Here is a 72,089-nt window from a genome sequence, read left to right as displayed (position 1 = left end):
AGTTGTGTCCGACTCTTTGTGACTCCATGAACCGCAGCACGCCAAGCCTCCCTGTCCATCACCAACTCCCGGAGTTCACCATGTTGGATCATAGAAAAAGCAAAAGAATTCCAGAAAAACATCTACTTCTGCATTATTGATTACGCCAAAGCCTTTGACTATGTAGATCACATCAAACTGTGGAAAATTCTTTAAGATACGGGAATACAAGACCACCTTACCAACCTCCTGAGAAATCTGTATGCAGGTCAAGAAGCAATAGTTAGACTTGGACGTGGAATAACAGACTGGTTCCAAATAGGAAAAGGGGTACTTCAAGGTTGTATATTGTCACCCTGCTTATTTAACTTATATACAGAGTACAACATGTGAAATGCCGGTCTGGATGAAGCACAAACTAGAATCAAAATTGCCAGGAGAATAACCTCAGATATGCAGATGAAACCACCCTTAGGGCTGAAAGTGAAGAACTAAAGAGCCATTTGATGAAAATGAAAGAGGAGAATGAAAAAGCTAACTTAAAACACAACATTCAAAAAACTAAGATCATTGCATCTGGTCCCATCAATCATGACAAATAGATGCGGAAACAATGGAAACAGTGACAGACTTCATGGTGGCGGGGGGGGGGGGGGGGGGCACTCCAAAGTCACTGCAGCGGGTGACTGCAGCCATGAGATTAAAAGATGCTTGCTCCTTGGAAGAAAAACTATGACCAACCTAGACAGCATATTAAAAAGCAGAGACATTACTTTGCCAACAAAGGTCTGTCTAGTCAAAGCTATGGTTTTTCCAGTAGCCAGGTATGGATGTGAGAGTTGAACTCTAAAGAAAGCTGAGTGTGGAGGAATTGATGCTTTTGAATTGTGGTGTTGGAGAAGACTCTTGACAGTCCCTTGGATTGCAAGGAGATCCAATCAGTCCATCCTAAAGGAGATCAGTCCTGGGTGTTCCAGGACTGGGAGATCAGTCCTGGAAGGACTGATGCTGAAGCTGAAACTCCAATACTTTGGTCACCTCATGCGAAGAGGAAGCCATTGGAAAAGACCCTGATGCTGGGAGGGATTGGGGGCAGGAGGAGAAGAGGACGACAGAGGATGAGATGGCTGGATGGCATCACTGACTCGATGGACATGAGTTTGAGTAAATGCCAGGAGTTGGTGATGGACAGGGAGGCCTGGCGTGCTGCGATTCATGGGGTCATAAAGAGTCGGACATGACTGAGTGACTGAACTGAACTGAATCAGGGAAGGGAGGGGATGCAGAAACAAGGGAGAATCAGCCAAGAAAAAATAATGCAGCTTTTGGGGAGCATATTGGTTCTGCCTCTAGGGTTACACATATCAGTATCTTTGAGCTCTTTACAGAGCTAACCCCCCTCCCAAAAAAAATGTAAGATGTTAGCATTCTTCATTACAAAAAAGACCACCTAAGCCCAGATAAAAGGAACCAGAGAATCACTTTAGAAGGAGATAACCTGAGATCAGATTAAAGGAGTGTAGATTCTGCATACAACTTTATTCTTATGAGCAATCCCACACTGGAGCCATTGCTAATATACCCCTCACCAGGAGATCACTCATATGAACAATTAATCATGCCTACCTGATGAAGCTCCAATAAATGCTTCAGAACACTAAGCCTTGGGTCAGCTCCTGAGGTTGGCAATTACCTGTCCCTATTCATCACACATCAATGCTTGAGAGTTTATGCTGTCTTGAATTCACAGGAGACAAGAGTTGGAAGATTCACATTTGAAAGCCTTCTAGACTCCACCTTAATGCCTTTCTTTTGATGAATTTGATCCATATATATTCATTTTTCATGTACTTAAAGACCAAGGAAAAGAAAGAACTGTGACACACAATAGCCACAGAATAAATCACACCCTTTCTCACAAATCTGATGTATCAGAACAATGTGTACAATGAGTTCCCAGGAGAACACTGTTCATCACCTATAGGGTTTCTCACATTTCTCTTATTTACCATGAAACAAACTATGATTCTAAAATTTTAGCAATTATATAAATAAAGTTGTTCTAGCTCTAAACAAAATATGCTACTACTCAATTATTTCTTTGAAAAGAAATTATTTATTACAACCAATAAAGTTTTATACATGCTCATCAATGTTAAGAATTTCCCTGAAAAAAAAAGAGAGACAGAGAGAGAGAGTGAGCATGGAATAACAGCCACATTCTCAAAGAGACAAAATCTGAGAAGATTTTTAAAAATAACAAAAAAGAATGCTAAATTGCACAAATATTTGCTTATCTTAAGTCTCCAAGTTCTCCATTAATGAGATAAATTTCATTCAGTTCAGTTCAGTCACTCTGTCATGTTCGGATCTTTGTGACTCCGTGGACTGCAGCATGCCAGACCTCCCTGTCCAACACCAACTCCCGGAGTTTACTCAAACTCATGTTCATTGAGTCAGTGATGCCATCCAACCATCTCATCCTCTGTCACCCCTTCTCCTCCCACCTTCAATCTTTTGCAGCATCAGGGTTTTTTCAAATGAGTCAGTTCTTTGTATCAGGTTGCCAAAGTATTGGAGTTTCAGCTTCAGCATGGGTCCTTCCAATGAATATTCAGGACTGATCTCCTTTAGAATGGACTGGTTGGATCTCCTTGCAGTCCAAGGGACTCTCCAGAGTCTTCTCCAACACCACAGCTCAAAAGCATCAATTCTTCGGTGCTCAGCCTTCTTTATAGTCCAACTCTCACATCCATACATGACTACTGAAAAAACCAAAGCTTTGAACTCTATAGACCTTTGCTGGCAAAGTAATGTCTCTGATTTTTAAAATGCTGTTTAGGTTGGTCATAACTTTTCTTCCAAGGAGCAAACATCTTTTAATTTCATGGCTGCAGTCAACATCTGCAGTGATTGTTCAGCCCAAGAAAATAAAGTCTGTCACTGTTTTCATTGATTACCGTTTGTTAGCCATGAAGTGATGGGACCATATACCATGACATTAGTTTTCTGAGTGTTGAGCTTTAAGCCAACTTTTTCACTCTCCTCTTTCACTTTCATCAAGAGGCTCTTTAGTTCTTTCTTTTATGCCAAAAGGGTGGTGTCATCTACATATCTGAGGTTACTGATATTTCTCCTGGGAATCTTAATTCCAGCTTGTTCTTAATCTAGTCAAGCATTTCTCATGATGTACCATAAATATAAGTTAAATAAGCAGGGTGACAATATACAGCCTCGACATACTCCTTTCCAGATTAGGAAACAGTCTGTTGTTCCATGTCCAGTTCTAACTGTTGCTTCTTGACCTGCACACAGATTTCTCAGGAGGCAGGTCAGGTGGTCTGGTATTCCCATCTCTTTCAGAGTTCTCCAGTTTGTTGTGACCCACACAATCACAGTCTTTGGCACAGTCAATAAAGCTGAAGTACATGCTTTTCTGGAACTCTCTTGCTTTTTCAGTGATCCAAACGATGTTGGCAATTTGACCTCTGATTCCTCTGCCTTTTCTAAATCCAGATTGAACATCTCAAGTTCTCGGTTCATGTACTGTTGAAGACTGGCTTGGAGAATTTTGAGCATTAATTTGCTAGTGTGTGAGATGAGTGCAAATGTGCAGTGGTTTGAGCATTCTTTGGCATTGCCTTTCTTTGGGATTGAAATGGAAACTGACCTTTTCCAGTCCTGTGGCCACTGCTGAGTTTTCCAAATTTTCTGGCATATTGGGTGCAGCTCTTTTCACAGCATCATCTTTCAGGATTTGAAATAGCTCAACTGGAATTCCATCACCTCTACTAGCTTTGTTTGTAGTGATGCTTCCTAAGGCACACTTGACTTCCCTGTCCAGGATGTCTGTCTCTAGGTGAGTGATCACACCATCGTGATTATCTGGATCATGAAGATCCTTGTGTGTGTGTAGTTCTTCTGTGTATTCTTGTCACCTCTTGTTAATATCTTCTGCTATTTTTAAGTCCATACCATTTCTGTCCTTTATTTTGCCCATCTTTGCATGAAAAGTCCCCTTGTATATTTCATTTTCTTGAAGAGATCTTTAGTCTTTCCCGTTCTATTGTTTTCTTCTATTTCTTGGCATTAATCACTGAGGAAGTCTTTCATATCTCTCCTTACTTTCCTTTGGCACTCTGTATTCAAATGGGTAGATCTTTCCTTTTCTCCTTTGCTTTTCACTTCTCTTCTTTACATAGCTTTTTGTGAGGCCTCCTCACACAACCATTTTGCCTTTTTGCATTTCTTTTTCTTGTGATGGTCTTGATCCCTGTCTCCTGTACAATGTCATGAACCTCTATGCATAGCTCTTCAAGCACTCTGTCTATCAGATCTAATCCCTTGAATCTATTTGTCCTTTCCACTGTATAATCATAAGGGATTTGATTTAGGTCATACTTGATGGCCTAGCAGTTTTCCCTACTTTCTTCAATTTAAGTCTGAATTTGGCAATAAGAAGTTCATAATGAGCCACAATCAACTCCTGATCTTGTTTTTTTCTGACTATATAGAGCCTCTTCATCTTTGGTTGCAAAGAATATAATCAATCTGATTTCAGTACTGACCATCTGGTGATGTCCATATGTAGAGTCTTGTGTTGTTGAAGATGGTGTTTGCTATGACCAGTGCATTCTCTTGGCAAAATTCTATTAACCTTTGCCCTGATTCATTCTGTATTCCAAGGCCAAATTTGCCTGTTACTCCAGGCATTTCTTGACTTCCTACCTTTTCATTTCAGTCCCCTCTAATGAAAAGGAATTCTTTTTTGGGTGTTAGTTCAAAGTCACTCCAGTGCCACACAACCTTGAAATTCTTTATATAGTTGCAACTCAAACAGAAAATGAACAAAAGACTGATGAGGTCTCCACATAGGGAACAAAACTGTAACATAGGGAAAGATCTTGCATGTTAATGTATAACCTTGTAGCTTCACAAAATGCAAATTAGTATCATATGAAAGGCAACGATGATGGCATAATTATTTAAGTTTTATGAGAAATGTCTGTCATTGCTATTCATATTTCCATCATGGTTAATATGAACAGATGAATGGAAGAGCTTAGTACCTGGCACCTTGTACACACTTCACAAAGGTTTGTTGAAATGAATGTTACTTCTTCCAACTCTTCTTCTATTGTTTCTACCAGAACAACTGTAGTTGGAGCAGGAGTAAGAGTTTGTTGTGTAAGCAGAACAGTGGTTCCAAAGACAGTAAGAGGGAGAAAAGAAAGAGAGGGAGAAATTTTAAGAGAGAGAAAAACAGAGACATAGATAGACAGAGCAAGAGAGAGAAGGGTATGGCAGTAATATTACTGTCTATTACTTAGAACTGTCCAAATGTATATATAGATATAAGTATCTGTATTTTTAACATGGGAGATGACACATTTTGTATTCAGTCTGAAAAGCTGCAACCCACTGACTTACTAATATATGCAAGTTATTTGCATAAAGCATCATGTTGAGAGAAGAAATAAAACAAGATTCCCTTTTGTGGCTAATCAAGGGTGAATATGCTACTAGTATTATTACTATTGTTGGCATTACATGACTCACCTTGCATGACTGCACTTTATCTGGTCCTATAGGTACTTGAAAAGTAATTTCTTTGCATATATTTCCATGATACATACATTTCTATCTTCCTCATACATTGAAAAATAATTCATTTAGCCCAAAATGGTGAATTTTAAAAAATGAGTTCATGGTTTGGTCAAAAATCTGTCAAAAGTAACAACAGAATTGAATCACTGAGTATTACAAACACACGTCATAAAATCATGATAAACAAGCAAACAAGTCAGAGAGAGTTGACAAGCAGAGGTTAAATCCTTGCAACACATAGCAATGCAGGTCCTATGTTTGCTATCTGAACTTAAAAATGTTCTGGAGTGTTACCAAGACTGTCTCATCAGAATTCATTTCCCCTGCCAAAGCAGTCCGTAAGTGTGGAAGAGATAAAACTGCAGCACAGAAGCATATGGGCAGAAGATAAAAGGAGATCAGTGAGCAGGAAAATATGTTTCTTAAAATCTGTGCTACAGTCATTTTTCTTCTCAGTTTTGTTGTTTGTTTTGCCATTGAATGCCCATAGCCAACATTAAGAATGTTTCTACACAACAGCAAGAAAATAAATTGATTCAGACCAAAAAGAGTCAGTTTGGTTAATAAAATAGCAACAGCAACAGCAGTAGCAACAAATGGAAATCAAGTTGCTTGGTACTTTATAATAAATTGATTGATTTGTTTAAATGTTCTGTAGGTACAGACCTATAACTAGTAATAAAGGCAAATATTTCATTTCAAATTTGCTTTATCTGTAATCATGAGTTCATGAGTACTTTTAATATTTATGTCCCATTGTGCTTCATGAAATGTTTAAATGTTTACTATTTAGTTCTTTGCTTTCTTCAAGGTATTATATCTGAAAAGTGGATATGTTTCCCTAAAGACAAAAGTGCTGTTTGAGAAGTGATCTAATACTCTAACTAAACAGGTTCCCATGAGTTAGTAAGATGACAAATAGATATTTATCCCAGTATAACTTTTCCTAGATCCATTCCTTTTTTGTCGTGTACATACTCTTGAAATCTTTGATTTAAACTCTCTCCATATTTAATTTTCATTCCAAGAATAAAGTCATAATTCTATTTATCTCAGTTGCTATATTTTATTACAAATGGTTAGACAAATTCTCCAACCTATTGATTTGCACTGGGGGTTGTACATGTCTCAAGTCCACATTTCCACAACAACCTACTTAAAATATTTTGTCAGATAATGTCTGAAATATTCCAGACATCTAAATATCAATGAAATAAAGAATTAAAAAACTGGGTTAAGTAAGCAAGGGTTTTAATACAATTGTACACTGGAAAAGTCACTGTTCATGAAATATGGAGATGCTGGTTGAAAAAAATTGATAGTTGCTCAAAAAAACAAACATGTACTCCATATTATTTTAATTCCAAAACTAAATATATAATTTGCATATCAGTAGTACATGTCAAATCTCCCAAAGAAAATTGTAAAGAACATAACTGACATCTCCTATGTGAATGGAGCTTGTCAGGCATGACCTTAAAATAAATTATTATTGAAGGCAGTTTTAGCTCTTTGAAACTTAGCTGAAGCCTGAGTGGCTAGAGATTAAAAGAAAGAAAAAATAATGTAGTATTTCAAGAGAGGGGAAAAACAAGCACAAAAACTAATTTCATTTCTTAGCGCTTGTTTTTCAATTTCACAACCTTGGGTTGAAGTAGCAACTTGAAAATTTAGAGAGACCTGTCTTACATATTATAAAGGCAGACATTCAATACACACTTGTTGAATGAATGAATGGAAGAAGAATAAGTATGAAAGCTAAGCATGAAATAAATTAGTTGGAAAAAATATTCTTATAGGTTCTTTGGAATTAGAAATTGAAATGCAATTAATAATAGCTACTAATCAATCAAGGAATATTTATTGAGACTTTGGTCCAACAATCCTAGAGATGCTTTGAAATAAACAAAGTAAAACTGAAAACATCTCCTTCTCCACCCAAGTTCCCCAAATATAAATACTTGAAAATATATCAATAAGACATAAAAGCTGAGAGCAGAGAATTAAACCAGAATCACGTATTGTAGAATAAGATGATCTCTTTGAAGTGGTGACATTTAAACTGAAATCTTAGTGATAAAGGAAAAATAACCACACAAAGATTGGGAGAACATCATGAAAGGCAAAATAAAGTTAATAGCAAAAGAAAAGCCATTAAGTTAGAATGTCTTTGATATGTGCTATCACGCTGAACAGAAAGTAGACAAATATATCTACAGGTTGGGGGATAATTTATAAAAAGGCCAAAAAGGATAGCAGGGTTTAGATAATTTAAGAGTTTTTTAAGAAAAGAGACAGGCAGGGTGACTTTCATCAAGCAAGTGAAGGAGTTTAAGAAGAAGAAAGTTATTAACATCACATACTATAGAACATTATATTGTTTATGTATTATAACACTGAGTCTGGAGTCCTTAGAGAATTCAAAGTTTGAAAACAAAACAGTTGAGTCTTTGGCATATGAGTGTTTAAACAATGAATCTGTGGGGTTTAAACCTACAAGACAGTGGGATAAAAGAACAGTATCAGGAAAAGGAGTCTTCAGGGAGAGCTGAGACACTGACTCTAAATGCAAACTGCAGAAATTAAAAGATGATTTTATTTTTTCATTTCCTTCTTAGTAATTTTTAAACTAGAAATAAAAATTATAAACCAAAATGTAATAGTGTTCTTTAATTTACCTAGTGATTGTTTATTTGGAAAGATAGATCATTAATCTTGCTCTGTATATGATTTTATATTAATTTATTGTTGACTTTTAATTGATCTTTGTGATTTTGCACATTTACAAACCATGACAAAGCTGACAAACCTGGACAGTGTATTGAAAAGCAAAGACATCACTTTGTCGGTAAAGGTCCTTATAGTCAAAGCTATGGTCTTTCCAATAGTTAGGTACGGATGTGAGAGTCTTGGACCATAAAGAAGGCATAGCACTGAATAACTGATGCTTTCAAACTATGATGCTGGAGAAGACTCTTGAGAGTCCCTTGGACAGCAAGAAGATCAAATCAGTCAATTAAAAAGGAAACCAATCATGAATACTCATTGTAAGTTCTGATGTTTAAACTGAAGCTCCAATACTTTGGCCACCTAATGGGACAAGCTGACTCATTGGAAAAGACACTGATGCTGGGAAAGATTGAAGGCAGAAGGAGAAGAAGGCAACAGAGGATGAGATGGTTGGATGGCATCACCAATGCAATGGACATGAACTTGGGCAAACTCTGGGAGATGGTGAAGGACAGGGAGGCCTGGTGTGCTGCAAAAGTCCATGAGTTGCAAAGAGTCAGACACAGCTTGGCAATGGAACAACAACAAGAACATAGGCTATTTAGAATCCCAAGTTTTTTGTTTTGTTTTCTTGTTTGTTTGTTTGTTTATTTTTAAGTTCCTGCCTAAAGGAAAAAAGTCCTTTTAAGAATCAAAAAATATTTATGGGAACCCGAATATCCATTTCTGTGTGGTCTGTCACAGCCACTGCGCAGAAGCGTGGCGGAGAGGCTCTACCCCTCGCCCAAGGTCAGGGGAGGTGACAGAGAGCGCCAGGCTGCAACCACGCAGGAACGGCCGGGAGGAGCTACCCCACGTCCAAAAAGCTGCGGCTGTGTGGGCGCAGGAGGGCTCAGACGAGCTACTCCACATTCAAGGTCAGGAGGGGCGACCATGAGGAGATACCCCTCATCCAAGGTAAGGAGCAGCAGCTGCGCTTTGCTGAAGCAGCTGAGAAGAGATACCCCACATCCAGGTAAAAGAAACCCAAGTAAGACAGTAGGTGTTGCGAGAGGGCATCAGAGGGCAGACAGATTGAAACCACAATCACAGAAAACTAGCCAATCTGATCACAGGACCACAGCCTTGTCTAACTCAATGAAACTAAGCCATGCCATGTGGGGCCACCCAAGATGGACGGGTCATGGTGGAGAGGTCGGACAGAATGTGGTCCACTGGAGAAGGGAATGGCAAACCACTTCAGTATTCTTGTCTTGAGAACCCCATGAACAGTATGAAAAGGGAACAAGATAAGACACTGAAAGATGAACTCCCCAGGTCGGTAGATGCCCATTATGCTACTGGAGATCAGTGGAGAAATAACTCCAGAAAGAATGAAGGGATGGAGCCAAAGAAAAAACAATACCAAGTTGTGGATGTGACTGGTGATAGAAGCAAGGTCCGATGCTGTAAAGAGCAATATTCCATAGGAACCTGGAATGTTAGATCCATGAATCAAGGCATATTGTAAGTGGTCAAACAGGAGATGGCAAGAGTTAATGTTGACATTCTAGGAATCAGCGAAATAAAATGAACTGGAATGGGTGAATTTTAACTCAGATGACCATTATATCTACTACTCTGGGCAGGAATCCGTTAGAAGAAATGGAGTAGCCATCATGGTCAACAAAAGAGTCCGAATACAGTACTTGGATGCAATCTCAAAAATGACAGAATGATCTCTGTTCCTTTCCAAGGCAACAATTCAAAACCATGAATTGCCCCAACCAGTAACACTGAAGAAGATGAAGTTGAACAGTTCTATGAAGAACTACAGGGCCTTTTAGAACTAACACCCAAAAAGATTTCCTTTTCATCATAGGGGACTGGAATGCAAAGTAGGAAGTCAAGAAACGCCTGAAGTAACAGGCAAATTTGGACTTGGAGTACGGAATGAAGCAGGGCAAAGGCTAATAGAGTTTTGCCAAGAGAATGCACTGGTCATAGCAAACACCCTCTTCCAACAACACAAGAGAAGCCTCTACAGATGGATATCACCAGATGGTCAATACCAAAATCAGATTGATTATATTATTTGCAGCCAAAAAAGGAGAAACTCTAACAATCAGCAAAAACAAGACCAGGAGCTGACTGTGGCTCAAACCATGGGCTCCTTATTGCCAAATTCAGAATTAAACTGAAGAAAGTAGGGAAAACCACTAGACCATTCAGGTATGATCTAAATCAAATCCCCTATGATTATACAGTGGAAGTGAAAAATAGATTTAAGGGACTAGATCTGATAGACAGAGTGCTTGATAAACTATGGACAGAGGTTCATGACATTGTAGAGGAGACAGGGATCAAGACCATCCCCATGGAAAAGAAATGCAAAAAAGCAAAATGGTTGTCTGAGGAGGCCTTACAAATAGCTGTGAAGAGAAGAGAAGTGAAAAGCAAAGGAGAAAAGGGAAGATATACCCATTTGAATGCAGAGTTCCAAGGAATAGCATTGAGAGATAAGAAAGCCTTCCTCAGCGATCAATGCAAAGAAATAGAGGAAAGCAACAGAATGGGGAAGACTAGAGATCTCTTCAAGAAAATTAGACATACCAAGGAAAGATTTCATGCAAAGATGGGTTTGATAAAGGACAGAAATGGTATGAACCTAACAGAAGCAGAAGATATTAAGAAGAGGTGGCAAGAATACACAGAAGAACTATACAAAAAAGATCTTCATGACCCAGATAAGCACGATGGTGTGATCACTCACCAAGAGCCAGACATCCTGGAATGTGAAGTCAAGTGGGCCTTAGAAAACATCGTTACAAACAAAGCTAGTGGAGGTAATGGAATTCCAGTTGAGCTATTTCAAATCCTGAAAGATGATGCTGTGAAAGTGCTGCACTCAATATGCCAGCAAATTTGGAAAATCAGCAGTGGTCACAGGACTAGAAAAGGTCAGTTTTCATTCCAATCCCAAAGAAGGGCAATGCCAAAGAATGCTCAAACTACCACACAATTGCACTCATCTCACACGCTAGTAAAGTAATACTCAAAATTCTCCAAGCAAGGCTTCAGCAATAAGTGAACCATGAACTTCCAGGTATTCAAGCTGGATTTAGAAAAGGCAGAGTAACCAGAGATCAAATTCCCAACATCCTATTGATCATTGAAAAAGCAAGAGAGTTCCAGAAAAACATCTATTTTTGCTTTATTGACTATGCCAAAGACCTTGATTGTGTGGATCACAATTAACTATGGAAAATTCTGAAAGAGATTGGAATACCAGACCATCTGACCTGCCTATTGAGAAACTTGTATGCAGGTCAGAAAGCAGCAGTTAGAACTGGACATGAAACAACAGATTGGTTCCAAACAGGAAAGGAGTATGTCAAGGCTGTATATTGTCACCCTGCTTATTTAACTTCTATGCAGAGAACATCATGAGACAACCCTCGGCTGGAAGAAACACAAGTTGGAATCAAGATTGCTGGAAGAAATACCAATAACCTCAGATATGCAGATGACACCACCCTTATGGCACAAGGTGAAGAGGAACTAAAAAGCCTCTTGATGAAAGAGAAAGAGGAGAGTGGAAAAGTTGGTTTAAAGCTCAACATTCAGAAAACTAAGATCATGGTTTCTGGCCCCTTCACTTCATGGGAAATAGATGGGGAAACAGTGGAAATAGTGTCATACTTTATTTTGGGGGGCTCCAAAATCACTGCAGCCATGAAATTAAAAGATGCTTACTCCTTGGAATGAAAGTTATGACCAACCTAGATAGCATATTAAAAAGCAGAGACATTACTTTGCCACCTGTCTAGTCAAAGCTATGGTTTTTCCAGTGGTCATGTATGCATGTGAGAGTTGGACTGTGAAGAAAGCACTGAAAAATTGATGCTTTTGAACCGTGGTGTTTGAGAAGACTCTTGAGAGTCCCTTGGACTGCAAGGAGATTCAACCAGTCCATTGTAAAGGAGATCAGTCCTGGGTGTTCATTGGAAGGACTAATGCTGAAGCTGAAAATCCATTATTTTGGCCACCTGATGTGAAGAGCTTACTCATTGGAAAAGACCCTGATTATGGGAGCGATTGGGGGCAGGAGGAGAAGGGGACAACAGAGAATGAGGTGGCTGGATGGCATTACTGACTCAATGGACATGAATTTGGGTAAACTCCAGGAGTTGGTAATGGACAGGGAGGCCTGGCGTGCTTCGATTCACGGGATCGCAAAGAGTCGGACATGACCGAGCGACTGAATTGAACTGAATTGAAGATCCATTTATTTCTGACTGATTCATTTATTTTGATATAAAATAAAATAAGTGAAATAAACATTAGTAAATTTTTCAAATTTAAATAAGAAATTTTTATTGATTGAGTGCATTGATTATTTAAGATAACATACGGGGAGACAAGCCTGGCAGATTACAGTCCATGGAGTTGTAATGAGCCAGGCACAACTGAAGTGACTTAGCATGCACACAAGAGAAAACAAGACAATATCTCCATTTATTTAAGTGAATTATTCAGAGAATTTCTAACTTAGACATACTAAATAGATTTGGTGTGGTAAAAAGTACTTTAGACTTTAGGTTTAAGGGTTTTTTGTTTTTTTTTTAAGTCACTTAGAATTTCAAATTGAGTAGGAAAAATTAATTTTAAGGCCAATTTTACCTAACCTACTTTTAATTAAAATATATTTGAGACTTGAGTCTTGACCATTAATAAAAATTTCAGATCGTCTGTGAGTGGAACCATGACATATGTCTTTGTCTACTATGGTGGAACTGCTATATCATCTAAATATTCAAAGTATATTTTACCTATGTCCTATGGTTTAGGACAATTTTGAAATCTCCTTGATAGTCAAAGCATATTTTTATTTTGTATAATGGAATGGTCTAATTTGGAATTGAAGTTACTCATTTGAACATTTCCTAAATTGTGCATTTCATGCCAGTTTTGGCCATATTTGATTCTACTGATGACTACATTGATTATCTTCTTCTTAAAGTCACTCAGTCATGTCAGACTCTTTGTGACCCCATGAACTAGACAGTCCATGGAATTCTCCAGGCCAGAATACTGGAGTGGGTAGCCTTTCCCTACTCCAGCAGGTCTTCCTAACCCAGGAATCCAACCAGGGCCTTCTGCATTGCACGTAGATACCTTACAAACTGAGCTATCAGGGAAGCACACATTGGTTCTTGTGCAACTAAAAATAAAATAGATATCAAATGAGGAGGTGATTACAGTATTTAAATACATAGTCTATGTAAACAAGTTTAGCTCTTTTGACATTTTAAAGTCTGCTATGAAATGTAGAGTTGTAAGAGAACTTTCAAGTTATCTAAACGTTTTTCAAAACATAAGGCGTTCTCTTCAGCATCATCCTTCTTGTAGGTCTGAACATAGTTGTTTGGACTTGAGTACTGGCCAGTAGTAGAAACTTTCTTGGTAGACTGGCCCATCCTGCTGTTCAGTAAGTGGCCATAGCTTGTGACAACTTTACTCTTACCTTATTAATGTGACTGTAAGAGATTTTAGCTTTTTTTTTTAACATTGCTTATTCTCTCTCTCTCTCTCTCTCTCATGCACATTAGAATTATCTCTTTCTGAGAATCTTAAAGAAAGCTGAGCCCTGAAGAATTGATGATTTTGAACTGTGGTGTTGGAAAAGACTCTTGAGAGTCCCTTGGGCAGCAAGGAGATCAAACCAGTCAGTCCTAAAGGAAATCAGTCCTGAATATTCATTGGAAGGACTGATGCTGAAGCTGAACTTCTAGCACTTTGGCCACCTGATGGGAAGAACTGACTTATTTGAAAAGACCCTGATGCTGGGAAAGGCTGAAGGTGGGAGGAGAAGGGGATGAGAGAGGATGAGATGGTTGGATGACATCACCAACTTGATGGACATGACAAGCTACGGGTGTTGGTGATGGACAGGGAAGACTGGCAAGCTGAAGTCCATGGGGTCACAAAGAGTCGGACACAACTGAGCAACTGAAATGAACTGAGAATCTTAAAATATCAACTTTGGGTTGTAACTCAACAGAAATAGTAACTATATATTTTTATTTTAATAAAAAATTAAAAAGTTGAGCCCATTTGAGTGAGGGAGATAAACCTAGAGCCTGTAATACAGAGTGAAGTAAGTCAGAAAGAGTAAAAAGTATTGCATACTAATGCATGTATATGGAATCAAGAAAAATGGTATTTACAAACCTATTTACAGGGAAGGAATGGAGATGCAGATGTAGGGAATGGACTTGTGAACATAGCGGGGGAAAGAGAGCGTGGTGCTTTTGGAGACAATAACATCAACATATATATCCTATCATGTGTAAAATAGATAGCTGGTGTATGTGTGCTAAGTTGCTCAGTCATGTCCAACTCTTTGCAGCCCCATGGCCTGTAGCCCATGGGATTTTCCAAACAAGAATACTGGATAGGGATGCCATTTCCTACTCCAGAGTATCTTCCTGATGCAAAGATCAAGCTGGCGTCCTTTGCATCTCCTGCATTTGCAGGCGGATTCTTGAATACTTTTGCCACCTTGGAAGTCCAGAGAGCTGAAGAGAAGTTGCTATATTGCAGAGGGAGCCCAGCCTGGTGCTCTGTGATGATCTAGAGGGGTGGAACTGGTGGGGGAGGGATGGAGGCTCAAAAGGGAAAGGATGTATGTATATATATATACATATATATATATATAACTATGGTTGATTCACTTTGTTGTACCATAAAAACCAAAACTGTAAAGCAATTTTCCTTAAATTAAAAAGTAAATTAAAAAATAAGTATAATTATCTTACATTTTTGTTATTTTAATTTTTATATGAGTTGGTTTTTCCTTACTTTTCATATTTGTGAAAGAAGAGTGCTGTTTTATGCATATATATATATATATTAAAACATTTGTATTTTTTATTTGTATCAATATTTGTAAAGTGACTGCATATCTAAACTACAAGGGCTTGTAAACTAATTATCTAAATGTTTAACTTCTTAAAAGACCAGAATTGATTCAAGCTTGAAAAATTTGTTTTTTTAAAACTACTCTTACATTAGATTTCTGACGCTTACATTTTGCAAATGTTGGGATCATGCTGATTACTTTTCTAATGAGGAAGCTGTACTTTGATTTATTGACTACATCATTAAAGAGTAGATGAGCCTACATGTGGAACAAATTATTTTTTATTCTTAATTTTTTTGTTTTTATTCTTAATTTTATATTTTTGAGAATGAGACTATATATTTAATCTCCCAAGGGTTTATGTATTCATATGTCAATAGCCATAAGAGAAACAGCTCTTTGCAACTTACATAAATGGGTTAATTTACTTTAACATTCAGAGAATATGGGACTACTGTGTGCCAAAAAGCTATAATATGTTCATAGAAAATTTTGTATTTCTTCTTGCTGACTACTACAATTGATAGTATACCAATTACTACTATTATTGACTACTATAAGATATAACCATGCGGGCCTGCCTGAACTTTGGTCTATGTACTCAGAGAGAATTTTTCTATCCAGTTACATTGAATGTGACTTGAATGCAGCATATTTATTGTCATGGTTATATGAAGAAATTTTCATATTCTTGGACTCTCACCAAAATGTGAGTCAGACCATTTTGTTTTATATCCATCTGTCAAATCATTAAGTAGCTATGAAAAAAACAAACAAATAAACACATACAACCTAGATATGGCAACAGCTTTTCTACCATCTATATGTGACACATCTTTGGGGGTGGGTTGGAAAGAGAAATGAATGGAATAATATAACATTTTTAATTGACAACATCATAATTTCTTATCTAAATAATAACCTCAGCATTAAAACAAGTGAGAAGTAGGGTTTAGAAATGTTAATAAGGATTTGCTTATTTCATGGAATGGGGCTTCCCAGGTGGCTCAGTGGTAAAGAATCTGCCTGACAATATAGGATATGTGTGTTTGATCACTGGGTCAGAAAGATATCCTGTAGAAAGAAACGGCATCCCACTCCAGTATTCTTGCTTGGAAAATTCCATGGACACAGGAGCCCAGTGGGTTACAATCCAGGGGGTCACAGAGAGTCAGACACAGCTGGGCAAATGAGCACACACACACCCATTTCATAAAATATGTTGCTTATTTTAATGTTATCACCTATGATTTTTCCTGAGGAAAATTTCAAGAATTTTTTAAAGTTAGTAACATGTTAATACATTTTCTTTACAGCATATATTTTTATGCAGATAAAATTCATGAACCTGTTTGATGTAGGGACTTTTAAAAATATTTTTATTTTTTCCCATATTTATTTTACTAACTTATCTTATTGTTCAAAGTATTTGTACTTACAGGTGTGATATTCTCTAAATCTATTTATTGAACTAAAATATAAGTTAGGGAAACCTTGATAAAATATTGTTTCATATGTTTTTCCAACAGCAAAATAAAATGTAAAAGATAAAGACAATTTTGTCTTAACATTGAAGAAGGGTTTAAAACAGTGAGTAGAAAAATGCAATCAAAATATTCTTGCTGCTGCTGATGCTAAGTCGCTTCAGTCGTGTCTGACTGTGCAACGCCATAGATGGCAGCCCACCAGGCTCCTCCGTCCCTGGGATTCTCCAGGCAAGAACACTGGAGTGGGTTGCCATTTCATTCTCCAAAATATTCTTGAGATGAAAACATATTTCTAAAAGTTATAAAACATCTGTTGTAAGAGTAATCAGTCTTGTTATCACCATATTAAAGATCACCAGCATCCTTACAGGAGAGTGTAGTATGCATTGCCAAACTGCTGTTATTCAAATGGCCTCTATTTTGGTCACAAGTCTTTTAACTTTCATCAGCCATGGCCCAGAATCCCAAATCTCCCAGGCTTACCGAACTAACACTGACATATTTTCTGGCAGTTGTATTTTGCAGCAATGATATTATCATTTATCAAGTATATGGCACCTATAGTTAGCGAGTTCTTCTGACTTATATGATTATCGATATAAATACCATTGTTCTCCAACTGAATGTCAATCAGATATGTCATGTTTGGTGACCAATAACTTTTGAAGCTCATCTGAAATATAAATAAAACTTATGATTATATATATCTGTCTATGACCTTCTAATACCAGGGCTTTGAAATAGGTGGATGCTCAGGATAAGATTGATCAGCCGGTCTTTGCCTTTAAGCATGAAGAACATTTCTGGATGTTGGTACTCACCCACCAATGTCAGTAATGCTCTTCTAACAAGAGACCTCAGAGGGAGATCTGGTTATCCTTTTAATGTACATATGAGGAAACTGAATATAAGTGATTTTAGTGTATTCTCATGGATTTACAGTGAGAAAATGATGGGAGTTATGACTCAATGCATGCTGTTCTACCTAGAGGAAGCATTCTATCCTGCTTCAGGTTTCACTTTCAGCATGTGGAAAAGTCTGTTATAAAGGGGCTCTGAAACCTGACTGACTCCCTTAGCTGAAGTTCTTATCATCATCTTCCTTCTGTTTAAATGAGTATTTTGCTATAAGACAGCATTTTTTTTGCCTTAAGGGGGAAAACAGAATGCCAGCTTTGGCTACAAAATTATGTGAATAATTTTAAGCAAATAAAGAATATTTAAACCAGAGTCAGTGCCCTTTCAACAATACCCTAGGCCCACTCTTGCAGTTGAACAAGTTTGGTTTCTTACTCTTATTTGCTGTAACAGAAAAATTTTGTGGAGACAAAAAGATTATATATATATAATATATATATATATATACATATATATATAATATATTCACATATATTATATATATATATCTTATATATAATAAATATAAAATAAAATAAATATAGAAATAAAATAAATATATAATATAAAATTATATATAATAAAGAAAATTTATTTATTATATTTATAACTATATATAAATAATATATATAATATATATAAACATAAAATAAGATATATGTGTATATATAGATTATATAAAATTACACAAGGAAACATATGGTACAATAGTCCAGGGCTCTAAAATCAACCAAGTATTTATTGAATTGAAGATATTCAGGGCTTCCCTGCTGGATCAGACAATATAGAATCTGCCTCCAATGCAGGAGACCCAAGTTCAATCCTGGGTTAGGGAGATCCCCTGGAGAAGGGCATGGCTACCTGCTCCAGTATTCTGGGCTGAAGAATTCCATTTGAGAGGAGACTGGAGGGCTACAGTCCATGGGTCTCTCAAAGAGTTAAATACGACTGAGTGATTGACATAGCTTATAAGCCCTGGCTATCTATCTATCTACCTCAGTTCAGTTCAGTTCAGTCTCTCAGCCATGTCTAACTCTTTGTGAACCCATGGACTGCAGCACGAGGCTTCCTTGTCCATTACCAAACTCCCAGAGCTTACTCAAACTCATGTCCATCAAGTCAGTGATGTCATCCAACAATTTCATCCTCTCTCGGCCCCTTCTACTCCTGCCATCAATCTTTCCCAGAACTAGGGTCTTTTCCAATGAGTCAGTTCTTCACCTCAGGTGGCCAAAGTATTGGAGTTTCAGCTTCAGCATCAGTCCTTCCAATGAATATTCAGGAGTGATTTCCTTTAGGATGGACTGATTGGATCTCCTTGAAGTACAAGAGACTCTCAAGAGTTTTCTCCAACACCACAGTTCAAAAGGATCAATACTTTGGTGCTCAGCTTTCTTTATATTTCAACTTTCACATCTGTACATGACTAGTAGAAAAACCATAGCTTTGTCTAGATGGACTTTTGTTGGCAAAGACCTTTGTTGTCTTTGCTTTTTAATATGCTGTCATATTGGTTGGTCACAGTTTTTCTTTCAAGGAACCAGTATCTTTAAATTTCATGGCTCAAGTCACCAATTTCAGTGATTTTGAAGCCCAAGAAAATAAAGTTTCTCACTGTTTCCATTGTTTCCCTCTCTATTTGCCATTAATGATGGGGCCGGATGCCATGATCTTAGTTTTTTGAATGTTGAGTTTTAAACCAACTTTTTCACTCTCCTCTTTCGCTTTCGTCAAGAGGCTCTTTAGTTCTTCTTCACTTTCTGCCATAAGGGTGGTGTCATCTGCATATCTGAGAAGTTATTAGTATTACTCCCAGCAATCTTGACTCCAGCTTGTGCTTCATCCAGCCCAGCATTTTGCATGATGTATTCTGCAAGTAAGTTAAATAAGCAGGGTGATAATATATACTGCCTTGACGTACTCCTTTCCTGATTTGGAACCAGTCTGCTGTTCCATGTCCAGTTCTAACTGTTGGTTCTTGATCTGCATACAGGTTTCTCAGAGGCAGGTCAGGTGGTGTGGTATTCCCATCTCTTTCAGAATTTTTCAGTTTGTTGTGATCCACATAATCAAAGACTTTGGCACAGTCAATAAAGCAGATGTTGATGTTTTCTGGAACTCTCTTGCTTTTTTGATGATACAATGGATGTTGGCAATTTGATCTCTGGTTCTTCTGTTAAGTCCAGCTTAAACATCCGGAAGTTCATATTTCATGTACTGTTGAAGCCTGGCTTGGAGAATTTTGAGCATTACTTTGCAAGCATGTGAGACAAGTGCAATTATGTGGTAGATTGAGCATTCTTTGGCATTGCCCTTCTTTGAGATTGGAATGAAAACTGACCTTTTCCAGTGCTGTGGCCACTACCGAGTTTTCCAAATTTGCCGGCATACTGAATGCAGCACTTGAACAGCATCATCTTTTATGATTTGAATAGCTCAACTGGAATTCCATCACCTCCACTAGCTTTGTTCATAGTGATGTTTCCTAAGGCCCACTTGACTTCACATTCCAGGATGCCTGACTCTAGGTGAGTGATCACACCATCATGGCTATCTGGAATATGAAGATCTCTTTTTGTATAGTTCTTCTGTGTATTCTTGCCACCTCTTCTTAATATCTTCTGTTTCTGTTAGGTCCATACCATTTCTGTCCTTTATTGCATCCATCTTTGCTCAAAATGTTTCCTTGGTATCTCTAATTTTCTTGAAGCAATCTCTAGTATATCCCAGTCTATTTTTTTTCCTCTATTTTTTTGCATTGAACACTGAGGAAGGCTTTCTTATCTCCCCTTGCTATTCTTTGGAACGCTGCATTCAAATGGGTATATCTTTCCTTTTCTCTTTTGCATTTAGCTTCTCTTCTTTTCTCACCTATTTGTAAGGCCTCCTCAAGCCACCATTTTGCCTTTATCCATTTCTTTTTCTTGTGATGGTCTTGATCACTGCCTCCTGTACAAAATCACGAACCTCTGTCCATAGTTCATCAGGCACTCAATCAGATCTAATCCTTTGAATCTATTTCTCACTTCTATTGTATAATCATACATGATTTGATTTAGGTCATACCTGAAATGTCTAGTGGTTTTCTCTACTTTCTTCAATTTAATTCTGAATTTAGCAACAAGGAGCTTATGATCTGAGCCACAGTCAGCTCCCTTTCTTGTTTTTGCTGACTGTATGGAGCTTTTTCATCTTTGGCTGCAAAGAATAATCAATCCGATTTCAGTATTGACCATCTGGTGATGTCCATGTGGAGTCTTCTCTTGTGTTGTTGGAAGAGCATGTTTACTATGACCAGTGTATCCTCTTGGCAAAACTCTGTTAGCCTTTGACCTGTTTCATTTTGTTCACCAACGCCAAATTTGCCTGTTACTCCAGGTATCTCTTGATGTCCTACTTTTGCATTCCAGTCCCCTATTATAAAAAGGACATCTTTTGGGGGGTGTTAGTTCTGAAAGGTCTTTTAGATCTTCATAAAATTGTTCAACTTCAGTTTCTTCAGCATTGCTGGTTGGGGCATAGACTTGGATTACTGTGATATTGAATGATTTGCCTTGGAAATGAGCAGAGATCATTCTGTTGTCTTTGAGATGGCATCCAAGTGCTGCATTTCAGACTCTTCTGTTGACTATAAGGGCTACTTCATTTCTTCTAAGACATTCTTGCCCACAGTAGTAGATATAATGGTCATCTGAGTTAAATTCACCCATTCCAGTCCATTCTAGTTCACTGATTCCTGAAATGTCAGCATTCACTCTAGCCAGCTCCTGTTCAAGCACTTCCAATTTGCTTTGATTTATGAACCTAACATTCCAGGTTCCTGTGCAATATTGCTTTTACAATATTGCTCTATCCACCTACCTATTATCTACTTACTATTTACCATTTTGGCTTAAAATATGAAAGTACTACCTGATAATTTTCATGTAGAACTTTGACTTGGTGCATCAAAAAATGTTGTACATCTTCAGTACCCTCAGTATCATAAACATCTTACAGATTAATCGGGTGGAGAGGGAGGTGAAAGGGGGGATTGGGATGGGGAATACATGTAAATCCATGGGTGATTCATGACACTGTATGACAAAAACCACTACAATATTGTAAAGTAATTAGCCTCCAACTAATAAAAATTTAAAAAAAATTAAAAAAAATTAAAAAAAATAAAGATTTGCCCCTTTGCGTCCTCTGATTTCTGAAATAGGAAAATGCACTGTAGCCATTCTTTCTCATTAGCTATTGTTCACTGTGGTTTTGAAACAGAAATACAGTAGAAGACATTGATTTAAAAATGCTAATTGAATTCCAGTCTCTATTAAAATGCCCAATTAGCAAAATATCTTGAGAAAGTAATAAAAACTTCAGTACCTGTGGACTTCCAGGTATTTGACATTCTGATTAATTTGAACATTTCCAATTTAGTAAGTATAGATAAAGATAAGCAAGGGGCAAGTTTTTTATCCTCTCTTTCATTCTATGAAATCTAACTCTATTTCAATTGCCCATACTTCTTGGTCCACTATACGTATCCTTGCTACTGTAATCTTTACAAAGTTAAATCATACTTGTAGGTTGGTAGGCCAACTTAAGTTATTTGGATGTTGGGTGGGGGGGTGGTGATTTTAAAATATCAACCAGCCCCACAATGCTTGTAAAAATGACACAAGAGATTGCTAAAAAAAATGGCGTCTCACGTGACATCTGGTGTTTCTGAAATACTTACTTAAATGATCAAAGGTCTATAAAAGTGAAGGAAAGCTAATATAAGGGAAGATATTATTCAGAAAAGACAACTTTGAGAATTTTTTTTTGTATAAAATGAAGATAGGATCAGATTGTAAGGAATAGCACAAATCTATTCACAACTGACCTTCCTGAGAAGATGGTACTTAAGCCACAGGATATAAACAGAGCACAATTGGGCCCAAATGCCCTACACCTAGCATTTTCTTTTTGACAGGGTGTGTTTGGATGCTTACACTAAAGACAGACCTACATTAAGATAAATGCCACTTTTCTTGGAACAGCACACAGCATGCATCAGCAGCTACTTTAGACTTTCCAAAAGCAACTGACCCCCTTGAATAAAAAACATCCCAGGTGCAAAGAATTTACCTCTAAAGGCTTTATGGCATCAAGCTGAAAATGGCCCTACGATGTACCTCATATGGAAGCTGAACCAAAGAGAAAAATATCTTGAATACATAAACATTTTGGCACAGTGGCTTCCTAGACCTCAAGAAGAAATTAAATAGAGAAATTCTATTCCTAAAGTAGTAGAGCCCATGTTCTCAGCCTCACTGGATCAAAGATTTGGTAATGGACTGTTATAGTAACTAATCAACTACCATACAGGACAAAAGGCCCTGCAGAGGGATGCAGGTCATTGGAACAGTGAGAAAGTTTAGGCTGATATATCCATAGTGAATCTGAGTTATATAAGCAGAGTACAGAGAATAATTATCTTTTATTACCCCTGGAACATTACCAAATTTTGATTACATTGCTTTCACATATCTGAAACATCAATACATCTGAATAATCAACCCTATAAGTCACATATTTTGGCCAAACTGTAATAAAACTAGAAAGTAGTAGCATAAAGATATGAAACATTGCAACTCACACATATAAATATTCACTTTTAGAAATTCTTAAAAATGATAACTTATTTAAATAATTGAATTCAATGAAAGTAATACATATAATAGTGTATGGGGTATAGCCAAATCTGTAATTAGAATAAATAATCAGCTCTAAACAGTTTACTTATTAAACATGAGAGAAATAAGTATTCAACGTAAAAATTATAAATATTATAAATATGACTAGATTATAAAGGATAAACAACAAATAAATCCAGGAGCTGGATGAACCATAAAGAGTAGAACTAATAAATATATCTAGGAATATTAAAATCATCAATATAAAACACACAGACAAATATTCTCTGTCAAGATTAATTAACCAAAATGAAAAACACAATTTTGAGAATAAGAAAGAGTTTAAGACATCAAATAAAGAAGCAAAAAAAAAAGTCTCTAAAAATATAATTTTTACTTCCAGTACCACAGCAGAGCAGATTCAACCCAAAGGTCATTCTGCAAAGTACATCTAGATTGTGGATAAATTACAGTAAATAAACATTTGCAAAACTCCTCTGGACTTTCGAGAAAGCCTTGGAAATCTACCCTTTCCCTTTAAAAAAAATAAATAAATAAAAATAAAGCTCTAAACAAAGGAAGTATTGAGGTTTACACTACCTAAAAGATGGGTTTGCTTTTTAGACACATGTATACACCTGAATAAAAATGGAATTCTATGTTTTGTGCTTTGGGGTAGGAGTTGGTATTTAATCCTAGACTCCATTATGTCCAGAACTTTGAAAGTGAAAAGCAATCAATAGCAGTTTCGCAAAAAAACCAAAACCCTTGCCAGAAGAAGAAAAATTTAGATCCTCAGGATTACCACAAAATATAGCTCATAATTTAAAACAGTGCCAGACACACAAAAAACAAGCTGTTTTAAGTGGCTATCATTAGTTGGAATTCAAATATAACTTCTTCAGAGACAAATTTTGTATGATTTATCAAAATTGCTTATGCATCTACCTTTTATCCCTTCTACTTCTAGCAATCTATCTCTAGATACGCTAGCAACAATAAATCAAGACACATACATAGAATATTGTGACTTTCTTTATAATAACTAAAGATTGATAGTACCTCTATTTTATCAGTATGAACTGGTGAAATAAAATCTGATTTATCTTTAAATGAATTATTATGAATATATAAAAAGGATTGAGAAAGCTCTTTATATACTGGTCATAGGAATAATTTCTAAGAAAGGTGAAATTTTCATAGGTTCTTCATACAAAAACATCTTTTACATTTGAAAGAGAAACATATATGTCTGTATGTGTGCATGGATGCTTCAGTCCTGTATGACTCTTTGAGACCCTATGGACTGTAGCCCTCCAGACTCTTCTGTCCATGGGATTCTCCAGGAAAGAACACTGGAGTGGGTTGCCATGCCCTCCTCCAGGGGATCTTTCTGAGCCAGGAACTGAACCTGTGTCTTATTATGTCTCTTGCATTGGTAGGTTGGTTCTTTAACACTAATGCCACCACATGAGTATGCATATCTTGATTTGCTTATATTTTCTAAGAAAAAGGACATTAGAATAAGAAAAAACAAACAAACAATAACTATGTAAGCAGTATGAGTGAGAAACTAATCACGCAAGTGAAACTTACAGGACTAAACTTGCTTTCTGGCTTTGACTGCAGAATAATTTAAATATTTTACATAATTAAAAATAAAAAGGAAAATGAAACAAGGCCTAAAAATTGAAAGTGAGTAGAAAAAAATGTTCATGTCTAGCTTTTTCAAAACAAGAACTAATTTTTAAACAAATGTTTTTACGGACAATTTTCTGCCATATCCCACTCTCCATTTGCTAAAATTCATATGATAAATTCCCAAACAATGAGGATTTTCTATAGTCCTCATTTTATATTCAAAAAGTATACACAAAATGTCTTACACAATTTCATCATTCATTCTTTCACTTAACAAAAATCTCCTGTGAGCAGTGATATAGGACAGGAGAAATAATCCAAATTGCTCAGCTATGGTCATTTCTTCACCTCACACTATATTTATTGTTCTTATTTTACTGTTTCTGAGATTCAAATGTCTGAGCCTTGCTCCTGGGAAGGGAACCAAGGACAATGCTAATTTCAAAAAAAAAAGCAGAAATTTCAGGACAGAAAGCAAACAACAAACTACATAGGGTTTAAAAGTTTAATACGGTTAGATAGAAAGATACGATGAAGCTTTATGTTACTAATACTAACATTCAACAGTTATTGAAATGATAGAATTGCTTTTCTGCTCAGCATTCAGATTTTAATTAATTTTATTGATGCATGAAAAGATTTCACTAATAATATATAGTCTTCAAAATTATATTAGAGATTTTTGCCTCCTTTTGATGCCTTTGAAATGATCAAACTGTGACTTTTTCTTTCTAGGTAATAATTTGTTTCATTATGGCTGTCTTCCCTACCAAAAAAAAAAACTCATTAAAAAATAGATTTAGAAAATTATGGTGCTTGGAATTCTATCATCATCTCACTCACTGGAATTCTGTAAAACAGTTGCCTAACAGAATTTGGCTGATTGCTTAAACATCAGATCAAGTAAATGGAAAATAAAAACAGTAGAAACAGCTTGATTTCTCCTATGCGGGCTCTCCAAATGTCATGACACTAGTGAGACCATTTTGTGAAAAAGTATATGAAATTGTGTGTTAGAAAGACAAAACCGATCAAAGACTAGAGGAATCATTACTGAGAACTCTCCCCTGGAGGAAAAGGAGTAGGCAGGAGAATAAATATATGTGGGCAGAGCCAAGACACAGACTAAAGAAAGAAATGTTCTCCAAAACCCACACATTGGCAGATGGACAGGTTATATCCTGGCTCGGAAAAGCTTTACAAATTTGAAAAGAGACTCTTTGGGAAGAAGTCTGTAGGACTGCAACCCTTGCTCAGGCCTTTTATGAGGTTCATAAACAGAGGCTTGATATTGAAATGATATGTGTCTTTTCCTGTTCCTAGGCTCAAAGGGGGAAAAGTGGAAAGAGTGACAGACTTTATTTTCTTGGACTCCAAAATCACTGTAGACTTTGACTGCAGCCTTGAAATTAAAAGACGCTTGCTCCTTGAAGGAAAGCTATGATAAACCTAGACAGTGAATTAAGAAGCAGAGGCATCACTTTGCCAACAAAAGGGTGTAGTGTCAAAGCTATAGCTTTTCCAGTGTGTGCGTTCTAAGTTAGTTCAGTTGTGTCTGACTCTTTGTGAGCCTATGGACCATAGCCTGCCAGGCTCCTCTGTCCATGGTACTCTCCAGGCAAGAATACTGGAATGGGTTGCCATGTCCTCCTCCAGAAGATCTTCCTGACCCAAGGATTGAACTTGTATCTCTTATGTCTCCTGCATTGGCAGGCAGGTTCTTTACCACTAGTACCACCTGGACAGTTGAACCATAAGGAAGGCTGAGTGCCAAAGAATTGATGGTTTTGAACTGTGGTGCTGGAGAAGTCTCTTGAAAGTCCCTTGAACTGCAAGGAAATCAAACCAGTCAACCCTAAAGGAAATCAACCCTGGATATTCATTAGAAGGACTGATGCTAAAGCTGAAGCTCCAATAATTTGGCCACCTGATGTGAAAAGCCTCCTCACTGGAAAAGACCTCGATGCTGGGAAAGATTGAAGGCCAAAGGAAAAGGAGGCAGCAGAGGATGAGATGGTTAGATAGCATCACCAACTCAGTGAGCATGAATCTGAGCAAACTACAGGAGATAGTGAAGAACAGGGGAGCCTGGTGTGGTACTGTCTATGGGTCACAAAGAGCTGGACATAACTTAGTGACTGAAAAACAAAGACTCAATGGAGGAAATTTCCAGAACCAAGAGAGGGTGCTCTTCTACCCTGTAATACAGAGTAACGTGAAGGGGAAAACTAAGATAACCTATAATAAAATTAATAAAATAATATGTCCACCAATGTAATTGTCAATGATATCTCAATAAAGCAGGGATAAAACAACACCTTTATCTGAATTCAGTCCTCCTTTCTTTCTTAGATAAAAGACTCTATTTTTAAAGTACAACTTTCAATATCAAAAGTTGAAAACAAGCTAAGCATTCATTATTGTGGGGGTGATCAATAAAATACATCCATACTATAATAAATAGTCATGGGCTTCCTACATAGCTTGGTTGGTAAAGAATCTGCCTGCATTGCAGGAGACCCCAGTTTGATTCCTGGGTCAGGAAGATCTGCTGGAGAAGGGATAGGCTACCCACTCCAGTATTCCTGGGCTTTCCTTGTGGCTGAGCTGGTAAAGAATCCGCCTGCAATGTGGGAGATCTGGATTTGATCCCTGGATTGGGACGATCCCCTGAAGAAGGGAAGGTTACCTACTCCAGTATTCTGGCCTGGAGTATTCTATTTTATCTTCTTTTATAGTCAGGTCAACTCCCAAGGACAGAGCCTGGCGGGCTGCAGTCTATGTGATAGCAAAGAGTCAGACATGACTGAGCGGCTAAGCACAGCACATAGTCAGGTCAACACAAACTACACTCAGTCTTTTCCCTGTCTTTCTGCTTATGCTGTGAGGCCCTGAAATCAGGTTCCCATATCTGAGTATCCATTAAAACATCTCTGATAAAATGTATCAATTACTTCTTAGTTAGTTAATTCAGTGGATTATTTCTGTCTTCACGTTGTGTGTGTGCATGCATGTGTGCAGTAAGTCGCTTCAGTTGTGTCCCAACTCTTTGTGACCCTATGAACCATAGACTGCCAAGCTCCTCTGTCCATGGAATTTTCCAGGCAAGAATACTGGAGTGGGTTGCCATGCCCTTCTCCAGGGGATCATCCCAACACAGGGATCGAACCCATATCTCTTATGTCTCCTGCCTTTGCGGGTGGGTTCCTTACCACTAGTGCCACTTGGGCCCTTATCTGGTGGTCTTTAACATTAATGTCCATTCCTTCCTCTGAACCTCTCCCTTATCTTTTGAGTTAGATTTTAGGAATCTCCCCCTACCATCCTTCTGATTATGCTTCTCTAATGATTCCTTCTAAGTCACCTCTGTGAATTCATTTTTTCCAGGTCCTTCTTAAATGTTAGCAGGTCTAAGGATCCTGTTCTTGGTCTATTTTACTCTCACTTTGCACAATCTTAGATGATGGCAACCACATAAGGATTGAATCACTATGTGCTGATACCCAAGTCAATGACTTCAGGCCTGGAGTAGACCATCCCTATGAGAACCACTCATGGGTGTTGCATCTGGATGTTCCCTCAGCAGATCAGAAAGGATGTACTTCAGACTAACTGGCTTCTCTGTTCTTCTCCTTAGCTCAGTTACTACCAAAGGTTAATCCTGTTTCATCCAATTTCATCCTGAATTTGTACAATTGTCTTGAATTTATTCTCTTTCTCATCCTACTGCCACATTTCATCCATTTCCAAGTCCAAAAGATTCTAATCACACTATGTTTTATATAAGTAAAGATATTCTTCCTCCATCTCCAACATTCAAGTTTTGATTCAAACTTGCATCATCTCTCACTTAGACTATTGCTCTGACTTTCTAATTTAGTCTATCCCTCTGATTCTGTTCTTTGTCTGCCTATTGCTACTGATCTCAGCCTCCTGATAACGCAGATAGGATCCTATGTTTGCATGACTGGATACTTGCAATGATTTCCATTCTCCATAGACAATCCCACAAATTCTTGCTCTGTGTTTTGTCAGGGCTTTTTCTTCACATGACTATGGCTGATGGTAAGCCAGCTACAGTGCTAAGGCTACAGGTACTATAATGCACCATTTTGTTTCATATCCCTGTGCATTTGCCCACTGAACCAGGAATGCCCATCATTTCTACCTGCTTAATTCTCTGACATCTTTTGAACGTGTGTTCAAAAATCTATTGGGAAAACTTAGGTAATTGCTCTGTGTGTCTCTGCTATCCTAAGACTAACTTGAGAATTCTAAATTTCCAAACAAACAAATATCAGCATCTAAGCATACCAGTTTACATTTTATACAATCTGCTTCCAAGGCAACTAAATACTTAAGATGGCAAACTTCATCTTGGCTACATGGCTGGCCATCTTTGTTCATTTATATGCTAATTCAAATTGAAAGCAATATGATGTAATCATGATGGTTATTCCAGAAGACTGTGTGCCTAATACCTTTTTTAACACAAAATTTAATATTGTAATTCAGGGACCAGCAGTAAAACTTGATGCCGTCTGTTGTTTTGCAAATCTGTTGATTATTTCCTTAAGGAAATAGTGTCAAACTGACTTCTCAGTTAAAGGGGCAACAAGGTCTTAAAATCTGTTCTGGCTCATTGGGCCTCTTAGTTATACACACAAATGTTGGATTAACTTAAATGACTGTAAAACAATAAGAAAAAAATGAATGATGGATATAATATGGAATTCTGCATACTCACCATAGAAGTCAGTATTCATGTCTGAAATAACTATTTTTTAATTATAAGGCTCACTAAAAGAGTGATTATTTTGTTTTTAAAGGAAACAAAAATGATTATTTTGTTTTTTAATAAAAATCCATGATAAAAACATGTAACCAGTAATTCTTTACAGCTCTAATGGACTAATATTTTTATTAAATTACTTTCTAAAGATTAAATTGATTTTAAAGCCCTGCCAATGCAGATACTGAATTTTATTATTCCCATTTCACTAAATATAGACTATATATTAAAACTTCAAGTTCCTGTAAATATTAGTTACCCACATGTGAGTGAAGGGAAAATTTTTATTTTTTTAAATTTGTGTTTCATAGAGTGGCGCTAATATATATACCTTTATATTTCAGCATTTTCTGACTTCCATTTTTGACAAAATTTCATATAATTTAAGTGGACAACATTCTAAATTTAAATGATTTTCTCCCCTCTAGTACATATGCAACATCAACATTATTGGAAAGATGATTTTTAAAAGTGGCTGAAACATGATATATACAGACCAGCTATGGCACAATGGTAGGACCACTTAGCCACACCATCAGGTGCCTATCTTATACTATCCTGTTCTGTGGTTTTGAACTGTGACTTGTCTCTGAAACCTAACTGTAAATGAGGTCATGGACTGCATTTCATATATTTCAGTACTCCCAAAAAAGTTAGCATAAAACCCTGAACATAGCAGCCATAAACAAAATATCTATTAATTTACTCCCTGAGATGCAGAAATAATTAGATTAGCATGGCTTTGTTTTGGAAGAGCTGAGCTTTAATGATTTAAAGAGAAGAAAAGGATGTTTAAATGATTTGGGGATAGGAAAAAAATTAGAAAAAGCTGCAATCTAGCATAAAGGGCATGAATTTGAATTACTTTGAGAGAACAAAATGTGGGGAGGTGGCTAAAGAAAATAAAGTCACAGGATATAAGAGAAACCTGAGTGAAAACTCTGAGGTAATCTTTACAATTTGACATGGTGATTTTAAGGAGTGCAAAAGAATAAGCAGGAGCATGTGACCCTTTGGATGCAGAGTGAAGGTGAAAATACTCAAAAATAGCATCTAGATTTCAATCCTGAAAGCATAAGACTCTTGAGTACTTGAGTTCTGGTCACTTGAGACCATACCGATGTAGTGTTCATGAGTGACCTTGCTGTATGGATATAACTTAACACAGAGAATCTCAGAAAGCTATAGGGCTCAGGGTACAAAACAAGAGGCATTTATTTTTGGTTGATATGTCTTTAGTTTAGCTAAAGTAGTTCTACTTTACATTTCAGATCTTCAGGTTAGCCAGCCACCTCTGCTTCAGGTTGCAGGTGTGTGAGTATGTTGCAAGGACTTTGGTCCATGTGTCCCAACCTGTGTTTCTGGTTGGAGGGTCAGGGTTTATTATGAACTGAATGTTTGTGTACCTCCCCAGAATATATATGTTGAAACATAAATTTAATTTGAGGTAGTTATGGAGTGTGTGTGTTCTTCTTTAGAAATATTCATCATCTTAAACTCAGGTACAAAGGTAATAGAAAATTACCTTTAACATTAGCTAGGTTTTTACCATTCATATTCAAACAAGGAAGAAGCAATGAAAGTAGAGGGTTTGTAGGGACATTTAAGTAAACAATAGATTTTATAGTTATAAAAGGGAACATGAAGACACCTTTAGTGAGCATAAGAAAGTGATAGGTAATATATTAGAGCTCTCTGTGAAGTAGAAGAAATGCTACAGAACTGCTAAAGCACACAAGCTAGAAGACTGGGAAGTGGCAAAAAGGAAGGATATTTGGAAGTTTTCCATTTGATGCAATTACTGTATCTGTGACAGTGTGGATGACATGATATGGAGGAGAAAAGATTAAAGGACTGAGAGATGAAGGTTTTGGAAGGATCATCCGTGTGAGCGGTGAAGTTGCCAAGAATTTGATTATAGTAGTGGGAAAGCTGGCAATGAACAAGGGGAGAGAAGTTGATGGGGAAGTTGAAAGAAATGGTTGTCTAAAGCCCTGGGCTTTGGAGAAGAAACTGATTGAAGGAAGCAACAGAGGGCAAGGAGGATTTGTATCCTGATGCCAGGACAAAGGTACACAGGCTGTGAAAGACAAGGAACATGTGAAGGCTTTTCATTTGAGAGGGAGGCATCAAAGCGGAGCAGATTTTGTCTGGGGTGGGAAGGAAAGCTTCAGAGATACAGTTAAGGATATAGAGGTCTTTGCTGTTGTTAATGATCATTAACCATCAGAAAGAAAACTCGGGAAAGGAGCAGGGGATTGAAATTGTGTAAAGCAAATTATTCCAAGTGGTATGGAACTGGAAAGAGAAATCCTCACATTAGGATTTTTTACATAAGTGAGGTAATTAGAAATGTAAGGCATGAATGAATTCATCCTGACAATCTCTTGGGGAAAGTTGGGTCATCAGTTCAATCATAAGTAAAGGGTCACTGACAACTTACACAACATTCTTAGGAATAAATGAGCTACCCTTAAAATCAGGCAATTATTTTTCTGGTTTTTATAATGCTACCACACATAGAATTTGAATAGACTTAGCAAAAAAAAGGTGTCTACAGTTATGTTTGGGATTCTCCAGGGACAGTCTCAACAGTCTCAACAAGAACCCAACTTGTTTGGGTTCAGAAACAAGTACAGTCCTGATGAGTGATACTCAACAAATATTTGCTGAATGAAAGACATGTATATGTGCCTTTGATGAGATGGTTGGATAGCATGACCAATTCATGGACATGAACTTGGGCAGATTTCAGGAGATGATGAGGGATGAGTCCTACTGTGCTTTCCATCCATGGGGTTGTACAGAGTTGGACACAACTCAGCAACTGAACAAGAACAACGTGCCTTTCTGTTTCAGGTTACTTGAAATCAGCTTCCTCTGAGCCATTTGAGGGAGGCATTTTGCCCAACCCTGCTTCTGATGCTCTCTGCCTACACTGCCCATGGGTCACCCTGTTGGCCAAGCCTCTACCATCACTCTGATGCAGTGTTACAGCCCTGCCTCTGAGTTCTTTGCAGGCATTGGGGATGACGCTTTCACTTCAGGTCTCCTTTCTAGGATATAGTCTACTTCCTCAGGCTTCTCAAGGTCATTTTTCACCCTGCAACGTCATAACACTGTTCTTTGCTCCTACAGATAGTAGAGAAGCACATGGCCACTATTATTTTCATTGTTTCCTTCTTGCCTTCTCCTCTCATCTCCTTTTCTTGTTTGCTCTTTCTCTCAACAATGGCTATCCCCAGTAACATCCCTTCCTTGAACATCAAACCATAAAAACATGTATTTGGAAGTCAGTTGCCCAAAACATCTGTTTCTCAGTTAGACTCATCAAAGTTTAACAAGAGATTTGTTATTTGATCAAGATGCTTAAAAAGAAAAATATCAATATTATTTGTTTAGTGTTTCTCCTAATTTACTATACATGATGGTACATTTGAAAAAAACTTATTATTTGCACTATTTCTTAAGTAAGCTGCATAGCAGAGGTTGTATTAGATTTGAAACATGTCAACTTATTTCCCCTATATTTATATTTTGCAATTAGTAGTGATGCCTACTAATAAGGGTTGATGGAAAGAGAAGACCCAGTGAAAATAAATGTGTTTCTTAACTAACAACCAGATCTAGATAGCCCTGATCTGGTGGAAAATTTTAACTCTCTAGTATTTATTTCAACTCCTAAACTATTCATACAAGTGAGATATTTATGAAAAGTCATATAAATGAGCATAACTTCTAAATTAAATAAAATGAATTAAATGAAAACTTAATCCTCAGAGATCAACAAAATATTTTAATTATATTACACATGCAGACTTTTTGTTAAAAAATAAAAATACCTGATAGAATGAATTTATGCTATGATCTGATATAAAATTTTTATTCCTGCATTTTTCCCAGAATTGTAATCAGTATTAAACTCACATAAGGTATTTAATAACAAACAGAGGACACAGAAGAAAGTCAACAGTATCATTTTAAACTAATAATTCATGAAGCTGTGAGGAATATAAAAATCTCTATATATAAAGAGTCATTTAACTTGTTATGCCTAAGATATTTCTTCCCTGTCTACATTTTAAGTTAATATTATTCACATATTCACAAGGTTGTTGAAAAGTATGAGTAATAAAAATCTGTAAAACAATTTAGATGCTTGAAGATGGTTATCCTATAAAGAAAGCCTGAACTTCTATTGATTTCATTAATATAAAATGAAATACTCTCATACTGCCTGAGTGTTATGTGAGAAATCAACTCCAAATTCTCCACACATAATGAAGAAATAGTTGACATAAAATGAATGGTAACACAAAATTTACATATTTCAGCTCTTACCTGACCTTTTCATATTATCTAAAATCTTTATCTACAATAAATGGCTACTTAGTCATCTAGATAATCAAATTTAGTTTGACCAAATACTTTGTAATAAAACTGTCCCATGTATTAACCTGTCCTGTAAAGAAACTATTCATGAAAAGAAGTATGTCTCCAGTTGAAATTGTCCCTGGGGGAATAATTTAAACTTACCCAAAGAATTATTTTATTGATTTTGCAAAAACTCTGTCAACTGACCCAGTGTATAACCCTAGATAAATCCTTTAATGCTGAGCCTTGGATTCTACAACTATAAAAACAGGGAGGATAATAACACCTGCTTTACAGCCTCACAATGAGAGGTAATTTTAATGTGATCAGATGCATGAGCATTTGTTAAGCATATTTCTTACATGTCTACATATAAGGGAGAGAGATGCTGAAAACTATGATTCTTCCTTTTTATATTTTTTGACTTTGGCTCCATTAAGAAAAGCAAAATAAAAAAATGAAAAAAGAAAAGCAAAATATTCAGTCATATTCCTATGTTACCTGCTCCCTCTTTACAGGGACAAAAATTCAATCATAGCAACATTTAACTTAAAAAAAGCATATTTGAATTAGTCTTTATCTACTTTTGTTTTATAAAAACAGAAAGAATTCATTTGTAGGCATAGATTTTTATAATAAAACACTTATAACCCAGTGAGACTATTAAGGTTTCATGGGCGGTATGCTGCAAATTGTGTAAATACCACACTCAGATTTTAACTAGTTCATCTCTCTTGTTATTGACTCACATAAATTGGCATCTTCAAGCCCTGTCAACTCTGCTACTCTTTGCCATAAATATAAGTGCCTGACATGAATCTTCATTAGCTGGCCAAGGTAAATGTACCTTTTTGGTTTATATCTCAGCAGCCAATTTAACTAAAATACACACACACATGCACACACACATATCCTGAGTGAGTCTTACATAGAAAATTTAAATCAATGTATTCAAACAATACAGAAGTATAGAAAACAAAAAGAATTATAATTCTGGGACTATATAAGAGAAGGAACCTCTGCTTTGTATGATGTATACATGTGTGCATGTCTGTAAGTACATGGGTTGCTTATAATATTATTTTGCTTTTTTGTAAAAATCGGATTACATTATAGATGTTCTAATCTCTGTTTTTATCTAATTGTCCATATCTATCCATCTGGCTACCTATCTAACATCTATCTCTCTATTAATCATTTATTTATCATTGATCAATTGATCATCTATCAAACTACTTATCTGAATGACCATCTTTCACAATGACCTTTTCCATACAGACTTCTACAGTGTAGTGGTATGAGAAATTGTAGAGAAGGGAATCTAGGAATGCCAGTTTTCCAAGCCAGGTTAAGAAATGTGCATCAGAAATGTTACCAAGTAGCAGGAACCTAACCAGCAAATTCAAGGTCAGAGGAACATTGCAATCCTTTGGAAAGAGCATGATAAAAATAAGAGCAACCTAGTGGTAGAGAATCTGGAGATTTTGTCTGCTGGACAAACAGAAAATGAGATAGAAACCTAAGTAGTAAAACTTATGTCTGAGGTTGTATATATAGGGGAGGATGACGAAGAAAGCATTGAGATTCTGAAACAATGTAAAATCTGAAGAAAGAAAATTTTCATCCTTCTATTTTCTCAAGTATATCAAGTTTTTTCTCATTTCACATATGCTTTTACCTCTGTCTGAATATATTCCCCCTTCCATTCTTTGGTTGACTCTCTTCTATTCATTCTTTAGACACTTTCCTCAGAAAAGCCCTCAGGAATCTACAGGTTAAATCAAGTCCCCCTAACATGCCCCTGAAGGAAATCAGTCTTGAATATTCTTTGGAAGGACTGATGCTGAAGCTGAAACTCCAATACGTTGGCCACCTGATACGAAGAGCTGACTTATTGGAAAAGGTGTTGGGAAAGATTGAAGGTGGGAGGATAAGGGGATGACAGAGGATGAGATGGTTGGATGGCATCACTGACTCAATGGACATGAGTTTGAGTAAGCTCCAGGAGTTGATGATGGGCAGGGAAGCCTGGAGTGCTGCAGTCCATGGGGTCGCGAAGAGTCAGACACGACTGAGCGACTGAACTGAACTGAACATGCTCTACTGGGGCTTCCCTGGGCTTCCTTGGTGGCTCAGACGGTAAAGAATCTGCCTGCAATGCAGGGGACGCAGGTCTGATCCCTGGGTCAGGAAGGTCCACTGGAGAAGGGAGTAGCTACCCATTCCAGTACTCTTGCCTGGAGAATTCTATGGACAGAGGAGACTGGTGGGCTACAGTCCACGGGGTCACAAAGATTTGGACATGACTGAACAACTACAACTCAACCCACTCAGCGTGCTCTACTTCAGCTAGCTTTCAATGCATAACAAAACTTTGTGGTTTAGGAGAAATCAGTTCCTTAACTCATGATTCTGTGAGCCATTATTTGGAGCTGGGCTTAGATGTGTGTTTCTTCTGCTGGGTTCAGTCACATCTGTGTGATCAGCCACTGCCTCTGCTACCAACTGGGACTTTGGCTTAGATTTTCTCCTTTATTATGGATAAACAATATTCCATTACATTTATTTTCCTTTGTCCATTCGTCTTTTGATGGGCACTTGAAAGTGAAAGTAAAGTCACCCAGTCGTGTTTGACTCTCTGTGACCCCATGGACTGTAGCCTACCAGGCTCCTCTGTCCATGGAATTTTCCAGACAAGACTACAGGAGTGGGTTGCCATTTCCTTCTCCAGGGGATCTTTCTGACCCAGGGATTGAAACCAGGCCTCCTACATTACAGGCAGATGCTTTCCTGCCTAAGCCACCAGGGAAGCCCGACGGGCACTTAGGTTGCTTCCATTTCTCAACTATTGTAAATAATGATACAGTGAACATAGGAGGGCAGAGAAAGTCTTAATGAGAAAATGTTTCTCAAGCCTCTCCTTGCATCATATTTGTTAAAGGCTTTTTGCCAAAGCAAAGCATATGATCCACTTTGGTGAAAATTAGGATCTACCTCTTGATGAAAAGATGTGCAATGACACATTGTAAGGGCATGAATGCATTTGTTTGTAGCCATTTTTACAATCTACCAATGCCTCTCTCACAATCATGAATTCCCCCCCACCCCCCGCACAGTGCTTATATACACACAATTGTATAGGTTAGAAATATTAGGTAGTTAGAATAGGAAGAAGGAGTTCAAAATGGCAGTGGCTGAAAAACAAAGAAGGGAAAAACAGGTAAAGATAGTACAAAGGAAGGTCCGAGGACTGGAGTGAGGACCTCAGGTAAAACAAACAGCCCTCCTGGCTAGCCCAGTTTACATAGGGCAGGCCAGGGAGAGGAGACAGATGTACAGAAGGAGGAAGCCTAGAAGCATTGGGACCTCTCCTCTTTTCGTCTTTTGGGTTGGCATGCCCTCATGCCTCGAGGATGTATTTTCCTTTACTTTCTAAACAAAACTGAGCTGTAACACAGAGCTGTAACACTGGTCCATTCGAGGGGTGTAACCCTGGTCTGTCACTTCAAATTCTTGTTGTGACGAGACAGAACCAAGGAAATTACACATTCCCCTGACATCTCTCTCACTCCAGTCCTCGGACCTTCCTTTGTTCCATTTTCATGAGCTTTCCCCTTCTTTGTCTTTAGCCACTGTCATTTTGGATTCCTTTTTCCTATTCTAACTACCTAACAGAAATATTTTTGCAGTTGTGGCAATATGAAATCAGTTTCCTGTTACTAACATAATTATTTATGCTTTTATGTAATTGATTTCTTTTTTGTTCTTTATCAACAGACAAAGGAATAATGTTTCTGATACATTAGTACTATAGGTCTCAGTTATTAGCCTATTGAGATTTTCTGATAAAATTTCAAAATTTGAGTATTTGGTTTGATTTAAATAATCAGAATTTTTTTCCCCCAACAGTGGCTTGTTTCTCAACTTCGCATGTGTTTCAATAAGAAAATGATATATGGATATTTCTATTATACTGCTTATGTCTCTTTTTAAAATCATTATTCTAAAAGTAGAGTAGATTCTTCTATGACCTATTCAGATACGCCACCCTACTAAGGAGTGTGACTATCTTGTATATACTGATAGAGTCCTGTGGTTTCAACTGCCTCTCAGGACAACTGGCAGCTAATCACTTACATGATATTAACTAACATGAAAATAAAAATTAGTTAAAATTTCATCTGCCAGTAGTCTTTTCCATTGTCTCAAACCTAATATATTTTTATAAATTGGAAATTAATATCTACAAGATACAGTTGTCAATATTTTTTCCCCAAAGGCCCAGCAGCTCTAAAATACCATTAACTTTTGATAGTCTTGGTTAAAGAAAAAAAGTATATATAGAAAATCTTTTGAGTGTTTGAGATCTTGGATTTTCCTTTTCCGTTTTATTTTGAGAAACAATTACTGTCCATAGACCCAATCTTTCTACTTGCAGTCTTATAATGATTTCATTCCCATAATTCTGTTTGGATATAAATATGATTAATCCAATTTTGCAAATACTAAAAATGTTTTTCAAAGGGTCAAACTGAGTGTTTAAGCTTTCAAAGCAAAGCTACATTAACATAGAAATTGCTCTCTTTATCTGTCCAATTAATATATTTCTTTTTAGATGACATTCTTGCAGAATTATTGAAGAAAAAGAAGAGTGAGGCAATTTAATCTGGTGCAGTATATCTGATTTCTAATCCAGTTCATATTGGATAGGAGTTATATAAACCATGAACAAGGAAAAGTTACACTTTACTGGTTCACAAACCTCCAAGCTTTCTTAAATAAGGGGAACAGATAAAAAGAATGTAACAATAAAGGTGGGGCTTAAATTCAGTTTGGAATAAAGGCAAGCAGATCAGCAGGAAATCCCACAAAGAAACAAGGAAGATAGCACAGGCCCTGCATTCTCAATAAGACAGCAGCATTATATACTCTAGCTACGATGAATAAATTAGGGTAGCAATATTTCAGCTGAGGATGAGTTCCCCAGGAAGGGGCTGTTCCGCTGCACACAGGAGGGGAAGAGTGGGGACGGCTACCTTCAATCAGAAAAGTGTAGGCAAAGCCAGCCTAGTAATGAGGTCTGTATGGGTGTGGCAAAATGACTAAGACCAAGAGAAGGGTGAGGCAGGTCAGAATAAGTTTAGCTGGAGAATGGGAAGATCTTGCAGGACCTTGAGGCTAAACAGGAGTTATTAGACTTCCCTTCAAGCTGGGACTTCCCTGGTGGCTCAGACGTGTCTGTCTACAATGCAGGAGACCTGGGTTTGATCCCTGGGTCAGGAAGATTCTCTGGAGAAGGGAATGGCAACTCCAGTATTCTTGCCTAGAAAATCCCATGAACGGAGGAGCTTGGTGCAGGTTACTGTCCATGGGGTTGCAAAGAGTCAGGCAGGACTGAGCGACTTCCCTTTCCTTTTCCCTTTCCCTTTTCAAGCTGGGAAGCCACTGAGATAGCTTAGCAGAGAGTTCTGTGATCTCTTTATAGTCTCAAAAGAAAAACTCTAGCTGAGTGGGTATATACTGTCTAAAAGATAAAATTAGAGAAGAATGACTCAAAAAAGAATACAAAATATAGAAGTATACCAGTTGAGCTTCTGCCTAACTCATTTTTTTCTAATGGTTAGAATCAATTTTTATTAAATATAACTAAGAACGTCCTATTTGTTTTTATTGTAAAAAAGAATTAAAACAAGACAAATTTTACTTCTAATATTATTTTTGTCAAATTTAGGAATCCAATATGATAGGAAAGGGTAAAAAGAAAATAGAAATTTACAAACAGTCCCTAACATTTAATATTAAGACATTAATTTTTAAAGCTAAAAATATTTAAGAAAATGATTCACTCAAATCTTATGATTGATTGATAGTATAAAGACACTTTGAGCTGATTGGTGAACAAATAAAGCTGCTTTGAAGAGCAAGAAGATAAGTAAAAGTGGAAGAATAAAAAGTTTTAGAGAAGCTCAAATGTACTACTCTTTGTTGTTAGGTGTTATTTTTATAAGAAATTACCACTCTGAAAAGAGAAAGCAGGAAATGGAAAACAAAGTGAGATAAGTTCAAATAATTATCTGGAAATAATGTAAAATCTATATAAAACTGCCATAGAAATTCTAATCAGGATGTGTCTTTTTTCACTTTAAAATCAGAAGATGTAAGATATATTAACATATAATAAATTAGACGGGGAAACAGTGGAAACAGTGACAGACTTTATTTTTGGGGGGCTCCAAAATCACTGAAGATGGTGACTGCAGCCACGAAATTAAAAGACACTCACTCCTTGAAAATAAAATTATGATCAACCTAGACAGCATATTAAAAAGCAGAGACATTACTTTGCCAACAAAGGTCTGTTTAGTCAAGTTTTTCCAGTGGTCATGTATGGATGTGAGAGTTGGACGGTGAAGAAAGCTGAGCACAGAAAAATTGATGCTTTTGTACTGTGGTGTTGGAGAAAACTCTTGAGAGTCACTTGGACTGCAAGGAGATCCAACCAGTCCACCCTAAAGGAGATTAATCCTGAGTGTTCATTGGAAGGACTGATTTTGAAGCTGAAACTCCAATACTTTGGCCACCTGATGTGAAGAGCTGACACATTTAGAAAAACACCCTGATGCTGGGAGAGATTGAAGGTGGGAGGAGAGGGAGATGACAGAGGATGACATGGTTGTTTGGCATCACTGACTCAATAGACGTGGGTTTGGGTGAACTCCGGGAGTTGGTGGTGGACAGGAAGGCCTGGTGTGCTGCAGTCCATGGGGTAGCAAAGAGTCAGACACGACTGAGTGACTGAACTGAATAAATTATCTAGCAGGTAAAAGCTATATCTTTAGCATATCAGCACAGCACAAAAGCTTGTATGTACACTTTCATTCTTTGCCAGTGAAAAAAGAGATAGGAAAAATAATTTCTGAATATTTCATTTCTTAACCTTTCCATTCTTGAAAGAGAAGACTTTTTAGTTTTTAAAATCAACTAATTTGGAATAAAAAATAAATTATATAAAAATCCCAACTCTTATTAAGCCCTCTAAACCTCAGTTTCCATCTGCAAAATGAAAATAATGACAATGATAGGATTACTATAATGATTAAATGAGAAAATGCTTTTAAAGTGCCTATATAATGCAGAAATAATTCATTTTTCCACTTGCCATTTTTATTACTAATAGTCAAAGAAAATCAGAACAAAATGGTAATTCAAAAATTACAGCACTTTTGGTCTTCTAAAGTTTTCTTCAGGTTTCTCTGAATGTCTAAGCATCTTATTTTATATTCTCTAACTTAGAATATTTTTCATCAGAACTCTATACACTTGCAAGAAAAATCCACATATCTTAAGGAGCTTCGATTAAATACTGGATTATAGTTTTAAATGTCAATTATTTTCTATTGATTTAATATGGTTCTGAGATACTAACTCTACAGATGTTCGTTCTTTCTTGACTGTCTTCCACTTCAAACAAATTTGTACCTGGCCCTTACCTAGTCTTTATTTTTATTTTCTTGGTAATTACCCTGCTTTTTTTAGAGCCCCTTATTACATATTCATTTAAATAAACTCCACTTTAGGCATTTAGCAAATTAAGCTTTACTTCTGATTTATTTTTTCTCTATTTCTTTCACAATTTCAAACAATTCACATTTTATTTGTCTTTATTTCTGTTCACAATTCTTCACATCCTGTTGAGCATATGCAATTATATTTGAAGTGTTGTAATATAATTACCATTAGCTTGGTTTTTTGTTTGTTTGCTTGCTTGTTTTGTTTTGCTTTGGCAGAGAATTTTCATTCGCCGATCTTTATTACCACATCTTTATTTAAGGATCTTAAACTCAGTTTGGACTGATATATTGCAATTCTCTTCTCTTCCTTTTTTTTTTTTTTTTTTAATTTTATTTTATTAGTTGGAGGCTAATTACTTCACAACATTTCAGTGGGTTTTGTCATACATTGACATGAATCAGCCATAGAGTTACATATATTCCCCTTGGGTAGCTTGTAGAAGTTTCATTACCAGACACATGTGGATTTGCATCTATTGATTTTTTCCCCAGTAGTTTTATATGGCATGACCTACTTTCTTCAACAGGGTTTTCATTATGAGGATATCCCATTCTGCCATTTCTGATCTATTATGTTCAGTTTCTTTTATGGATGTCTTATTGGTTGTTGTAGAGAGATGACTGGCATGTCTTATTTCTTTTCATTTCTATGGGATCCTTATTTTCCTACATTATTTCCTTTTTTTTTTTTTTTCCCTTGAAATCCACCAATCCAAGAGGATTAGCCCCCTCTGTATACATCTCATTCTGCCTTAGAGGTGATGTTTCTCTGTGTCTACTTCTAATAGCCCTCCTCACTTTCAAACTCTTCCCTAGAGTGAGAGTTGTGATTACCAAGTCCCAACCGGTTTTTGTATACTAATTTTTAATTTTGAATCTTTACTTAATTTGGATTAGTTTTATCCATCCATCATCTAAGTTATTCAGGTATCTATTCTGATTTCACAGAGTCTTTTAAGTCTTTTAAGATTAGAGTAATAGGTAACAGGAGTTTTATGAGAATTTGATTTATTTCTCTACTTATAAGTAACTAAAAAGTTGTAGCATTTTAGTTCTTCTATTGTATTGTTTGTATCTTTACTGTTTTATTTGATTTTCTTGTTGCTTGTACTGTTTTGGTGAAGGATTTATAGAGAAATTCAAAATCAGGGAGTCATCATTGTCCTACAAACCCAGACATTCTTTGTGATTGATTTTTTTTATAGTCAAGAATATTGATGCTAACAAGATTTCTACTCAGCTTCCTATTCCCTACAGTCTTCACAAAAATATTTTTTGATAAATTAACTTTGCACCAGAAAGAATCATCAACTTTCACATTGTAATGTTAATAAACAAACAAAATATATAACCAGCTATAAGCATACGACTAAAAAAATGCATAAAGACAAAAATTATCTGGTATGTATACACATGGTTAAACTGTTAAATACTTCATGTCAAAATTTTAATTCTACTCAACATTTTCTCATTCAAGAGCAGCCTCATACTCAGAAAACATGATGATTCAAGGAAACAATAATGATCAACATTGTTAATCATTTGGTTCCTAACTTGATGTAATAAATATCTTTGAATATTATGAATTTGTAAAAAAAGATTGCTAAAATGGAAGCTAATGAATAATATCAGTTAAAAGGAAGTAACAAAGACAGATTTTGTCTCAGTATTTATATGCTGGCATTACTATTAATACTTCAAGAGGTCCTGAAATGAGACTCAGATTTAAAAAAGCTGGTACTGAGGAAAATGTCCCCAGCAGTTGCAAATAAAACATTTTCCATTATTGAAAGATGCAAACATTTGGAATGTTTATATTTAGAATGGAAATCAAGTCAAGTGTATGGTAGACCAACCCTAATCACGCTGGAACTTTCTCCAAAATAAAGCTTGCTGTGGCTGTGATGTCTTATTTGACTTCACCCACCTGCCTAGTTTACCCTCTTAGAGCTCCAAATATCACTTGATTTTATAAACATAACAGATTATATAAGATACACTGACGTCTTACATCAGTGTGGCTTTCAGAAAGTATTAACACTTCATCCATTATAATGATGAAAATATAACCTAGTGAAAAAGATAAAAATTGTCAAGGCTATTCCACCATGTCTTCATTTCAAGTTCACACCATACTAGATATTTCCCATGGGAACTTTTCTATTTGCTTCTTTTAAAATATGGCACATGGTGATTCTTGCCTTCAAATGTTACTAAAATTGGTGGAGTGTAAGTCTAGAAAAGAAAGATAGAGGGAACAGAGGAAAGAAGAAAAGAAAGAAGGATAAGAGAAGGGAACTAGAAGGAAAAATAATATAAAGAGAAATTTGAATGTTGATAAATTTTGGTGACAATGCTATCTATTATTATGCATATTTTCTGAAATATTTATTTGCTACGTATGCTAACTAGACATGCTTCTTAACCTCCTACTCAGAGACTAATTTTTTTTAAAGATATCTGTTTAATATATTCAGGATTAGCCAAAAATTTTTCCAGCAACTAATAATTGGCTTAAATGCATTTCTGAAATCTGGATGTATATATCTAAATCTGTTGTCATTTACTTTAATAAAAAACTTCAGAAATCCAAATGTATCAGCCATTCAACTAAATTTGTAGTTCTGGACAAGCTTTTGGGTTTTATAATATGTTTTCTTCTATTATTCCTAAAAAATTTATAATTTCTCCATTAAATGTTTCAACATTTATTTAGCGTGAAGAGGTGAAGTCTTTTCAGGATAAAAGCTTTTAGTGAACAGCTTAGTCTTAAAGGTTCAGTTGGAAACCCACAATCACAAAGCCCATTCATTAGAGGCAATCAGGGTGTCCTTTACTGCCACTATACATCATCTATTCCATCAGAACATTGGCTGATAACAGTAGGCAGAAAGCTATCCAGACTTAAGTAGATAGAAAGAAAATGAAATGAAGTGTTTGTGGCAATTACCAGAACAAGTCAGGATTAGGGGGGAAAAAAAAATTAGTGCCAGACTGAAAAGAAAAATATTGTCTTGATTTGAAACATCTAGACAATTAAGGCTAAAATCGCGGGTGTGTTTGTGTTTGTTTTGTTCTTGCTTTGAAACTTTCAGAATATTGCCTCAATATTCAAGTCCACTTTATTAGTAAAGATGAACATTTGTATAAAAGTACAGTAGGGAATGAAAAGTTCTGTACCACATTTGAGTCTGAAGAAAGCTTGAAATGACCTAACAGTGGACAACAATTTACATGCAAGAAGCTTCTAGCAATAAAAAGAAGAAAGTTATTATCAAAGAGTGTCTGTTCACTACAACATAGTTGAGGTGTAAGTTCAGTGTTGAAGCAAAAAAGACCTGGATTCTGATTCTGAATGCCATTTATTAATTTTGTATGATCACTGATGTGCCCTGAGATCCTGTTCAGCCTGTTTCCAATAGTGAAAAAGAGAATTAAAAATAATGGTTACCCTGTCTACCTTATACAGAGGTATGCATATTGAATGAAAAAATGTGGATGAAAGAGACAACTAAATTCTTATGTTCCATACACATTATCGCATATGGTAATTTCTAACTAATGTGTTTAAACCTATGATTTTCGATCACTTTTTTGTTTGCCATCTTTACTATCTTTCGTGAAATACATGGAGCAAATAAATTACATACATAATCTTAAAAACAAACATTGCAATTACCAAATTATAATATAAAGATGTAATGAAAGAAAATAATTTATAATTATATAATATATATTTCATCATGCAAATGTTGGGCTTCCCTGGTGGCTCAGTTGGTAAAGAATCTGCCTGCAATGCAGGAGACCTGGGTTTGATCCCTGGGTTGGGACAATCCCCTTGAGAAGGAAATGGCAACATACTCCAGTAATCTTGCCTGGGAAATCCCATGGACTAAGGAGCCTGGTGGTTTACAGTCCATAGATAGGGTCACAAGAGTCAGACACAACTTAGTGACTAAATCACCACTATGCAAATGTTAGGACATAACAGTTCTAGAAAACATAACAAATGAGTCATGTGATACAAATATGTGTAGAATCTCTAGAAAACATAACAAATGAGCTACATAATACAAATATGTGTAGAATCATTGAAAAAATCATAGCTACAAATGCAGACTGACACAGCTAAGTCATGAAAGCAATTTTAAAACCACACTGATACAATTTTATGAAATAATGAACAATTTTTGTAAACTTTTGAACAAAAAATATACCTCTCTCTCTATTTGCAAGTTAGTAGCATTTCTGCAAATTCTGTAAACATTAAATTATATAAAAAGTAAATTTTATTTTTTGTAATGTGGAATAAAATTCTAGGCCAAAATGCTTTAAACCAGGTTTTCAGTTCCATGAAAATCTAGGGGACATTCAGGATAGGTGCAGGCTATGAGATAATTCTATGCTGTGTAGGTCAATTGTGAACTTTGTATGTTGTCTAATCTCTCTGACCACTATCCACTGAAGTATGATGTGCTGCTAATCATTTCAACAAATGAAAATATACACATTTTGCAAATACCTTCTTGTGATAATACCACTACTATTGCAAACTTTGAGTCTTTACACTAATAACATCCACAGTATTTATTCCCAATTACCAATGCTAATGTTCAGAAACCTATCATGTTTTGATAATGGTAGTTTGTTGGCTTGGTTTATATTTTACTGAAACATTAGTCAAATCTTTGCAAACATGTTACTCAATCTTATTTTCAGTTTTGTCCATCAAACTTCCTGAAGTCCCAATTTTAGCAGAATCATCTAATTATCTGCTACCCTACCTTTCAGATTGAGTTTTTTCCTACACACAATTCTTTATCTCTCACAAACCCTTCTTTGTGTAATTACTATATGCTTTATGTCAGTGAATGGGTCTCCTCTGACTATATTCCCTCATATCCCTGTATCTAATAGAAACCTCCCAATTCAATCTTTATTACTGCTTACATCAGAAACATCTTCTCCATATCCATTTACACTGCATATGTTTAGATTCTCACTATTTCTCAAAATGAACTTCTGCAATTATTTCCTAAATGATGACTGATTTATGCATGTGTTAAGAATGTTATTATCTCATTTAAACATTTCAAGTTTCAAGATAAAGTTATTTTGATTGCTTAGGTACTCAAGTTTTCCTGAGATCATAATACTGGCTTTATCCATTATAGCTTTTAGCAGGGTTACTCCTGTATCCTTATTGCTTTACCATTAAAACAATAATAATACAATTCTTACAGGTCTTTGTATATCCTGGGCTAATGTATACTTGTGTACCTTTGCTCAGAACACATAATTCTATGTGAAAATGCTTATTTCTAATTTTGTTTCCACTGTATCCCAAATTGGCCTCTGATGAACACAAATCATCTTTTGTTTCAAAGCTCAATAGTCACCTTTTCTAACTTGCTCAAGTAAGTTTACAAATCTTAATCATACTAACTTCAAACAAACTAATATCACAATATTTCTTGCAATTAATTCTGTTTTTTTCTTATGAGCGGCTTTTTCTTTTTGGTTTAAATTACAAGAGGTTGGTCAAAGATTATTTCTTACTGATCTGAACCAGTTATTTCTTATTTATTTAAACCAAATTTAAAGTCTGATATATAAAACAATTGAAAATATTTATTAACATATACAAAAGAATTTAAGCTAGTATTAAGCAAATTGACAAGCCTTAAGGACTAAGGATCTAGCAAAAGTATTTATCTTTTCTTTTCTTTTCTTTATTTCTTTTTAACTAAAAAAATCACATGAGATTTGCCAAGAAGTTAGACTGGTCTACAAAGTACAAGTAACATCTCCAGGGTCAGAATTTGACTGATGTTAACTGAATAATCGCCTCTTATCTCCAGGTCATCCATTTCAAGGCTCCAGTGGATACCTAAAATTAGGGAGAGCACCAAACTTTATATGTCCTACAGTTTTGTCTATACATACTAACAAGGCAAGGATCCTGAACAACTTAAATACTCTGAATAAAGGGATGATTTCATCCTAGTCCTGAGCAGGAAGGAGAAGGACAATGTGAGATTCCCTCATGCTACTCAGAATGGCAGACTATTTAAAATGCATGCATTTTTTATATCTGAAATTTTTTATTCAGTAGTTTTGGATCATGGATTGATTGTGGGTAACTGCAATCGCTGTAGTGAAATGGAGACTAAACGGGGAACTACTACAACTTAAAATTTCTAAAAGTGGTCTGATAGCATTATAATCTCTAAAGAACAAAATTCAGGTGTCTTTTCAATAATGGGGTGAGGTTTTCCACTTATGCCTTTATATACAGTTCATCTCCTGCTCCTTTTTTTCTTCTTTCATTGTTCTAACAAATTAAGTCATGCTTTGATTGTTTCACCAAAATCTACTTTTGGCTCTTAAAAATATCCAAAAATTATTACAGGTAGATGCAGCCTCAGGGAAGACAGACCAACATATTTCTGCAAGGAAAAATGAACTTTGCATACTATAGCCACTGAGAGATAAAGTGGGCTGTCAGAGTTAGCCAAGTACTGCAAAGGGTAGTGATATCAATATTCAAGTTGATATTTCTTTAATTCCCTGAGATAAGATCTAGCTTATTTGTTTAATATACATAATGTTACTTTATGTACTCTGAAGAAATATCTTAGCTGTGGATTATTACTGGTGTCAGACACATACATTTCCATTCAAAATTATTATAATTTTTATAAGGTTGAAAGTAACTCAATATACTATTATCACCTAGAATGGGAGAATAATGTGATCAGTCTTTATTACAAGATTAGGAACCTGAATTCAGACTGGATTTTACATTCTTCATTTGGGGAAATTAGGTCTTTAAAACAGGCAAGAGCATGTCAAAGTCTTATTTGTATGTGTGTGCCTTAGCCATGTCTGACTGTTTGCAAATCCATGGACTACAGCCCATAAGGTTCCTTTGTCCATGGTGTTTCCCATGTAAGAATACTGGAGTGAGTTGCCATTTCCTCCTCCAGGGGATCATCCCAACCCAGGGAGTGAACACAAGTCTCCTGCGTTGGCATGCAGATTCTTTACCACTTATGTGGCCACCTGGGAGCCACAAAAGTCTTATTTCTTTTAAAATAAATGTTTAACCACATCCCAGACTATAACAAAAATTTATGGTTACAAATAGTTCAGTTCAGTCGCTCAGTTGTGTCCAACTCTTTGCGACCCCATGGACTGCAACACTCCAGGCGCCCCTGTCCATCACCAACTCCCGAAGCTTACTCAAACTCCTGTCCATTGAATCGGTGATGCCATTCAACCATCTCATCCTCTTTCGTCCCCTTCTTCTCATGCCTTCAGTCTTCCAAAGCATCAGGGTCTTTTCAAATGAGTCAGCTCTTCACATCACGTAGCCAAAGTATTAGAGTTTCAGCTTCAACATCAGTCCTTCCAATGAACACTCAGGACTGATCTTTAGGATGGACTGATTGGATCTCCTTGCAGTTCAAGGGACTCTCAAGAGTCTTCTCCAACACCACAGTTCAAAAGCATCAATTCTTTGGTGCTCAGCTTTCTTTATAGTCCAACTCTTACATCCATAAATGACTTTTAAAAACCATAGTTTCGACTGGATGGACCTTTGTTGGCAAAGTAATGTCTCTGCTTTTTAATATGCTATCTAGGTTGGTCATAGCTTTTCTTCTAAGGAGCAAGTGCCTTTTAATTTCATGGCTGCAGTCACCATATGCAGTGATTTTGGAGTCCCCAAAAATAAAGTCTGTCACTATTTCCCCATCTATTTGCCATGAAGTGATAGGACCAGATGCCATGATCTTAGTTTTCTGAATCTTGAGTTTTAAGTCAATTTTTTTAACTCTCTTTCACTTTCAAGAGGCTCTTTTAGATGGTGTCATCTGCATATCTGAGGTTATTGTTATTTCTCCCAGCAATCTTGATTCTAGCTTGCGTTTCATCCAGCCCATCATTTCTCATGATGCACTCTGCATATAAGGTAAATAAGCAGGGTGACAATATACAGTCTTGATGTATTTCTTTTCCTATTTGGAACCAGTCTGTTGTTCCATGTCCAGTTTTAACTGTTGCTTCTTGACCTGCACACAGATCTCTCAGGAGGCAAGTCAGGTGGTCTGGTATTCCCATCGCTTGAAGAATTTTCCATTGTTTGTTGTGATCCACACAGTCAAAAGCTTTGATGTAGTCAATAAAGCAGAAGTTTTTCTAGAACTCTCTTGCTTTTTCAATGATCCAATGGATGTTGGCAATTTGATCTCTGGTTTTTCTGCCTTTTCTAAATCCTGCTTGAACATCTGGAAGTTTATGGTTCACATACTCCTATGATTTCATATATTTATGTTATGTATTTATCATATAGCAAAATATCATATATCACATATAAACATTTACATATATTTTTAACAATTATATATATTTATATAGCATTTATTCATCTGTAACTCTTGAAAATGCATTGGAGGTGACAAGTTAACTGCTTCTAAAAACTGTACCTATCTTAATAAAGAGGTTTTGATCTTTGCATGTGTTTCTTTAAATATCTTTAGGCTGGAGATCTTCTCTATTTTGTTCACTTTGGAATCCCTAAAGCCTTCAACGCTTAATAAAAATCTACTGTATAAAAAGTAAATCAACAATTGGTATCTTTGTTGAACTTTGGAGGGAATAATTATTGGTTTGCCTATTATTGTAGCTTATTTATTTACACTTATTATTTTATTTGGTATTTTAACTTGGTACATCCACTAATTACATAATATTATTATTATGAAAAAGAAAAGGAAGAAGTCACAAAGAGGGAGAAGGAGGAGAAAGCAATAGAAAAGAAGCAAAAGATAGATAAGGGGAATGGCTGTAAAAGGGAAGGTAGAGGAATGGTATGGACTTGAGAGGAGAAGAGAAGAGAAAGTATGTAAGAAAAGGAAATAGAATAGGAAGTGGTGAAAATTTTAATAAGTAGTGTTGTAATAATTGTCTATCCATATGGAAAAATAAAATTAGACTGCTTTATCACACCTCATAAAAAATAAATTCCAGATGGATTAAAGATTAAATGGTTTTTTAAAAGAACCTATGGAAGAATATTTTATAGCCTCAGAGTAGGAAAAATGTCTTTTAAAAAACAAATGAACATGTTTATAAGCAAAAAGAAAATCCTTTCATCTGTGTCAAATAAAAAATAAAACTGTAGAGCAAGTCATCACAAGAAAATTTTAAATGAAGTAAAAAACACAGAAAACATATTTGCCACATATATGATAGAGAAAAGCATTAGATATTTGATTAATTATGATACATCAACTATACATACATCAATTATGATGTATCAATTAGGATACATCAAATCCTGATACATCAACAGGAAAAAGACATTTTAAAAAATGCTCAGTGAGAACCAGGTAAGTCACAGAAGAGAAAAAGAGAACATCAAACAAAGATAGATACACATATTTTCATATACAAGATACATAATGAAAAAGATCTTGATGCTGGAAAGATTGAGGACAAGAGGAGAAGGGGACAACAGAGGATGAGATGATTGGATGGTATCACCAACTCAATGGACATGAGTTTGCACAGACTCCAGGAGATTGGGGGCTTGGTGTGCTGCAGTCCATGGGGTCTCAATGTGTTGGACACAGCTTAGTGACTGAACAACAACATATATAAGATACATAGGTATACATGCAAAATAAGTCTAAAAATAAGTAATAGGCTATATACAAATCACAATAGCTATATACAAATCACAATAGCTGGCTAAAGGAGTATAAAAGGAACTCAATGTTGCAGTCTTTTTTTATTTGTTCAAGGGCATTGATAAGATCAAATTTAAGTTAAAAAAGAGTGCTATTATTGTTAGTGGTGGGTGTATGAGTATTTATTGTATAGATCTATATATGTTTTTTAAAAATTAATACTGTCCTTAAAAGGAAAAATACTTGCTTTTAGACTACACTGCTAGTAAAAGAGATTGACCTGGGATCCCAAATAATACTTTTCCGATTCTAAAATTGATGTCCATCTTGATGTTATACAACTTTGTTTCAAACTATATTATTTGCTACATTACAGTCTAAAATAGTTGAAAATCTATGTAAGTATGTCCTACTCTTTGGTTATTTTGTGTTTACCTCTGTCTTTGCTAACTGTGAAAACTGACTTGTTCAAGTTCTTCAATTTAAACATTTGCTTTAGGAAATAGAAAAAAACACATGGATGTATTTTCTAAAACTTTAATAAAGAAACTTCTAAAAGCTTCTATTTACAAGCATGCTGTGTGCTAAGTCACTTTAGTTGTGTCCGACTCTCTGTGACCCATGGACTGTAGCCCTCCAGGCTCCTCTCTCCATGGGATTTTCCAGGCAAGAATACTGGAGTGGGTTGCCATTTCCTCCTCCAGGGGAACCTCCCAACCCAGGGGTCAAACCCACATCTCTTAGTTCTCCTGCATTGGCAGGCTGATTCTTTATCACTAGCACCTCCTGGGAAGTTGAAGGCTGAGAGACTGGGGGAGGAATATGTTTTAACACCCAGGGAATGTTTACATGTTCATTTGCTTTATAGTCAGGGAATTTCCAGGGTATAAGTCATACAGCAGAAGGCAGGGTGCAGAGGAAAAGAGGCAGAGACTAGGCGCTCATACAGAGGCTTCGCCGGATCAGCCACAGAATAAAAGGCAAGCTTTCCCTCCTCGAGGTCTAGCCAGATGTCCACCACACTAGGTCTGTGTGAGCCGAGGACAGTTTCCTTGACTGTGCCCCATGCAGAGAGCTGGCTGGTCCCTTTCCACTCTATACACCAAGAGTCTGTGGTCCTTCCCAGGGTCTGGCTTTGCTTCATCCCTCTGCAAGTTCACCCCAACTGTCCAGTGGCTACAATGCTGAGTGTTCACTTCCCAGTACTGCTGCCCAGAAGACAGGGCCTGGAAACATAAGGCTTGGCTGAAGGCAAGCCTGTCAGGACTTCAGGGTCAGGAGTGTGGGAAGTGAGATACAGTCACTGTCCGATGATCTGTGGACACCTTCAGATTATAGGAGAGGCTCCCAAGGTTAAAGTTCGGACTGATGGTCTATCAAGCAAATGAGGAAACCCTTTTGGGTGCAAGGTGGCTCTGGTCAGGCAGTGAGCATGAGGAAGAAGACGGAGCTTCCGGGAGTTCAACCTGCATTTATTCTTCAAGGGCCCCTTGCTGCGTGAAATTTTCTTGTAACTTTCCCTGGATCTCTTCTAGGTCATAGAGAATATCTTTCAATTTTTTGCTCAGGTGGACATGAAGTCACTAGTTTGGGAGAAGCCAAGGAAAGGTCACCCCATCTGACAAAGCTCCTTTGATTCAGATTCTGGGAGGTGTCTGATTAAATAATTATTTTATTTAATCTACAAGTATAGATTAAATGATTATCCCATTATTTAAAATATTTCAGCATTTAATGACATTTATTTCAACATGCCTTATACCTAACCTGGTTTCAGACAATACCTCTTAAATCTTGTTACCTGCATATTTTAACATTAGAGTTTGTTCATTGTTCTCTAACATACATTCTTATCTTTCTTTTAAAGAAAGGTCCCTCCAAGTTTTAGCTGGGCACATGGCCTACCAGTTGGGAACACGTTCTCTCAGACTCACACGCAGCCATGATTACCTCTGGCCAAGTCCTGGCCAGTGGGGAAGAAATAACAACACTGATTGTATATTCTGGGTGACAAACTCAGCAGAGAAGCTGCTTACCCTCATTCTCCCTTCACCTTCCACTGACTAGAAATGATGATCACCAGCCTTAACCCTAGCTTCGTAATAGAAGCCATGTGTTAAAGTTTACAAAGCCTCCTCATCAGTCCTGGACTGTTTTCATGAGAGAGAAATAAATTTCTCACTTAAGTCATCATGTTTCTGTATCTCTTTGTGACAGTACACTAATTTTAGCTTGTTCTCAATCTAAAATAATTAATATTAACCTGTACGTATCACAGAAGAATACACTTGTATTCAGAGAAATTGATGATTTTGTCCATGATTGTAGACATAGAAAGTGGCAAAGCGATGTGTCGAGAGTGGGATTTCTGACTCCAAAGCCTGTGGATTCTATGCCTGATTCCCAGGCAGGAAAAGTCTGATCCAACTGCCCTATTCTCAAACATGATTATAAATGCTGACCTCAGAGTTACTGCTGATTAAAGCCTAGGGTACACAGTAACACTAATTAGGGAATATTTGGCTCTTTCATATTTGTTTTAAAAAGTAATAGATAATGTGCTAGGAAGGACATCTCTAGGGTCAAGTTTGGGGCTTTAATTTTGCTCACAGGGGACGAAGGCCTTCTTCCCACCACATCCACCCTGACAAGAAACATAAAATATTTTGTTCCCCTAATGGGAAGTTAGTTCTTAGAAGTTGCAGTTAAATTTCCTCACTCTCAGCCCATAGTCCATAAAGTATCACCAGAATGTTAGGGAAGAGACTGATAGAATCTATTTAATTTTCTCAGTAGCCTAATGAGAAGAGTGTCAGTGAAAGAGTTCAGCAGCCAATGTCCCAGAGAAGACTGACTATAAAATTCTTCCACATGGAGGTAGAAATACAATAAATCTAGACCAAGAAGAGCTATTTGGTTACAAAGCAGTGAATTGGAACCAAGGCAGCAATTCTCACTCAATCTAAAAAAGTATTTTGTTCTTGCGGCTGATTCAATTAAAATGAAGCACAGGAAAACATTACATTCTCTTCTCCTTGGCACCGGACTTGCAGGAAGACTGAAGAGATACTTACCACAGGCAATACTTCAGTCATAGAAACTAATCTGTTTTGTTTGTGGTGTGTTCAGGGGAAAATTCAAACCCACCACGTACATTACAGTGGCTCAAATGCACGGTAGATTCAAAAAGCATCATAAAAACAGGAGCTTTCATTAGAGATTTCCTCACTGTGAGAACCACGGTCATCAAGTAAAGACAGCAAATATTTGAGGGGAAGCCAAAGGGTGAAAAAGAAAAACTGAACACTTCTTTTTGGAATTATATTTACAAGCAAAGAATGTAAGCAAAATAAAAACTAAATAAAAACTAATTTTAAAATTTAGTTCCTTTTTGAAAGTTAGATCTGTTTTGTAACATAAATGTGTGTGAATACATATATAAATGTGTGTGTGTGTGTGTGTGTGTGTGCATGCTTAATCACTCAATCATGTCTGACTCTGTATCCCCACAGACTGCAGCCCTCCAGGCTCCTCTGTCCATGGAATTCTCCAGGCAAGAAAACTGGAGTGGGTTGCCATTCCCTTTTCCAGGATATAGATGTGTATGTGTGTGTGTGTATAAATATATAGTAACATGTGCATATATGTGTATAGATATGCAGGTGTCTATTTATATCTATATGCATATGTACATACATGTGCATGTAATATGCATGTGTTTGTCCATTTGTATCTTATCTACACACAAACACACATATATATATACACACACACAAATACATTTAAGGAAATTGGAGTTTAAGTGGAAGTTCTTTTATTTGTTAGTCATAATGATAAAGTAAAAAGAAAACAGATATTTCTTCTTGAATTTTTAAGTTGAAAAATAATGTTTTTCAGATTCTCATTTGAAACAAAATCATGAATTTATACTTATTCACTCAATCATGGCATTTACCACATAAAGTTTTTAAATCCAAGTGAACCACAGAGCAAACCGGACATAGCTCTGTCAGAGTATTGGAGCTTTATATAAGAAAACAAATTCTTTATATGTTCCGAGCTTTGGCAGAACTCTAAATATTTCTCTAACATAGGATTTTGAAGTTAAGAAGAACTAATATGAAATAAATACTGTGGTCTCTTAATAGCTTTACTGAGGTATAATCAACATACAACTAGCTGCATATATTTAAAATGCACAATGTAAAATATGATGTATATTGTTGATGTTGTCTAATTGCTGAGTCATGGTTGACTTTTGTGACCCCATGGACTATAGCATGCCAGGTTCCTCTGTCCATGGGATTTCCCAGGCAGTAATACTGGGGATGTGTAGTAGAGGTAGTAGACATATTAAACCTATTACTGTTTTCAAAGATTTTTTTTTTTTAAACTTCCATATGAAGTTTAGAGTTAGCTTGTCAATTTAATGAAGATTAAATTGAATATACTCAGAATTTTAACCATATTGCATTCAACCTTTACATAAATTTATAGAGAACTGACAAATTAGCAGCATTGAATTTTGGGGCCCAAAACACACATTCTCCATTTATTGTGATCTTTTAAATTCAAAACTATTTTGTAGTTTTCAACGTACAGCTCTTATAAGTTTTGGTTAAATTTATCCCTCAGTTCTTATTTTTTTTACTTTAGTATAAATGGTAACTTAAAAAAATTTTAATTTCTTGGGAATTTCCCTGGCATTTCAGTGTTTAAGGTTCTAATCTTCCACTGCAGGGGCCATAGGTTCAACCCCTGGTCAGGGAACTATAAATAAACAAAATACAAAAAATTTAATTTTGTATTATCCTTTGCTAGTATTGAACACTATTGTGTGTTGATCTTATATCCTATAACATTTGCTAAACTCACTTTAATTCTTCTGCTTCTTTGCAGTTTCCATCATATTTGATATATATGATTGGCAATTTGCTATTAAATATAATTTTGTTTCTTCCTTCTAAATCTCTATACCTTTCATTACTTTCCTGGCACATTACATTGGTTAAAGTTTTCAATGCAATGTTGAATAGCAGTGTGAGAGCAGAAATTCTTGCTATTTTATTTTATTTTTACTTTACAGGGAAAACATTCATTCTTTCAGTCTTAAGTATGATATTGGGCATAAGTTTTATATAAATTACTTTTATTAAGATAGGAAAGTTCTCTTATATTTTTACTTCCTGAAAACTTTTCATTAAATATGTTTTCTATATATTTGAAATTTTCATAAAACTTCTATTTTTTAATATGTTACGCAGTGAATTGGTACATTGATTTTGGAATAACTAGCCATGCATTCTTAGGATAAATCCAACTTAGTCTCATCATGTATTATCTTTCTATGCATTATCGTGCTTAGTCTGTTAATATTTGTTAAAATATTTTCTCATCTAGATTCATGATGGATATTGTTCAGTAGTTTTCTCTTAATATCCTCTCCTGGTTTTGGTATCAAAATAATACTAGACCCATAGAATGATATGAGAAGAATTTCCTATTCTTCAACTTCTGGGAGAGCTAATTTAGTGTTAGTATTATTATTTTGTTTTTTCATAAATATTTGGTAGAATGTACTAATGAAGCCTTCTGGGCCTGGAGTTTTCCTTTGTGGAAGGCTTTTAACTACAAATTCTTTTTCATTTTTTAATAGATATAGGGCTTTGAGACTTTATTTCTTCTTAAGTCAGCCTTGTCTTTTTCAAGAAATTTATCCATTTAATCTTAATTGTGGGATTTTGTTACTATTGTTGTTGTTTAGTTGCTAAATCATGTCTGACTCTTTTGTGACCCCCATGCACTGTATACCACAGGCTCCTCTGCCTGGGATTTCTCAGGCAAGAATACTGGAGTGGGTTGCCATTTCCTTTTCCAGGAAATCTTCTGGACCCAGGGATCGAATCTGCATCTCTTGCATTGGCAGAAGGATTCTTTACCACTGAGCCACCAGGAAAGCCCAAGTTGTGGGATATATTGGTATGAAATTGCTTATAATATTACCTTTTTTTTTTTTTTTAGTATACATGAAATCTAGAGTGATTTTACTTCATTCATTCCTGATACTGCTTTCTTATATATATTTTTTCCCAAATTAGTCCAGCAAGGAGTTCATCAAAATTTGTTAATCTTTCCAAAAAGTCAGCCTTTGATTTCTGTTAATTTTCACTCTTTTCTCCCCTCATTTTCTCTCTCCTTCTGATTTCTTTCTTTCTTTGTTTTCTTTCCTCTACTTCTCTTGGATTTTGTTTGTTGTACTCTTTCTGATTGTTTAATGCTGAGGTAATCAATTTGAGACTTTCTTCTTTTCTATTGAAAGAATCCGAAAAACACCATGAAATTCCCTGGCCTGTGTAAATTTTCCACTTGCGCAGAATTTTCCGTTTGCAGAATAAGGATAGAGAAATGTAAACGGAACGTCTATAGGTTTCCCAATAACTGCACAAACAAGCCTGCTGTTTTCCGGAACCAACTGACGTCAAGCACCTGTACTCACAGATAAGATGACCCTATATGATACACATTATGTTACTTTTATGTTACTCATTCACTGTACTGGATGTGCTAACAATGTGGCTTCTGCCTATAAAAGTCAGCTTACACTGCTATACGGTGCGACTCTGCCTCCGAGGAGACTAGAGTCGCCCGGCTTGTGCAAACCGACAATAAAGCCTCTTGCATATTGCATCTGCTGGACTGTTTATTGAGTCGCGGGAGCTCCTCTCCGGAACAGAGACCTGACGTTTGGGTCTTACACTATGACTAAATGCTTTTAAATGTGCTGATCTTCTTTTGTGGACAAAAAAAAATGCTTTATGTTAAAAAATGATTCCTGCATATTTGAATGTTTTAATGTCATTGGGTGGAGGGTTCAAGTGCTGTCTATCCATAGTGATTTCCTTTTTCTTTCTTTTTTTCCTTAGTGATTTTCTGTTGACCAGTCTACTAATTTGTATTAAGAATTCTTTCCTCTTTTTTCCTCTCTGGTTGCTTGTAAGATTATATCTTAAAAGTTTGATTACAGTGTACCTTGGGTACTTTCATTTTTTTTTTTTTTCCTTGTGTTTTAGGGATCTGTGGTTGTATAATTTATATCAGATTTGGGAAATTTTCAGAAAATATTTAAATATTTTTATGTACTAATTCTCATATTTAAGGTCTCCAGTTACAAATATATTAGCATGTTTGAAATATTCCCACAGTTCTCTCTCTTTTCTTTTAATTGTTCTTTTTTTTTTCTTTTTGCTATGTCACTGACAGGCAAATTTAGTTGTTGGCAAAGAGAAAAAGAAAATGCCTGTTAGTTGTGGAGAACAGGAGAGTCAAGGGCTTCATTTGAAAACAATAAGCTCAGAAAAAGCTCTTGCCTTTTGCTAGAGAGTGTACCTTCCTGCTGATAAAAATGTCCGAGGGGGTTAGAGGTGAAGCTCCTCAGACTCTCAGGGAATCCTTTCCTCCACCTCTGTGTACTTGCAAAAGGCAGGGATAGGACAAGAGCTCCTTCTTGAGGCCTGGCCAATCCTAAGGTTTAGAGAAGTCTACCATACCCACATGGAGAAGGAAACGGCAACCCACTCCAGTATTCTTACCTGGAGAATCCCATGGACAGAGGAGCCTGGCAGGCTACAGTCCATGGGGTCTCAAAGAGTTGGACACGACTGAGCAGCTAACACTGTACCCACCAACTCATTTTCTTATGCTACGTATAACCTGCTGTTCATCCTATTCAGTGTCATTTTTTAGAAATTTTTATTGTCACTTCAAAAAGTTCAAATGGAGTCTATTTTTACAGCTTCAATTTGTTTACTTTTTGAACATATGGAAGTTATAACACATTTTTTCAATGTCCTTATCTGCTAATTCTAACATCTATATCAGTTTTCAAACAAAGAAATGATTATTCTCCTTCTGAGTCATGTTCTACTGCTTCTTTGCATGCCTGGTTGTCTTTCATTGGATGTACAAAACTGTGAACTTCACCTTGTTGGGTTCTGGCTGTTTTTGTGTCTCTACCGTTCTTTAGCTTTGTTCTGACATATGGATACAATCTGATAGGTTTGGATCTTGTTTTTATTTTTCTTTCGACTGATTAGAAGTAGAGGTCAATCTAGGACTAACTACCCTCCACTACTGAGGTTAGGCATTCCTGAGTACTTTACTCAATGTTCCATATTTTAATGTTTTTCCAGTCTGACTGGTTAAAATAGGCACTGTTCTTGGTATCTTAAAATCCTGAACGGTATTCCTTCTTATAATGTAGATGGTTCTTTTCCTCGCCTTAGCTAGTTTCCTAAAACATATTCAGTAATTATTATTCTACTGAGTACTTAAAGAAGATTCTATACAGACTGCCTCTTTGATACATTGTCCTGCAAAATCCAGACATCATGATCTCCCTTGAAATTTTTGTTTGACAGCGATTTAAGAAACTTACATGATACAGGACAGGGGTTAAGTAACATTAATAAAATTACTTAGACATAAAAAGATTAGACTTTGTTATTCCTGAATCACTAAATTCTTATGTATATTAATGTTCATTATTGTTTAGCTTATTTTTCCTAATTATCCAAACTCATAATCTGTTTTAGCACTAATTTTCTTTCTATATAACTTTTTCATTTAATTTGTTCATTTCTACTCTCCAAACATGGCTTTTTCTTGATACGTGGAAGAAAAAGTGTAACTTTTTTTGACCCTGTATATTAATTTCCCCCACACTGAATGCCAAAATATTTTCTATAGACTTCTGCCAGAAATACTACATTGATTAAATACTACAATTCCACTTCTGTGGATTGACAGATATACTTCCATATATTGAATTTATCTTGTCATTTAATGAGAAACTTCTTGCTAACCAGGGGGTGTCAAATTGGTATCAATCATGCTAAAGATGGGTAGATGTAAGACCAGTCTTTAGTTCCTAGTTCAGTCTATAGAACTGGCTAAGAAAAGAGAAATTTCCTACTGAAACCATTTGGAGTGCCTTGGCATGATTTCAGTAAAAGTTATTCAGTAAAATAATCCCGCATGTAGAAAGAATATGCTCAGAAGAAAATCTAAGGTATTAGCATAGGAATCAGGGCTGTCTCTGTGCCAAACATTCCCACTTTCTAGCGAAAATGGGGACAGAAAGCAGCAGCAACATAGAAACAGCAACAACAACAATGAAATCTGATTGTAAGAGAGATGGTGGATATCCTTTCAAAGTGTTTTGTGTTTAAAATTCCAAGAAAATAGTGAATTCTTAAAAGATATACAGCTGAAATCAAGCCATAAGGCACTGAAAGACAGTATGAGAACTACAAAATATATATATGTTATACACTGAATATGGATTTTCAACAAATATTTTATGAAATCTGATAACAATGGAAAGAAGAATAATTTCAGCTGAAGAGAGCAAGTGAAATGAATATAAATGGCATTTTTTTCTTGACTGGTAAGTAGAGCTTTACATAATTCATCATGAGAGCCACTTTTATAATCCACATAAATGAGTTTTATGATGATGGCAAATCAGAGGTATGTGTGAAATATAATCTGAGTCAAAATAATTTTACCATTAACGTCTGGTTTAGTTTACTGATAACATAAATTTACTGTACTATAGATTCAGAGAGATGAGGAACATATGCCATTCAATAAACATTATGAAGAATAAAAGAAAAACTAAGCTGGAAGTCACTGGAGAATAGTTCTTTGATTGTTTGCTTGGAGTAGGTATAAAACTCAGTGTAATGAATCTCATGAGGGCAGAGAGAGAACAGAAATGAAAAGGGATCATATTTTACAAAACAGCACCTTAGGAAGTTCCAACATGAGACGTTTTTTGGTTTAATAAGATTATCATTACTTTGAAAGTTTACAGGTTAGGGCAGGCCAGTTGATACTGAGTTATGAGAAGAAAAGTGATGAGAAAATCCTAAGGAAATCAGAGGAGTAACAGCAATAATTGGATTGCTCTCCGTGGCTATAAAGTTAGAAGGTACTTTGAAAGCATAATAAACATATGAATTATGTTTTAAGAAATTCAGGCTGGGAGTTAAAACACAAACAGAGTTAGGTAAAAAAAAAAAAAAAAGGAGAAGAACTTGGGGTTGAAATTAGTAAAAGTTGACCAACGTTTTCTGGCATGGTTTTTATTTTGTGTTATCAAGAATTTTCATTCACACCTTAATATTAAAGTTGATGACAGAGTTTTAATTAGGTCAAATTATATTAATCCTTAGTTTTGGTTCTTCTTATTAGTTTCTTGAATAGGAAGCAAAAGAAAACACATGAGAGTAATTGAAGGATCTGCTTTATATAGTAATCATTATAATATTGATAATTGCATTGTGAAAACTAAGGTAATGTAATCACTAATTGTCACATTTGAACCCAAGCTATTGCAATTTGCTAATCTGAATACTTCAATTACATTTTTATAATAAGAATCTATATTGGTCTTCCATTTTTATTATCATATCATCTTAAATTGTAAGCAACTAATGATGGGGATAAAAGAATAGCATTGAACCTTGATTGAGCAATAAATGCTAACTCTTTCCTTATGTTCATAAACAGATGCTTTAGAAGGAGTAGCTTATCTCAATCATTTTTCCAGGGAAAGAGGACAACAGACAAAGGAAGCTTCTTGAGAGAGACATGCATCACCATCCTTGTAGATTACTAGCTAGCACATAATTTGAAGGTAGGGGTCAAGCCCTTAATTAAATAATTCAGTAAATAAGCATTCTTCTAGACAATAATAGTATATCAGTAAAAGCATACAAAATCTCTGCACTTATGGGGCCTACATTCTACCTTGCAAAAAGACTGAATAAAAAGAATAAGAGCTGTATATAGGGATGCATATAATAAGTTTTAAGGAGCAGAACAATATTAAAAAGAGGGCAAGAAATTGTTGATGTGGGGACTTCCCTGGTGGTTCAGTAGACAAGAATCCACCTGCCCACGCAGGGGACACAAGTTTGATCTCTCATCTGGGAAGATTCCACGTGCGGGGAAGCCGCATGTCTTACGGCCCCTGCTGTGCAACAAGAGAAGCCCGGGCATTGCAGCAAGAGAGTAACCCGTGCTTGCTGCATCTAGAGAGAGTAACCCGTGCTTGCTGCAGGTAGAGAGTAACCCGTGCTTGCTGCAACTAGAGAGAGAGTAACCCATGCTTGCCGCAACTAGAGAGAGAGTAACCCGTGCTGGCTGCAACTAGAGAGTAACCCGTGCTTGCCGCAACTAGAGAGAGAGTAACCCGTGCTTGCTGCAGCTAGAGAGTAACCCGTGCTTGCTGCAGCTAGAGAGAGAGTAACCCGTGCTTGCCGCAACTAGAGAGTAACCCGTGCTTGCTGCAACTAGAGAGCAACCCGTGCTTGCTGCAACTAGAGAGCAACCTGTGCTTGCTGCAACTAGAGAGAGAGTAACCCGTGCTTGCCACAGCTAGAGAGGGAGTAACCCGTGCTTGCTGCAACTAGAGAGTAACCTGTGCTTGCCGCAACTAGAGAGTAACCCGTGCTTGCTGCAGCTAGAGAGAGAGTAACCAGTGCTTGCTGCAACTAGAGAGAGAGTAACCCATGCTTGCCCCAACAAGAGAGAGAATAACCCGTGCTTGCCGCAACTAGAGAGTAACCCGTGCTTGCCGCAACTAGAGAGAGAGTAACCCGTGCTTGCCGCAGCTAGAGAGAGAGTAACCCGTGCTTGCCGCAGCTAGAGAGAGAGTAACCCGTGCTTGCCGCAGCTAGAGAGAGAGTAACCCGTGCTTGCCGCAACTAGAGAGAGAGTAACCCGTGCTTGCTGCAGCTAGAGAGACAGTAACCCGTGCTTGCCGCAACTAGAGAGTAACCCGTGCTTGCTGCAACTAGAGAGAGAGTAACCCGTGCTTGCCGCAACTAGAGAGTAACCCGTGCTTGCCGCAACTAGAGAGAGAGTAACCCGTGCTTGCTGCAGCTAGAGAGAGAGTAACCCGTGCTTGCCGCAGCTAGAGAGAGAGTAACCCGTGCTTGCCGCAACTAGAGAGAGAGTAACCCGTGCTTGCTGCAGCTAGAGAGTAACCTGTGCTTGCTGCAACTAGAGAGAGAGTAACCCGTGCTTGCCGCAGCTAGAGAGAGAGTAACCCGTGCTTGCCGCAGCTAGAGAGAGAGTAACCCGTGCTTGCCGCAGCTAGAGAGAGAGTAACCCGTGCTTGCCGCAGCTAGAGACAGAGTAACCCGTGCTTGCCGCAACTAGAGAGAGAGAGTAACCCGTGCTTGCCACAACTAGAGAGTAACCCGTGCTTGCTGCAACTAGAGAGAGAGTAACCCGTGCTTGCCGCAGCTAGAGAGAGAGTAACCCGTGCTTGCCGCAGCTAGAGAGAGAGTAACCCGTGCTTGCTGCAACTAGAGACAGAGTAACCCGTGCTTGCCGCAACTAGAGAGAGAGAGTAACCCGTGCTTGCCACAACTAGAGAGTAACCCGTGCTTGCTGCAACTAGAGAGAGAGTAACCTGTGCTTGCCGCAACTAGAGAGAGAGTAACCCGTGCTTGCTGCAACTAGAGAGCAACCCGTGCTTGCTGCAACTAGAGAGAGAGTAACCCATGCTTGCTGCAGCTAGAGAGAGAGTAACCCGTGCTTGCCGCAACTAGAGAGTAACCCGTGCTTGCTGCAACTAGAGAGAGAGTAACCCGTGCTTGCCGCAACTAGAGAGAGAGTAACCCGTGCTTGCCGCAACTAGAGAAAGCCCACACAAAGAAATGAAGACCCTTTAACGCTTTAACCTCTGAGCCACCAGGGAAGCCCACAATGGAGACCCAGTGCAGCCAAAATTAATAATTAATTAATTTAAAAAATTGTTGATGTGGAAATGGAGATTCTTATACAGATGAGGTAATGGGGCAGGTCTCACTGAAAAGACCACATTTACTTAAAGGAATACAATTAATGAAGGGTAGATTACACAAATATCAGAGAAGAACATTCCCAAAAGAGACAACAGAAAATGCAAAGGTATTCTCTGAGGCAGGAGGTACCTGGGATGGTTTTTGAACAGAGACAATGAGGCCCAGACAACTAAAATGAAACAAACAAGACAGAGTGAGTAGCAGAAGATAAAATAACTCAGGTTCAAAGTTGTCAACTATATACAGCTTTACACATCACTGTGGGCTTAGATATTCAATGTGAATGATATAAGAAGCCATTCACGGTTTTTCGAGCTGAAATATAACATGATCTAAGTTACTCTGGCAGCTGAATTAAAAATAGACTTTAGGAGGCATAGCAGAATCAGAAATACTGGTTAGGAAGCTATTGCTTAAAAGCAAACAAGATATAAGGAAAGTGTGGACTCGGGTAGAATATTGGAAGCAGTGTAGACACAATTGGATTTTGGATGTATTTTAGCAATTGAGCAAAAATTATTTAATGATAGATTTGATGTGGAGTATGTACAAAATAAAACAGTCAAGAATGGCATCAAGTTCTTCAGGCTACACATCAAGAGAAATGGAGTTGTTATTAACTAAGATGTGAAAGACTGATAGAGCAGCAGGCTGTGGGGGGAGGTAATCAGGTTACACTGACAAGAGCACTTTTGCAGGATTGGACCAGGTTCAAAAAAAGAAAGCATGAAGAGCAGCTGGAATAGACTACTTCTTCAAGGAGTTTTGCTTTACAAGGAAGGAGATGAGCAGAACTACAACCAGAAGGAGAAAGGTAGTTGAGATTGCATTTTATCATATTTTAAGATGGGGGTATAACTGGGTATGTATTTGAAAATAGAATGTTCAGAGTTAAAAATATCATTCAGGAGAGGAAAGGGAAACTTACTGTAACACCATGACTGATTCAGCCTTTGGATTAATACACAAACTAAAGCGGCCACACACTACATTCATTACCTTTAATCTGTTATATTAAACTCTAATTTTCACAAAAACTTGGATAATAATATTAATACTCATGTAATAGTCTAATACCAATATAAAATCAACAAAGAACTCAGAGGGACTAGAAAATTTTCAATCACTACTTATCCCCCTATTAGCTTTTAGGAAGCAACCTAAGGCAAGTAACTTAGCGCCTAACTATTTGCCTAAAATCTTTCTTAGGTTCTGAGTCGAAAACAAAAACAACAAAAATGTTTGCCAAACAAACATGCTTTCATTTGGACTAATGAAGCCAATTTAACCTCTGGCATAAATTAGTCTGAGTAAACCTGGTTATGCTACAGTAACAACATGAATTGTTGATCTTTTATCACAAAATCAATTCATGTTTTGCTCTCACAATATGTCTGTTATGAGTTGACAATGGCGATTGTCCACTGCAGTCATTCAAGGAGCCAGGTAACTAAAAGCAGCTCCCTCTTACATATGTTTCCATGATCTGAGCTCTAACACGTATTCTAACTCCAAACAGGGGAAGGCAATGGCAACCCACCCCAGTGTCCTTGCCTGGAGAATCCCAGGGACGGGGGAGCCTGGTGGGCTTCCCCTTATGGGGTCACACAGAGCCGGACACGACTGAAGTGACTTAGCAGCAGCACCAGAAACTCCAAACAATATTGAATTTATGAATTGCCAACACCAAAGGCTTTTGCTCTTCTGAATTGTAATCAATTAGTAATCATGTATCCTTTCTTGGAAAAGCACCAAGAGCATAATTAGCACCTGGCAATTCATTCCTTTTTGTTTTCAATGAGAATGTGGGTCAAGAGTTCACACCCTGTGAACTGTTCTCTTGTAGCTTCCCTTGTGGCTCCGCTGATAAAGAATCCGCCTGCCCTGGGGGAGACCTGGGTTTGATCTCTGGGTTAGGAAGATCCCCTGGAGAATGAAAAGGCTACCCACTCCAGTATTCTGGCCTGGAGAGTTCCATCAACTGTATAGTCCATGGGGTCTCAAAGAGTCGGACATGATTGAGCGACTTTCACTTTTGTGTGTGTGTGTGTGTGTGTGTGTGTGTGTGTGTGTGTATTTGTTTCCCCCAAGCAGTACTCCATAACAGTTTCTGCTTATTCCCTTAGCATCAGCATGTTCTTTAACCTTGAGGCTAGTTGTTTTGAGAGTTTGCATCTGTGTGTAAATGCCCTATTTTGCAATGCAGAGGTGGTACTACAATATCTTGCTCTAAAGAGCACATTAATTTTCAGTGAAAATGACAATACTGTTTTATACCTCTCCCATAAACTCTGTGAAGGATCATATTGGATACTATAATTTCTTTCTAAAACTAGGCAGTCATCAAAGCAGATGACATATTTTTTAACTAAGAATCACAATGCAATTTAAAAAATTGTCTAACTATGTTATACACACATTGGGAGAAGAAGTAGTCCTTCTGTACACATCAAAAGTGCATATATATGTGGAAAAATTCTCTTTGAAAATCAACTGGAAACCGGCAAAAGGACCCCTGGACAACCAATGCTATAAGAAAAACACACAGGTAATTGGGTAGGAAGGGAAGAAAGATATTGGGTCAGGACCTGTGCCCCTGGGAGGGGACTCAGAGGAAAAGGGAAATAACATGGCGGGGAGGGATGGCTATACACCCGCTCTGGGGAAGGAGTGGTAAAAACCACAAATTGGATGCCCACATTTCTGATGTCCTACACAGGGGACCTGCCACTAACTAAAGATCAATAAACACTGATAGAATATTTCACTAAATGATGATGATTTAAGTAATTAATATCATAGGCACTGTTCGTCATTTTAGGGAAGAAAGGCACATCCATTTCACTGATTGTAAAAATCACTGTTGCTTAATGAAAGACAGGAAAATTCAGAGTGGCATGGGGAATTTTCCAAATGTTTCACTTGGAATTTCTTACTTTTGTGAAGAATAACAGAGACAAATGCAAACAAAGTAGAAGACATTCCAGCTTTATGGAACCAACTCTTGATAAAAGACTCAGAGATATTCGGTACATAATAAAGGAATCCTTAAGAGAAATAGAAGCTGCTCTTAAACTGGCCTGGACAAAATGCAGAGTCACATTTGTCAGATGTGGTGAAATTTGCTGTGGTCTCAGCATCTCTGTAGTCAGGGGAACTGAAGTTTATGGAGAAAGTGAAGTTAGATTGTCAGGATATTAGGGATGAAGGAAGAAGCTAGGGATGAGGAAAACCTCAGAAGGAAAAAAAAGGTGGAGAGAGAGAAAGATCTTTATCTATTTCTCTATCTTCCTGTCTTTCTCTTTCATACTAAACTCTTATTCATTTTTTCCCAACTTTATTGAGGTATAATTGACTTAAAATTTTGTAAGTTCATGATATACAATGAGATGATCTCAAATAAAAATACTGTAAAATGATTACCAAAATAAAGTTAACACATTCATTACCTCACTTAGTTACTTTATGGGATGGCACAAGCTGAATATATTTAAAATCTACTCTCTTAGCAATGTATACAATGTAGTATTGTTAACTATAGTCACCAGGCTATACATTAGATCTTTTAACTTACTCATTTTATAGCTAACTGGAAGTTTGACCACTGTTATTTATTCCCCCCACCCCTAGCTCCTGACAACCTCCAATCTATTCTCTGTTTGTAAAGATCAGTTTTTGAATTTCACATGTAAGTGAGATCATATATTATTTGTCTTTCTTCACTTAGCATAACACTCTCAAGCTTTATCCATGTTGTTACAAATGACAGGATTTCTTTCTTTTGAATGACTAAATAATATTTCATTATATGTATATCTATCACATTTTCTTTATCCATCCATCAAAAGACACAGGTTGAGGGTTTGGCTCAAGTTGGTGGAGTAAAAGACTATGGAGTTCATCTCCAACCATGAACACATCAAAAGTACATATACATGTGGAAAAAGTACATATACATGTGGAAACTTGCAAAAGGACTCTAGGGCAACCAAGTCTATAAGAAAAATACGCAGGCAATTGGGTAGTAAGGGGAGAAAGCGATTAGGTCAGGACCTATGCCCCTGGGAGGGGACTCAGAAGAAAAGGGAGATAACATGGAGGGGGGAGGGATGGATATACACCTGCTCTGGGGGAAGGAGTGGTAAAAGCCACAAATTGGATGCCCCAGTCCTGAGGTCCTACACAGGGGAGACCAGCCCCTCTGGCTGTTCAGAGGACAGCTGAGACCAATAGAAGGGCTGTAGGAAGCCTGGACTGTGCATGTGAGGAGAGCTCGTCAGGTTTGCACTTGAGGGAGGGTGCAGAGAGCTCTGCTGCAGGGTCTGCTGGGTTTCCTGTGGCTCCCTGCCCTGCTCTGCAGCCTCTCTCATAGTGCACCTCTGGATCTGGGGTGGCCCCAACCAGGGAAGAGACCTGACCATGCATCCAGAGGCCACCCAGTCTCATAGTGCACCCTGGATCTGGGTGCACTGGCCCTCTCATAGTGCACCTCTGGATCTGGGGTGGCCCCAACCAGGTAAAAGACCTGACCATGCATCCAGAGGCCACCCAGTCTCATAGTGCACCCTGGATCTGGGTGCACTCGCCCTCTCATAGTGCACCTCTGGATCTGGGGTGGCCCCAACCAGGGAAAAGACCTGACCATGCATCCAGAGGCCACCCAGTCTAGAGGAAGAGCCTCTAGAGGAAGACCATGAGGCAGCAATGCTCTTTGAAAGAAAATCTGTATCTTAAAGAGAAGATTTTCTTAAGATTATTATTCTTGGGGTTAAATAAGGGTAGCGGGCAAGATGCGAAATGGATATCACTTTCTGGAAAACAGTCCCATTTGTTCTATCTTTATCAACTGATTAGCTTTAAAATAGAAAAATGGCACATTTACCCTCCACATGTTGCCAGGAATGTATGGGTTGAGCTAAATGAAATGGTTACTTTATAAGTCAGAAAGAGTCAAATGTCAGTCTTTTAATAATTTACCTAATAGAATTAAGCCTATTGGGTTTCTCAGTTCAGTTCAGTAGCTTAATTGTGTCTGACTCTTTGTGACCCCATGGACTACAGCTGCCAAGCCTCCCTGTCCATCAACAACTCCCAGAGTTTATTCAAACTCATGTCCATTGAGTGGGTGATGCCATCCAACAATCTCATCTTCTATCATCACCTTCTCCTCCCACCTTCAACCTTTCCCAGCATCAGGGTCTTTTCAAATGAGTTGGTTCTTCCATCAGATGGCCAAAGTATTGGAGTTTTAGCTTATATCAGTCCTTCCAGTGAATATGCAGGACTGATTTCTTCTAGGATGGACTGGCTGGATCTCCTTGCAGTCCAAGAGACTCTCAAGAGTCTTCTCCAACACCACAAAATCGAAAGCATCAATTCTTTGGTGCTCAGCATTCTTTAGAGTCCAACTCTCACAACCATACATGACTAGTGGAAAAACCACAGCTTTGACTTGGCAGACCTTTGTGGCAAAGTAATGTACTGTTTTTTTAATATGCTATCAAGGATGGTCATAGCTTTTCTTCCAGGAAGTAAGCATCTTTCAATTTCATGGCTGCAGCCAACACCTTCAGTGATTTAGGAGCCCAGAAAAATAAAGACTGTCAGTGTTTCCCCTCTTTACCCATCTATTTGGCATGAGGTGATGGGGCCAGATGCCATGATATTAGTTTTCTGAATGTTGAGTTTTAAGCCAACTTTTTCACTCTCCTCATTCATTTTGTTCAAGAGTTATTTCATCTTTAGTTCTTCACTTTCTGCCATAAGTGTTGTGTCATCTGTATATCTGAGGTTACTGATATTTCTCATGGCAATCTTAATTCCAGTTTGTGCTTCATACAGCCTGGCATTTCGCATGATGCCATCTACATGTAAGTTAAATAAGCAGGGTAAAAATATAAGACTTGATGTACTCCTTTCCCAATTCAGAAGCAGTCTGTGGTTCCATGTTCCCTTGTAACTGTTGCATCCTAACCTGCATACAGATTTCTCAAGAGGCAGGTCAGGTGGTCTGGAATTACCATCTGTTTAAGAATTCTCCACACATTGTTGTAATCCACACAGTAAAAGGCTTTAGCATAGTCAATAAAGCAGAAATAGATGTTTTTCTGGAAAACTCTGCTTTTTCAATGAGCCATTGGATGTTGGCAATTTGATCTATGGTCCCTCTGCCTTTTCTAAATCCAGCTTGAACATATAGAAGTTCACGGTTCATGTACTATTGAAGCCTGACTTGGAGAATTTTGAGCATTATGTTACTAGCATGAGAGATGAGTGTAATTGTGCAGTAGTTTGAGCATTCTTTGGCATTGCCTTTCTTTGGGATTTGAATGAAAACTGACCTTTTCCAGTCCTGTGGCTACTGTTGAATTTTCCAAGTTTGCTGGAATATTGAGTGCAGCTTTTTCACAGCATCATCTTTTAGGATTTGAAATAGCTCAGCTGGAATTCCATCACTTGCACTAACTTTGTTCATAGTGATGCTTCCTAAGGCCCACTTGAGTTCCCATTCCAGGATGTCTGGCTCAAGGTGAATGATCATAACATTGTGATTATCTGGGTCATGAAGAGTTTTTAGTATAGTTACTCTGTGTATTCTTGCAACCTCTTCTTAATAACTTCTGCTTCTGTTAGGTCGATAATATTTCGGTTCTTTATTGTTCTCATCTTTGCATGAAATGTTCTTGGTATCTCTAATTTTCCTGAAGACAGCTCTAGTCTGAAGAAGCTGAAGTTGAACACTTCTATGAAAACCTACAAGACCTTCTAGAACTAACACCCAAAAAAAGATGTCCTTTTCACTATAGGGGACTGGAATGCAAAAGTAGTAGGTCAAGAAACACCTGGAGTAACAGGCAAATTTGGGGTACAGAATGAAGCAGGGAACGGGCTAATATAGTTCTCCCAAGAGAATGCAGTGGTCATAGCAAACGCCCTCTTCCAACAACACAAAAGAAGATTACACATGGACATCACCAGATGGTCAACACCAAAATCAGATTGATTATATTCTTGCACCCAAACATGGAGAAGTTCTATACAGTCACCAAAAACAAAACCAGGAGTTGACTGTGGCTCAGATTATGAGCTCCTTATTGCCAAATTTAGACTGAAATTGAAGAAAGTGTAGAAAACCACAGGACCATTCAGGTATGACCTAAATCAAATCCCTTATGACAATACAGTGGAAGTGAGAAGTAGATTCAAGGGACTAGATCTGATAGACAGAGTGCCTGATGAACTATGGACAGAGGTTCATGACAATGTATAGGAGACAGGAATCAAGACCATCACCAAGAATAAGAAGTGGAAAAAAGCCAAATGATTGTGTGAGGAGGCGTTACAAATAGCTGTGAAAAGAAGAGAAGTGAAAAGCAAAGGAGAAAAGGAAAGATATTCCCATTTGAATACAGAATTCTAAAGAATAGCAAGGAAAGATAAGGAAGACTTCCTCATCAATCAATGCAAAGAAAGAGAGGAAAATAATTGAATGGGAAAGACTAGAGATCTCTTCAAGAAAATTAGAGATACCAAGGGAACATTTTATGCAAAGATGGACTCAGTAAAGGACAGAAATGGTATGGACCTAACAGAAGCAGAAGATATTAAGAAGAGGTGGCAAGAATACACAGAAGAACTGTACAAAAAAGATCTTCACGACCCAGATAATCGCAATGGTGTGATGACTCACCTGGAACCAGACATCAAGGATAGTGGAGTCAAGTGGGACTTAGGAAGCATCGCTATGAACAAAGCAATTGGAGGTGGTGGATTTCCAGTTGAGCTATTTCAAATCCTGAAAGATGATGCTGTGAAAGTACTGTGCTCAACATGCTAGCAAATTTGGAAAACTCAGCAGTAGCCACAGGACT

At 37.0% G+C, this 72,089-nt stretch overlaps 1 pseudogene; it reads right to left on the bottom strand.

Annotated features, from left to right (window-relative positions):
- Positions 1-52,185: 52,185 nt before the first annotated feature.
- On the bottom strand, positions 52,186-62,512 carry LOC136172962 (E3 ubiquitin-protein ligase RNF135 pseudogene; annotated as a pseudogene).
- Between the last annotated feature and the right edge of the window lie 9,577 nt (positions 62,513-72,089).

The sequence above is a fragment of the Muntiacus reevesi genome, chromosome 8, assembly GCF_963930625.1.
Source record: "Muntiacus reevesi chromosome 8, mMunRee1.1, whole genome shotgun sequence".
Taxonomy (NCBI): Eukaryota; Metazoa; Chordata; class Mammalia; order Artiodactyla; family Cervidae; genus Muntiacus; species Muntiacus reevesi.
The sequence above is the reverse complement of the archived record's forward strand: the minus strand, read 5'-3'. Positions and strand labels throughout refer to the sequence as shown.